Here is a 72,089-nt window from a genome sequence, read left to right on the forward strand (position 1 = left end):
GACATACTGTCACCGACAAACGGTTGAAGAAACAGACCAGGTTCTAATTAGACGAGGTGGGCGTGCCAGCCAGCAGGCAGCTCGAGCGAGGAAGACGACGATCTTCAAGCACCGCGAATGCCCAAGGCTTGGCAAGACCCAGCTTAAACAGTTGTGTCGCGGTATGGCTCCACTGATTGGTTCGGACGGTGGCATTGCTGCCCCCCTCTGAAGGGCACCGACTCGATGCCGCAGCAGTGGGCAGCACGAAGAAAAGGGGCGCTGCATGTGTCCGGCGGCAGGTGTAGGCACGCTTGAAGCGCTAGCGGGCGTGGTACGGCTTCATCCGTGCGACAAGGACGACTTCATTGTGCGACAAGGACGACGCTCCTCCGTCTGGAGGAGCGAACTGTTCCTTTGGGAGGAACTTCACAGCTCACCTCACTGACTTGCCAATGCCACCGTCCAAACCAATCAGTGGCGCCGTACCGCGCCCGAACTGTTTAAGCTGGGACTTGCCAAGCCTTGGGCATCGCCAGGAGCATTGCTTGGAATCACATTAGCCGAGGAGCGACGCAATGAAAAACATTTTGACATTTTCCCCAAACTGCATATTTTTAGATTACAGTAATACAGTAAGACCTGGTAGAATTTCAGTAAAGGTGCTCCAAACATAGCTTCAAAATAGAAATCTTGTCAAAATTTTGTATCACCGTATTCAGCATGTGAATTCAAGCCTCTTAGTAATGTTCGGACATATTACTATGAACAACGTATTAGTTTTTTAACAATCAATGCGATCATAGAGCGCTCTATGCATGCACCTGTAGACCAGGCGCGTATTAAGAGCTCCATCACCAAAGCCACACAAGATACGGCGCAGCTGACGAGGTACACGGTGAAGTACAGGCCAAACTGCTCGATTCCCTCGTTGTGAGCACCGTTCGGCTGGACGACTGCACTGCGGAAGGGAATAGCAAGGCCGTGTTCCGCGATGGCCAGGAGGAGCTGCCGGTGCTGGTACCTATCAGGAGGCGGAGTAGAACATTCACACAATGTAGCCACAACGGCACTTCCAAACTGAAGGCCTAATCTTTTGCTATAAAGCTGCAAAGCACTTAATACATGGCAGTACTAAGGTTCCAGAAACAGCATGCAGGGAGCAAGCACATACCAATAGACGTCGTTCCTGTGAAGGCAACAACACATCCTTTCTTTTCAGCAGCCTTGAGACAGGTCATTAGAAATCCGCTTATACATGGGAAGGGCATTTCGCCTATGAAATATGCACACATATCAATGGTAGTCACAAATATGTTAATTTTGTCTTAACGCTGAGTAATGAAATTCCAGGCTCTCAGTGACTCTGCAAAACTAGTTTGAGAATGTGATTACATGACAAGAGCCCAAAATGATGACGGCGGAGGCACCAGGCCACGTCACCTAATGGCAGCAAAGTGCTTACACGTATGCCGTTCGCGCCTCAATGCTTTGGCGCTGTTTCGTACGGCTTGGTGCACGCTCGTTAGAGAGTGCTTCCATGTGCTTTGATGGAAGATTACGAATACGACAATTTAGATACCACACCCGAGCGGTTAGCAATTTGACACGTGTGAATGCTTGTGGTTGATGAACACAACGAGATCTCTAGGAAGCGAGCTGGACATCTTCAGAAATCCCTACCAAATTCTTTTTGGTGTACAAAAGACAGAATGAGCTTCACACAAATAGCGATATGGCTCCTTGAAAGCCAAGAGACGTTCGTGGTACGTAGTATGACCGAACTAGTTATGACTTTCTGTCCCATTCTCATTGTGCCTAATGCAAACACCTCAAATAAAAATTCAAAAAACTAAATACCATATTTCGCGCCACCTTCACATAGCTGCCCTTGAAGGGTACGAGTCTTCTCAGTCGACTGAAACGCAGGGACTTCGGCTAAGCGGTATGCTGCATTGCAGGGGACGGAGCAGCTGAGCACAGTAAAACCTCTGCTACGACCCACAATGAGGTAGCAACCAAGGAGACCGTCAATTGCTTCCCGAACAGCCTATCTGGTAGGCGATCCTGTGTCTTCTGCAGAAACGCCGCGGATCCAGCGCGTAGAAAAGAATAACTTAGGAGCAGGTACAGTAGAACAAACTAGGCAGTCGGCAGAGCTATATCTCAACGATTGTCAGGACTTCAGTGGACTCAATCCCGAGTATGTGCTGTAGGGAACAAAGCGCCAGGCAAGGAACGACGCTACATAAAACGCTAATGTAATGTGATTATTTTTCTTCCATTCCACACATTCATATCTTCCCCTAAAAGGCTAAAAGTGAAAAGAGCAGTACAAAGTGCAGAATCATCCGTGCGCGACTAAATTGATACAGCAATGTGTTGGCCGGAGTTCATTCGCAAGTTTGCGCTTTATGCATACGGATTAAACATTTCAGGGGTTCATTTAAACATATATGCTTTGTTAACAAAGCCAAAAGACCCCTATATATGACTGGTGGAGTTAAATATTCACGGTAAGATTCAAGTACTCGCTAGTGCGTTATTAGAGCGTGTTGCTTTTTATTATTTCGGATAGTGTTCGAAGAAATGATTTTACTTTTACGTGATTTCATGTTTTTAAGGACGTTTTATTTACCCATGGGCAATATTTTCACGCTCTGCTTTCTACTCAAGATTTCCTTTGAACCTTTGAAGCATTTCTTCAAATTCAGGAAGGTTACTCAGTGTGTCAAAGTCTGCCGTGATGACAATAAAATGATCATTTTGCGAATTATACAATCTTTCAGTTTCATGCCGACCTCCCCATTTTTTCAGCCACATTCGCAATGGCTGGCTTTCGGTGCCATATATTTATGTACGTACACATATGTTGCGAGGGGATGAAATGCTTGACTGCTTAAAACACTATGACGCGAAGTATATCCTTCGTCAAAGGAAACATATCTACTTAAAACGACGCCTCGATCCGAGGCATGGTCTTTTTCAAGACTGGAATTGGCATTGGCAGTTCAGTAGTAAGGTTAATCAGTTTATTTGTCGCGAAACGGCGGCATCAGAATACGCCTTTACTGTTAGTAAAACCATGGCGCTGCATTTGAAGCAGATGTGCATTGGCGTTTTTGGTTGCACGGGAATAAATCCGAAAGAGTAGAAAGAAGTATGCAAATTTAAAACAGATGCACCCGTTAGGCGTTCGCTTTGAGAAACAGATTTTAGTGTTACAATTGCGTATGTAATGTCACCGCTAGTCTCCCTCTTCAAAAGCCTTGCTTCCTCCAGCGCACCTGGAAGACCAGGTACCCTTGGCAACCAAGTGTAAGATACGCAAGCGATTCCTTATCGCATAAGAAAATTGTTCTTTCTCCCATGGAATCATGTCATTCAATGAGAAAATTTTCAGCCGGCCGGTGCACGCTTCCAACGTGCCGGGGTCTGCGTGTTATTTGAATGTTCTCCATTCAGACTGTGACAAGTGCTCAGCATATGAGAGTGGAAAACAGGAACTTACCTCGATGGATGTAGAAGGTGAATGGCAGCCACTTGAGGAATGACACACAGGTTATCGCTCGCAACGAAGTCCATATGCAAGGCGGGGAACACCTCTTCATCGAACTCTGCTTAAAATGCCACGTCAGTACCTCCTTGCGCTTTTCCGTAACAGATTGATGCTTGGCCAGAAACGACGGCCTTACTGCTGCATCTTTCTAAGGCGTCATTGATTTCTTGCGAGTATCTTGAGAGCTCCCCTTCTCCTTGAGCAATAAAAACTTGGAATTGCGGGTTCCTGTGCAAACATGGGACGATGATACACGTTTCGGTATAATCCCTAAGTTCTGCAAAGTTCCTTATGTTGCGCGACATTTTGGGCACGGAGCCGATGGCGGTGATGCTTGTCTGAATGTAATTGCCCAGACACATCATACTTAGGACCCAGAATGCTGTGGCCACGATGCGGTAAGCAGATGCACTTCTCGGCGAGATTGGAGGACTTCTTCCGAGAAACGTTGACACCAGAAAGACGAGCAGCCCAGACTGGAGTTCACGGACACTTCGCCTAAACACTAGGCGACTACGAGAACGAAAAAAATATCTGCCTCTCCCGTAACCGAGAGTGGAGTAAGCATGAAATGTTTACGGGCCTAATGTCATCTCGGTGGACATCCGAACCGCACCGTACAGGAAGGGAGGAACGCCACCACCCGTTCAGCGCGATGCCTTGCCATTTGAACGCAAGGTTTTTTGAGGAAAGGAAATGGCGCAGTAATTCTCTGCCATCTCGGTGGACACCCGAACCGCACCGTAATGGAAGGGAGGAACGCCACCACCCGTTCGGCGCGATGCCTTGCCCTTTGAACGCAGCGCTTCTCCCCCGGGCCCCTGTGCGCCTGCGCGGCTTTGCTTTGATGCACGAAGCCCCAAGCGATCACGTATGACAACGAAGTGTATCGTGGCATTTATGTGCTTTTTGCACGCGTTATTAGAAATCGGAAATTATAATTCCGTGCATTATCAAACGCACAGCGACTGATAGCTTGATAGACATTCAGAAGGCACTGGCAGCAGTTATTTTTTGTGACTCCTTTGGAGACCAACCGGCGCTTGCATGCCGGTGGCGTAGGAGGGCTTAGAGAGTCTCGTTAAATCTCGTTAAGTCTCGTACGGTGCCCGGATGTTCTCGTTTCAGAGCCCGGATGACTGGAATTCAGTGGCCGGATGATGGCTCTCGGTATCGGCGTGACGTCACCACACTGCCGACAACGGGGGCTAAAAGCATTTCATGCTTAAAACAGCACAAACAACGACCCTGAACCCAGCACAGAGAGCGTGAACCACGTCAGTGACTGCCAGGTGTCTATGAAAGTTACTTGAGCGGTGGTTCGGCGGCTTGTCAAAAAACACAAATGCGAGGCCGAATAGTGCGCGTACTGGTCCTCTCGTTTCATTTTTTTTTTTTTTCATCGCGAAGAGCTTTCATGCTACTGCGAATCCCTTTCCGATGCGATTATCAGTCAGCAATGCACGGATGATACAATGAGAATTTAAAGTGGAGGTTTCAGTGTAACACTTTACTTCTTTCCCTTTGATGACCATCTTAAACGTGTCAGTTTACGGAACAAGTACTATCAGATAGTAGCACGACTATGCACCATCAGCGCGGTTCTCGCCTGCTCGTAAAATACCTCGTCACCCACAGAGCGAAAAAAATAGCGTTGACTGCAGCCATTACGTGAAGAAGTAGATCGTAGGATCCAAGCTGATCTCTGCAGTATCCTGTAAAAGAGTAAAAGGAGGCATATGAGCGGACAAGAATTAAATAACCCATTTTATTCCGACACTTTGAGAAACCGTTGGGGGGGATAGCTTCAGGGCTTCCCTGAAGAGAGCAATTCAAAAGTTATTTATAAAAATATTGAGCACATTTAAAAAATGGGAGCATTTTAATGTAGCTAAACCACGCAGCCGTGCGATAACATGTGTTTAGCCATATTGGCTCATGCTTTTGCTTTGATGGGTCATGCGTACGCCTCGTTACATAATTAGACTTAGGATAAGCCCTGTTCGAGGTTAAACTGGTCTGATCTGTTCGCGCCGCACATCTGTTCACGCCACACAGCGATGCGCCGCAAAAAAAAAAAATTCTCAGATAAGGCTTCAATTGCGCCAAAGACGAAAATATAAAGCATTCGTGATCCAGGTGCCAGAAACATGATAACTGAGCGAAGTAAGCATTATCAACGGAAGCTTTAAATGTCCGTGACAAATTCTGGAGCAGAAGCGATGCGCGCTATAGCCCTCGAGCTGGTGAAAGTAGCAATCTTCTTCACACCTTCTTTCTTAATTATTCCTGTCATTGGCTCACTTTTCGTTTGTCGTTTTCTTACAGTAGCTTTTGGAGTTGTCCGGTATGTTTGCTTTTCTTTTTCGAAATTCTCCTCAGGTTAAGCACACATTTTTCGCTCCTTCATTTGCCTTTGGTTCCTAATTTAACCGTTTCGACTCCATTTATCGCGTGCAGTTCTCCTGCCATTTTTTTCCTTCAAATGCAGGAATGCATTATCGGGCTCTCAGTCGACATTCCGCGTCCCCGTGGCTGGATCAGCAATGACACGATGACGCCTAAAATCTCTTCGCCCGGCCTCCGCACTTCCGGTGAACTAAACCAAATAGACCACTAAACTTTTCTGCGCTTCTGCGGGATTCGAACCCACACTTCTCAAAGACACAACTGGCATCTCACTTGCACTCGAAGTTTTCTTTCATTGATGATACCATTCTTTATTTAGGAAATATTTCATTATTTCTTCTTTAAACACATTTACATGAAACAATACACCGGTTCCTTCGGATTATATTATAAAGTTTGAAATCGATGTTACTATTTCATACTCCTCGCAACCTACATAAAATTAAAATGGATGAAAAATCCGCAATTCACTTACCAACCAAAAACGGTCTCGTCGTTATTACAATGCCAACACAAAAGGATGCGCCACCCATAAGCAGAGGCAATGAGTCGATCCCGAAGTCCTTCACCAGAGCGGGGGCTTGCAGAGAGATCCTGGATCCGTTGCTGACACCTACAGCCATCGAACAGGCCAGCATCGCGGGAAAAGTTCTCAACCATGCGAAAAGTTCGTAGGCGATAGCCTGAAGCAAAAAGCCGAGAAGCATGACGGCCTCCAGGCTCAGTATACCAGAGTCGATTACCAAGCCACTAAGGGGTGTCAGCACAAGATCGCCAATTCCAAAAGCGTTTATGAGGAACACAGCACGGGACGGCGGCACGCCCCTATCCGACGCAATGTCCATTAGCAGGAGGAGAAATATCGCCATTCCGAGGAGTACCACAGAAAAACTGAAGCCAATCAAGGCAAACGACAGCGTCCAGAACTGCTTCGGTATTACAGAAAGTCTACGACGGCATACGTCTTTCCAAAGTAGTAGTCTAGAAGACAATGGCGCTACACTTGCAGCTTGAACGTTCTCCGTACTGGTTTCGTAAACTAAGGGCTCGAAGAACCCTGCTGATGTCAGTTGATGAGAAGGGCCTTCGGAATCTTCTTGGGTAGCTATCGCTCCTGACTTGCCTGGAATTTCAAGACCTGCGCTCGTTGGAACTTCGGTGTTGTTGGATATTTGGCCATCTTTGCTGGCGGATGAGTGATTCTTGTCTTTCATCCAGGCTGGGCTGCGAAGTACAATGGCTGCTGGGAAGGCGTTTAACGTGAGGCCGCCAAGGAGCAGGAAGGTACCGCGGATGCCGTAAGTGGAGCGGAACAGTTCAGTCAGGGGCGGTGCGAACAGCATGTCGAGTCCGGCGAAGAAAAAGATGAGGCTGCAGGCTGTCGTGCGTCGCTTCTCGAAGTGCTGCGACACCAAGACGTTGACAGTGACGAAGATGCCCGAGAGCGCCAGGCCTGCAAAGGTAATAAAAAAAAGAAAAACGAATGGATTTGCACAAAATTGCAGTTTACCTAGCACAAATAAGACACCTTACTCGAGCAATTAGTGACTTAGTATTAAGAATTCAGAGTGACAGCTCACTCTTTAGCACTATTTGGTAATAAAGGGAAAAGCACTCTTATTATAAGGGACCATTGCGCTAAGCAAATTTAGGTGCAACTCAACACTTTCATTGCCTTCGTCATTGTCTAGAGTGCTATGAAATTAGTGTATAATTGATTAAAAATTAAAGAACATTAAAGAATAAATGTTTTAAACGCCACTGTAATTTTAATTAGAAGGCGGGTTCATTGCCGCAGTAAAATATTTCTAGAATATTATACTTGCTGTCTGCGGTCGCTAGTGATGCTTAACCTTGGGTGTTTGCAGAGTTCAAACCTTCCCTGCTTTTTGACTAATTTCGCAATTTAAAATGGCTCCGACAAAGCCATAAATGAGTTGTCAATGCGAAATATTGGCAGAGAAAGTCATTAAGCTTTTAGGCAAATTCAAATTTAATTTCTTTCAGACCTTGCGTTGCAGAAATGAGCTACCAAGTATAATATACCGCGCTTCCAGCGTTCGCCATCTTCTGATGGTAGACCCAAGCTTCCGTGAAAAAAAAAAAAAAAAAAAGCTCTCGCTCAGTTCGGCTGATTCGGTTCATACGGAGCGAAAGGCAACCGAACCAGTGGCCGATGTCGACGCGGAGACGTTGGCAGCATCCGCCGCCCTTTTCCGCTGCGGCGCACGCGAGCTCTCCTTTTCAATCCTCCGACATGTTACCAGGCATCCGACACAGCTGGCGAAGCGAGCGGAGGCGAGCGCAACGACGAGGCAAGCGGTGTGACGTCATACCAAACGTTGGCGGCGCCTCCGCGGAGCGGCGCGCGATGTGACGTCATGCCAGATGGCGCGACGAGCACGCGGCGTCCGCCAGCTGCGGCGGTTGCTAGGCAACGGCTCGAGGCCGGTCTCTGTGCCTTCTCGGAGCACCGCCACCGCGAAATCGCAAGTTCGTGGCCAATGTAGCTTGCGCTACAAAATGATACAGACTTCATGGTAACTTCGCCCCCGCTTTCCTCCTGAGCGTACTAAACACACTTAATTCAAAGGCACTGCATTTGTTTGGAATTCATATTCGTTTTTGCGTCTGAAAATACGCATTGTTACTAAAAAAAATACTGGTAAGAACAAATCAATTTTTAAGTTTTTCTTCAAGATTTGCTGCTATTCTTCACTGCTCGACAAAACATTCTTGCACGGATGTTCTGACCGATAAAAGTTTTTCTCCTTTTGCATTTTTGGAAGACTATGTATGCCAGCAGTGTTTAGCCAGTCGGCTTAAGAAAGAACCTCGGGCATAAGCGTGGCAAGTCTAATAGCAGAAAATTCCTTACCTTTCTTGCAAATCAAAGATTTTAACTAAGCATGAAGTACGCTCAGTGGAAACCCTCCACTCAACAAGGAAATGACATCGACGAAGCCAAATAAAATGTAATACTTGCCATCAAAGCATCCAAACCATCGCATAATTTTAGGGCGTTTTTGGCTACAATATAAAAAGGGTTGGATGATTTCAGTCATACGAAATCAGCTTCGAGTCGGAATTAAGACATCATGCATCTCTGTCGCGACCTCTCTGACCAGTTGTCTACGAGTGGAATATTTCGGCTCGTATTCACTCCGTCTTTGTCCTGACTATTTTGACCTACTCTCCTGAGAAAATCCCTTACGGACGCTCAACACTGCAACCAAAGTCTCCCCTCCATTTTGCGGAAGCCAAACTTTACTAACTACAAACGTGCTCATTCTTACCGTAGACAACTCCGTAAAGCAAAGTGAGCTGCAGAATGCTATCGGTGAAACCGCAGGCGCAGAGCGAGCCACCCGCCGCGAGTGAGCACACAAGCAGCATAGCCTGGCACGAGAAACGGTGGCAAAGGTACCCCATGACTGGGCCTGCGAAGAGAAATGAAAGCACGTACAGGGTCAGTCACATTTAACGTGAACGCGGCTCTGCGTGGCCACGCACGCGAGGAATGCCGCTGCACCTAACGCGGTCATGAATCAATGCAGAGTGGCGCGGAGGAACGGAGACCTTGACGTGGTCATCATCGTCATCAGCCTGACTACTCCCACTACAGGGCCTCTCCCATATCTCTCCAATTAACCCTGTCCTTTGCCAGTTGCGGCCACCGTATACCCGCAAACTTCTTAATCTCATCCGCCCACCTAACTTTCTGCCGCCCTCTTCTACGTTTGCCTTCACTTGGAATCCGCTCCGTTACCCTTAAGGTTGTCTCGCCTTCGCGTTATATGCCCTGCCCAATCCCACTGGTGCTTCGCGTCACCTGGTGCTTGACGTGGTGCTTCGCGTCATCTGCACCTTTTCACGATTTAGATACAGGATTGGTCGTAATGGTGTTCCGCATACGCGCAGCCGCGCGCAACCGTGTTCCCGCTAAGTGTGATGGACCCCGCACATATCATAAACAACTACTTCTGATTTTCATTGGTAATGCAACGCGGTTCTTCTTCCTCCGAGGCGAAAAACAAATCTCTCACTGCTTGTCCCTTGACAGGATGGTGCGCTTCGACGTTATATTTGAAGCTGCTCTGAACGATTCTCTGCCATCAGTGTGTACAAGAGTGCACCAAAAAAGCACAAGAGTGCACCATCAGACACCGAATGCCACATCTTAGCTGCATGGATGCAGTAGTCTACGAGTTCCCGCTTCCATGCGGCAAGGTGTAGGTTGGACAAACCGGACGTTGTCTTAATGAGCGCCTGCTTGAACACAAGAATTCATTAAACAAGAGAGGACATCTTCTGCCAAGCCTGCTCGAAAGAGAAGCGTGTAGCCTGCAAGCCTCGACTATCTGACTGCAAAGTGCTATTCAAAAGCCGAGATAGGACAGAACGTGAGCTTGTGGAAGCCTTCTATATCAAGAATCGAGGTGATAGTTGCATTAGTGACACGTAAGTTGTTCTTCGCCAGAGTGAAATGCTGTTTCTTGATGCGTATCTGTGAGAGGTGATTGTCTGCGATCAAGAGCATGGATAAGGGCAATGGCTATTTAAACGTTCTTCCCTGAATAAATCCTGTTGAAAGTGCAGTTCCCTTCCTCGTCCGTGTCCCCGTTTTGCGCTCTCATGTCTTTCACGGATAAGAGCACCTATGTCCCAAGCCATTCAGAAAACTGCGTCTTGCTGCGAAATGCTAATTTAGCTGCTTTTCATTTTCTCCTGATGCATTTATTACGCTGCCACTGTCCATTCCGTTGCAAGGCTATGGGCCGCATTTAGCCTCACCTCCACGACATGCGGACAACCTTCACCGAGGAACGTGAATGTGAAGCTGAACAGATCACAGACCACACAACAATACTGCTAGCGTCGCTTGCTAGAGGCTTTATTTAGAATAGAAAGCAAAATCGGTGTTGTTAAAAGAGTAGCGGGGAAATTTACGAGCCACTTCAAAGCCACAAAACCAACCACTGCCCAGAAATGAAAAATGTATATAGTAATGATATAGATATAAAATAAATCAACATTAATTCAAACCAAGCAATACACAACGTAATTTTTAATGGACGTCCTAATCAAAGTAGGAAATCAATGATGACGATGAATTTATTCATGCAAGATCAAACTGGCAAAAGACCAAGATCGTTTCTTTTTCCTTGAGCAAAAGTATAACTTCAACATCTGACAAAATGCTCGAGGGGTCGACAGAGATTTATATGGGTAAAGAGATTACGAATTTTAAAGAGTCATGTTGGCTGTGCTTACCGACGCTAGACTTAAACATCAGTAGGAGAGACATCTGTCGCGCAGTGGACATATAGCTAATAAATTTATACCTTGGCCAAGTCCCGACAGCAGATCCGGATCATAGGAGAGAAATAAAAAAAAAGGAATAAGAATTCTTTGGAGTGCGTTTCAATGAGTGTTATTAAAAGCTTTACGACACCCCTGCATATTTCGTAGAGCATTTGCATTCGCCCAGTACTTATCTGTACCTGAGAAACTTGGAGGCGAACGATTGCCTTTAAATTAGATACAGGACAGCGAACTGAGACACGCTATTGATAGTATTAATAGCGCAAAAAGCAAGACGCGTAGTCTGCAGAATTCCGTAGCATAGTGGAAATCTTTGTGGAAACAAAGCGCTAGATATGGGCCCAAAATGAACAGAGGAACACTGAGGAGATGTAACGGATGGCGCCCTAATAAATAAGAATGTTCCAAGAGAAGGAACACGCGGGAGGAGACAGCAGAGTAGATTCCGTTTGATAAATGGAACCAGGGGCCATGTCTGAGACAGCTTGGCCGCAACGCGTGCTGCAGAGGACAATTGTTTATCTATCGGATGTCTCTGTTCTGCAGCGACTTAACCTGATTGCTGGTGCTCTTGACTGGTGCTCTTGACTATATATATATATATATATATATAGCACAATAAGGTAAACGTACTTGGTTGCTAGTTTAAAATAAGATTCGAAATTGAGAAACGCTTCGTTTATTGGGAGTCGACGTTTCGGACAGAGCCTGTCCTTTTTTGAAAAAGGACAGGCTCTGTCCGAAACGTCGGCTCCCAATAAACGAAGCGTTTCTCAATTTCGCATCTTATATATATATATATATATATATATATCAAAAATGATTTCTTGGCAGCTGATTGATCAATATAAGATAATGTCACCAGAAATTGAAAAACATAACAGGATTTAATTCACGACGTTTCGGCTGGAGGACCAGCCTCCTTCCAGGCTGGACTTTTTCCAGGAGGACCAGGCTGGTACTCCAGCCGAAACGTCGGGAATTAAATCCTGTTATGTCTTTCAATTCCTGGTGACTTTCGTATATATATATATGGAGAGAGACGAAGTGGTTGTGTGAGCGCTGGTAGGAGGAATGGTTGAGAAGGAGAAGCTCGGATTTGTCGTCACACAGTGCAAAGTTCTTGGCTTCCCTTTGCATGCGGCTAAGAATGTGCAAGCCCTCCACCGCGCTGTCACCACCTACCACTCTGTAACTCACCTCCTGCGGCGCGTGGTCACTCGACGCTCAGGTCTCCACGAGGCTCACGCGTGCCGAGTTGCCCACGCGCTGGCCCTCAACAAGGTCTTGTACTTTGCACCCTACGCTTCCTTCACTCAGACTCAACTTAACGCTCTCGAGACTGCCCTTGTGGGCCTCTACAAGGCAGCTCTCAACCTCCCTATCACTACCTCTACCACTAAGCTCTTTGCCACAGGCCTCTTCCATCCTCTTCGTTCTCTTCTCAGTCTCCATCGTGACTCGCAGCTTGCCCGGCTTTCCCTTACCCGTCAGGGTCAGTGGTTATTGACTCAAGCGGGTATCTCGCCCATTCCAATCTCCCCGTTTACCTCTCCTATTCCCACCCCCGCTCCCAATCTTCGTATCCTTCCCCTCCCGACCAACATGTCCCCCGTCCTGCACGCCGGCCGTCGTCATGCGGCCGCACAGCACCATTCCCCTCTCTTTGATAACCAGGGTGTAGCTTACACGGATGCCTCCTTCGTGGCTCCTCGAGGTTCCTGCGGCTACGCCCTGTACCATCCACACCTCCCTGCTCCTGAAACCCACACCAGCGGGCCGTATCTACACCCTCCAGACGCACTGTCCCTCGAGGTTCTCGCCATTGCGCATGCCCTCCAGTCATTTGCCCTCCTTCCCTCTCTCCAAGAGTACACAGTCTATTCAGACTCAAGCCGCTATACACCACATACAGAAACGCACCCTTACCACTTCTCTCCAACAGGAGGTCGAACGAGCGGTCTCCGCACTGCAGCCTTCCATCGTTTTCCTCCGCTGGGTCCCTGGGCATTCAGGAATTGACGGCAATGAGCTGGCCCATCAGCTCGCCCGCGACACACTTTTCCGGGCACCGTTGATCCCCTGGCCCAAGTCCTCGGAGGACGGTGGGAGACTCACCCTTCGCCGCACCATCAAAGAGGTCTACCTTGAGCTCCGCCTCGACAAACGCCTTTACCCTCCCCCTCATCCATCACTCACGGTGCCGGAGTCTCGCCTTCTTCGGCACATTCAGATGAATGCAGTTATCACCGCGTCCCGCCTCTTCCTCTATCGCTATCGATCGGACCCTTCCTGTCCCAACTGCCCCTGTATCTATGCGGACCTGGCCCATTGCCTGTTCTATTGCCCGGCTGCTCAGCAGTCGGGTTCCTTCCCCCCACCCTCTCTATCCATCACCACCTGGCTCGACTGGCTTGGCGCTGAAGGGGAAGAAGAACAGCGGCTTCTGGTCGCCCAGGCGGTCGACATGCTCGGCCTATAAATTATGGTCGAATAAAAGTCTTTTACTACTACTACTATATATATATTCTTACGCCCAGTTGTTTATTAAGACCGGGACGGAGGATCGAAAAATAGCTGGGTCCGCTTGCCGAACACGAGACGCCCCCAACTTCGTTCTCCTCATCTTCAGCTTATCAACCACCGCCGACCACGCAGAATAAGTATTGCCTATTCAAGGGCGTCACACTTCCCCCTACGCAGCCGAAGCCCGCTGGGCGAGTCAAAAAGCGCCGCGCGAATGGTAGGGCTTCAGCCTGGCAACGTGAGTGACTTCGGTTCGCGCTCAACGACGGCCGCTTGCCGTGAGACGAGCTTTGCGGTAATTGAGCTCGCTAATTTGGTCAATAATGACGTAGGGTCCATCGTAGTGGCACAGCAGCTTCTGAGACAACCCTCGCTTTCTGATAGGCCGCCACAACAAGACTAAATCACCGGCGCTGTAAGTAACGCGACGGCGGTGGGCATCGTAGCGCGCCTTTGACCGATCTTGGGAGGCGAGAACACGAAGGCGAGCAAGGCGCCGGGCTTCTTCGGCGAGACAGAGTGTCTCAGCGATAGAGGGATCTTCATGAAGCTCGTCAGAAAATGGTAGTATGGTGTCCAGGGTGTAGCGCGGGGGGCGAGCATAGAGTAAAAAGAAGGGGCTGTAGCCAGTAGTCTCATGGCGCGCGGTATTGAACGCATACGTAATGAACGGCAGGACGCTATACCAGTTCTTGTGCCTTGAATCAACATACATTGACAGCATGTTAGTGAGCGTGCGGTTCGTGCGCTCAGTGAGCCCATTCGTCTGGGGGTGGTAAGGCGAGGAATGGCGAAAATGCGATGCGCAGGAACGGAGAAGCTGCTCCACGACGTCAGCGGTGAACTGCCGGCCAAGGTCACTGATGATAACTTTTGGAGGTCCATGGCGGAGAACTATGAATCGGAGCATAAAAAAGGACACATGATACGCTGTAGCCGAGGGTAGAGCTGCTGTTTCACAATACCAGGTAAGGTAATCGACGCAAACCACTATCCAGCGGTTCCCATGATAGGACTTTGGAAACGGGCCCAGCAGATCTATGCCCACTTGCTCAAACGGTGCTGCAGACGGTGTCACAGGGTGAAGCTGACCAGATGCAAGGCTAGTAGGTCGCTTGTATCGTTGACACTGAGTGCAGCTGGCGACGTACCGCTCAGTCGTGGCCCGCATTTTCGGCCAATAGAAGCGTGCCTGCGTACGGTGCAGCGTCCGTGCCGAACCAAGATGTCCAGATGTAGGGTCATCGTGCATGGCCTGCAAGACAGAGGAGTACAGGCTCTTCGGAACTACCAGCAGAAAGCGCTGGCCCGTAGTAGAATAGTTTTTCTTCCACAAAAGACCATCTCGCACACAAAAGCGGCTGACGTTGGAAGGGTCTTCAGTCTCCGTAAGGAGAGACTGTAGGGTTAAGTCTTTCTGCTGTTCCGCTTTGAACGTTGCGACATCAGGCAAAACAGGTGACACTAACGCGACGCAGTGGTCCAAAGTATCGATGTTCGACTCCGACTCAGGAAGGGGCAGCCTCGAAAGACAGTCCGCGTCAGCGTGACGGCGACCACTCTTGTAGACGACTGTATAGTCGAACTCTTGTAGCCGGAGAGCCCACCGTGCAAGGCGTCCGCACGGGTCACGAAGGTTAACGAGCCAGCAGAGGGCATGATGGTCGGTGACGATGGTGAACGGGCGTCCGTACAGATAGGAACGGAAACGCTGCGTGGCGAAGACGACGGCTAAGCATTCTTGCTCGGTGACTGTATAATTGCGCTCCGGCTTGCTGAGCGAGCGACTCGCATACGCAACAACGTGCTCTTTGTTGTCGCATCGCTGGACGAGAACAGCGCCGAGGCCAGCACAGCTGACGTCGGTGTGAATCTCTGTGGGAGCGGAGGGATAGAAGTGGCGAAGTACAGGGTGAGTCGTCAAAAGGAATTTTAGTTGGCGAAAGGCGGAGTCGCACTCAGGTGTCCACTCGTAAGCCACATCTTTCTGAAGTAGACCTGTCAGAGGGTAAGCTACATCCGCAAAGCGATGAATAAAGCGGCGAAAGTAAGAGCATAAGCCCAAGAAACTCCGCAGCTCTTTAACAGACTGTGGTGGCTTGAACGACTCGACAGCTGCAGTCTTGGCTGGATCAGGCCTGACTCCGTCTTTATCAACGAGGTGTCCAAACACTAACGCTTGACGCGTACCAAAGTGGCACTTTTTAGAGTTAAGCACAAGGCCAGCTTCGCGCATACAGTCGAGGACGAGAGCTAAACGGTCGTTGTGCTCACTGAACGTCTTTCCGAAAATGACAACGTCGTCGAGGTAGCACATGCAGATTTCCCATTTCAAACCACGAAGTATAGTGTCCATAAATCTCTCGAAGGTGGCGGGCGCATTGCAAAGGCCAAATGGCATCACATTAAACTCATAAAGGCCATCAGGCGTAATAAAAGCTGTTTTTTCTTTGTCCGCGGGATGCATGGGTATTTGCCAATACCCCGACCGAAGATCAATCGAAGAGAAGTAGGACGCTGAAAAAAGGCAGTCGATGGCATCGTCGATTAGAGGTAGGGGGTATACATCATTTCTCGTGACGGCATCCAGACGACAGTAATCCATGCAAAAACACCATGATCCATCCTTCTTCCGAACAAGAATTACTGGAGCAGCCCAGGGACTTGAGGACTCTTGTATAACGCCTTTGGTTAGCAACTCCTGGACTTCGTCATTGATAACCTTGCGTTCAGACGGTGACACTCGGTAGGGCTTTTGGCGGATCGGATGTGAGGTACCAGTGTCAACCCTGTGCTGGGTTCGAGACGAGGGGATGGAAGATGGGCCGCCGGGCTGCGAAAAGTCAAACACAGTGGAATATCACTGGAGGATGGTCAACAGTGCACGGCGCTCATGCGTGGAAAGCGAGTCGTCGACCATTCGGAGCAACTGCGACTCGTCGTAAAACTCTGGTGCTGCTGCGCCCAAGGCGTCGGTAACCAAGGCAACGGACACCGGCATGTATTGGCTGCATGAAGCAAGCTTCAGGCCTTCAGGCAGAACTACAGATTCCGTCGAACTGTTCACTGTCCACAGTTCAGTTCTTCCGTTGATGACGGAAACCATGGCATGAGGAATCAAGATGTTCTTCTTCATGCAGTTCAAGTGGTTCGGTTCCACAGCCGCATCAAACACGTCGAGAGCGCTATCGGGGCAGGAAACCGGTACGCACACAGCCGAAGAAGGAGGCACGCCAGAATCTCGGGCAACACAAAACACTCTCTCTCCACTGCACGAGCCTTCTAGAAGATCAGTGGTGGAACATTTGCCGACGTTGAGCTCACCTGTGTGACAGTCAACGTTAGCGCCACACATCTGCAAAAAGTCGAGGCCAAGAATAACGTCGTGCGTCGGCCGGGGGAGCACCACCATTTCCGGGCTGAAGACTTCACCACCCAAACAAACCTTAACACTACACACTCCAACTGCTGGCAACGGTTCACCTCTTACGCCACAAAACTGTACATTTTTGTCCCATCGAAACAAAACTTTTCTTCCGAGGAGGCATTTAAACGCAGCACTCATAACCGAAACAGTAGCACCGGTATCCACTAAAGCCATCACAGGTACATCATCCACTAGCACATGTACTTTGTTCTGTAACATAACGATAGGCAGGGGTATCACTTCCGGCGGCAGACTTCCAGCGACCTCACCCCCATCGGTCGCGCCGACTAGTTTTCCGGCGGAGGCGAGGTAGAGCGGCGTCGGGGTGATGGAGATAGACGTGTTCGGAAAGTTAGAGGCGGCGTCACACTTCTATCAGATGCCGGCGAATGATTCCGCATTTGTGCAGGCCATGAATTGCCGGAATCAGGCGGGCAGGACAGGTATCTAGAAGGACCGGGTTGGTAGTCCGGACGCCGAGGATAGGTCTAGGAGCCGTAACGGGACGGTTGTCGGCGGGGACAAAATCGAGAGATGTGTCCGTGTTGACCGCAGCGGTAACACACCAGAGAGGGACCGGGAGCAGGCTGCGCCGGCAAGTAGTCACCATACGAAGGACTGGGCCGAAAGTTCTCGTCGTATGTGGCCGGCACATGCTGGTAAAAGCCGGACCGGTGCTCAGGAGGCAATCGCGGTGTGTTGTTCGGCCGCAGCCCTCGGGGTACCCGGTGATCCTCAAAGTCCGCTGTGTTAACGTCCGTTGGCGGAGTAGGACGCGTGAGATACACAGGAGGGAGCTCTGATGAATTTCGAGTGAGTTCTAGTGACCTGGTTAACTCTTCGCGAGCGATCTGGCGGATTGTTTCAGTTTCAGTTTCAGTTTCAGTTTCAGTTTTATTCCTTAAAGGCCCCCTTTTCAGGCGGTGTTACATAAGGGGTGGGAATACACTTGAAAATGTGAAAAAAAAACAGCAATGATTCCAAGCAATGTGGAAGCCAGATAGCATGACGATGGTGTATCTACAGCTGCCACCGTCGTCACCCCGGCCAAACGTCCAAATTTCGGTGTGATGCGACGCATTTTCAACGTCTCGAACGTCCGGCAGTGCTTGATGACGTCAGACACGGACTCGAGACTTTCTTTTCCGATCAAAAAATTGCAGACGTCTTCGGCGAATCCTTTGAGCAAATGGCAAACTTTGTCTTCCTCTGTCATGGCAGGAGAGACGACCTTGCATAGCTTCACGATTTCCTCAATATACTTTGTGCATGTTTGTTTCACTCGGGAGCTTAGCCCTTTGGGCAAGTGTTTGTTCAGCCCGCTTCTTCTTCGAGCACTTCTTGAGCTCCTCTACAAAGCGGTCCCAAGTCGTGAGGGAATCCTCGTGGTTGTCAAACCACGTTAGGGCCGTGTCGGTTAGTGTAAACACGACGTTCGCAAGCCGGGCGGAGGAGTTCCACTTGTTGTAGCGACTCACCCGTAGGTAGTGGGTGAGCCATTCATCGACGTCGTCGCTAGATGAACCCGCGAACGACCGTGGCTCCCGGTAATGCTGCCACGAACTGCTGGGCACAAACCTCGAAGCGTCGCCGTCCGGGCACACCATTGGCACAGAAGGCGGCAGGCCAACAATGCGACCACTGCGGCGAATGTGAATCTGGGGATCCGTCTTCGGAGGAACCTCAATACCCGGCACCTTCCACGAAGATGTTACGCCCAGTGGTTTATTAAGACCGGGACGGAGGATCGAAAAACAGCTGGGTCCGCTTGCCGAGCACGAGACGCCCCCAACTTCGTTCTCCTCATCTTCGGCTTATCCAGCAACGCCGACCACGCAGAATGGGTATTGCCTTTTCATGGGCGTCACAATATATATATATATATATTATAGTTTCAGGGATTAAATTCCAATACTACGTGACATTTCGTGGTTCGTTCGTTCAACAACGACTAGTATAATTATTTTAAATCCCACCGGTCGAATCGGTCATTATTCGCTTTTACCGAAAGCTGCATCATTAAGAGGACATAAAAAAAGTTCTGCCTGCCAACCACCCGCTTGTTAGGGCTCAAAATTTGCACAAAGGTGGCATTTGGCGGTGAGTTTTGTTTTATATTGCGTTTACGTGGAGTACTACGCCGGATTCGGTCCAAATTAGTCGGAAATCTTCATCGTCCCGCGATGGCGGACCAAAACTGCGAGCTTTCGCAGTAATGATACCGGTAGGGCCATCGTGCGCCCTCCAGACGAACGAGCAGGAAGAGCTGCAGAGAAACTCTTGGGAGAAGAGCAAGGGGCGGGGAGGTGGGCAGTCGCATGCAACAACTGTGTCTGCGCCCAATTTGTCTGCAAATCAGAGTACGAAAAAAATACAAAAAATGGCAACTTGCTATAAGATAGGCAAAGTCAGAAGGCTACAAGCGAAAAGGAAAAAACTGACGCCAACAAATAAAACGGCAAAAGGTTCAAATCGTATAAAAGAGAGAATGAAGAAAAATAACATAAACGAACCACCACCGGCCAAGCAATTAAGGCGTTAAAACCATTAAAAGCATTTAAAAGAAAAACCACTCTGGACCGACATTCCTGATCGACACTCCGCATCGACATTTACCAGATTCCCATCATGTGTGGTGGTTTATACAACAGCCAGATTGGACGATGTTTCAATGAGAGAGCAAGCGAACACTTCCTCAACGTAAAAAAAAAAGTCTGGGAGTGACATCGCAGCTCATTGCGACTAACCACGCCACGAATATCGGCTTATGTTATCGCACACTGAATTTCTGGCAACACCAAGGAGTAAAATAGAAAGGGAAGTTATTGTAAGTTCTTTAGCTGAAACGGCTGGGGACGCGTGCGTCAGCAGCCCTTCCCTCTGTCTACAGATGAAAATAAGATCCCTCCCGCATTCATGTTTTAATGTGTAGTAGATATGCGCTGAGTATCAAAAGAATAAGATGATACAGGACTGAGCGATGCAGGAGCATTTCTACTACAGATATAAAATTGAAACACTAACTAGCCCCACTTGTCGCATTGTTAGCTAGGGGATTTAATTTCCAGTCAATAAGAAGTTATTTTTTCTACTACTATATGTTTTTCGCATTAAATCTAGTTTCATTAATTCTGATGCATTCTCTTTTAACGATTAACGAACATCGAAGTATCCGCGACATCTTAGAGTTCTTCGTGAGCTGTAAATGAAGAACGACGCATTGCAACCATGATTCGGCTCGTCGATGGCATCGAATACAATTCTGGCTACCGTCGCCGCCAAGTTGCGGGAATTATCGAGGGCGCTAGTGAACCCAATAAAGATTTTTTTTCTTTGAAGACTTTCGTCGTCTTCCAGACTCCTGGAACGCCATCACCACTATGTGAAACATTCATCTGAAACAGTACCCGCTTAAGGCTTCTCGATTAAATCAACCGCGTGGAATTACCTTCGCAACATCATACTTCAAACGTGAATATGGTTTTGCACGTAGCGATTTTCATGCTCCACTGTTTCCTGCCCCTGTCGCACTAGATTACAGTGTCTCTGGGCATTGTATTGTTAACCTATCCCAAAGTTGACACTGATACTTTATGGTTCTTTTAGCGTGTGGCTTTTTCCGCTAACTATATAAAAACAAACTATGTCATGTGAATAAAAATCAAAGCGCGCGGTGTTACATGAAACAGTGGTGTTGCAAGAAAATTTCATTTTTGATTTAGAAAGAAAGGCATGTTATACATTACATTGTATGACGTGAAGTCATATAATGACTTCATAATGCAATATGAAGTTTGCCAATATCCCTCACAAGAAAAGTATACAACAGCTGTACCTATGGGGCAGGAGCGTGGAGGCAAACAAAGATGGTTCAGCTTAAGTGAAGGACTACGCAGCGAGCTATGGGAATAAAAATGATAGCTGTAACGTTAAGTGATCGGAAGCGGGCGGAGTGGGTGAGCGAATCAATGCAGGTTAATGACATCTTTGTCAAAATCAAGAGGAAGAAATGGGCCTGGGCAGGGCACGTAATGCAACGGCAAGATAACCGCTGGACCTTAAGGGTAACGGAGCGGATTCCAAGAGAAGGCAAATGTAGCAGGGGGCGGCAGGAAGTTAGGTGGGCGGATGAGATTAAGAAGTTTGCGGGGATACGGTGGCTGCAACTGGCGAAGGACAGTGTTAATTGGAGAGACAAGGGAGAGGCCCCTGCCCTGCAGTGGGCGTAATCAGGCGGATGATGATGATGATGACGTGAAGTAAAGCGAGAAACTATTATTAATCGAGTTAATGCTTGTCACATATTTCGGACCTTTGTAGAATATCTCCACACTACTGCTCTATTCGGCAGCCGCTTTTCTTGGGCAATGAATGGAAAGCTACGTGGGCGGAGGATCTGCATTTGCGTCACTCCGCCACTGAGGCGTCAAGTTCACTTCTGATTTGTTATGGTTCCATTGTCACGTTGATACTTTCCTATCGTCGGGTTTAACTTCCCTGAGCTGATAGTTCACTCTGAGGAATGATGTAGTAGAGGGTCGTGATTAATTTAGACCTCTTGGAGTAGATTAAAATGCATTGAAATCACACAGAATTTCCACTACTTCGGCTGCCGTCGCCCAGATTCGGCCCATAAGAACTTAAGTTCAGCACTCCAACTATCTAGCCACTGAGCCACCGAGGTGCATTAGAGGTTAATATTTTTTTACAGCCAATTTCTGAGAAGAACAGTCATTTCCAATAATGAAAAATTGACAGTGGCTTTGCTCGGCTACGCCAGTATGTACGTATCGAAAGAAGGCATGCGATTCATCTTAAACCAGCGCGATACACAGGACAAGTGAAAGAAACAAGAGACGACACGAGCGCAATCTAACAATCAATCAATCAATCAATCAATCAATCAATCAATTTATTTCTGCCTCAAAAAGTGACCGAGGAGCAGCAGAAAAAGTTGTCATAGACAGCTTGACTGAGCCGCAGCCCCCTTATACCGGACAGCAGTGACAGGCGACGAAAAAAATAACAAAACAAAACAAAACAAAATAATTCAGAGCAAAACACATTATTAACACCAAGAAAAAGATTATCTCTAGTTTGTACGTGTGTGCAATTTACATGGTCCTCCAAACATCAGTGCATAAGTTAAGTTTCTTTTAGCAGTACAACAAAAGCACAATGAATCAAACAATACAAATTAAAGAAAAGAAAAAACACCACTTAGTGCAGTTTAAAGAAAAAAAAATCATTTTGTAACACAGTCTATGTATAAGCAACGCAGCTCACAATGAGTGCAGGTAAACAAGTTGAAATTGCCAGATTTGTATACGTTTAGAAGAGAAGGAAGTCTTTATTGCAGGTGCTATTTACCAGTATTTATGCGTGGTGTAGGCACCAACCAGGTTTCAAGCTCTCTAAAAGGGTAACTCGCTTCTTTTTCTTTCAGATTTGCCAGACGTTGAATATGACTTATGTTATTTTTGGTTTCTAGTTTAAAAAGAACACTCAGTCGATATTGGTATAAATCAAAGATTTTGATTATGCCAGTTTCACGAAAGAACGCTGAACTGAATTATATTCCGAGAAGGGTTAGATATATAAGCACCAAACACAGCGATAAAAAACAGACACATCGTGATAGCCCCCACAAACAAGTACGTGCATGTAGCGCAACGAAAAACGCCTCATCCCAACAAAGCCATTCAGCATCTTAGCACATGACAAGCAGCTGCTATCACCCTCTCGCCGCACATTCCCCCAGAGGGCGAATCTCTTTTTCCACGAGATTAATGGAAGGCGAGGCGACACATGTTTCAGACTCCTGGCTTATTAGAAACGCCTCAACTAACTCCCTGCAGGTTCGATCTGGGAGACTGAACAAGATATTAGTCCTGTCCAAATGGGGGAAACAATCTTTACATTTCCGGCAGTGCAAAGCCAGGTTCGATGACACTGCCCCTTTCACTGACGGTCTAGGGGCGTTAGTCTAGCAAAAGAAAAAGACGGCACGCTTACAAGCACCGTGGCAATTCCGGTTTGATTTGGTTTGGTTTATGGGGTTTAACGTCCCAAAGCGACTAAGGCTATGAGAGACGCCGTAGTGGAGGGCTCCGGAAATTTCGACCACCTGGGGTTCTTGAACGTGCACTGACATCGCACAGTACACGGGCCTCTAGAATTTCTCCTCCAAAGAAATTCTAGCCGCCGCGGCCGGCATCGAACCCGCGTCTTCTGGGTCAGCAGCCGAGCACCATAACCGCTGAGCCACCGTGGCGGGCCTGTGGCGATTCCGTACGTACATGGAATGTCACACCGGTTGAAGAAGGTAGGGTCGAGATTTGGGGTGAAAGTGGTTTTTACAGCGAACAATAAGCTGAGCAGAGTCTGCAGTGCGGTAAGGAGGAAGATAGGGTGCCGGGACGACTAAGCGAGGAATGAATGCACAGTTTCCCGCAAAAAGCCACTGGTAGTTTGTAACACTGGAGTGATTTATTCTGTACCGCTTTCCTGCGGCAAGACGTAACATCGGTCAGACAGGCCGCTGTATTAATGAGCGGCTGTTTGAGCACCGCTGATCAGTGAAAAGGGCAGTGTCATCGAACCTGGCTTTGCACTGCCGGGAATGTAAAGATTGTTTCCCCCATTTGGACAGGACTAATATCTTGATCAGTCTCCCAGATCGAACCTGCAGGGAGTTAGTTGAGGCGTTTCTAATAAGCCAGGAGTCTGAAACATGTGTCGCCTCGCCTTCCATTAATCTCGTGGAAAAAGAGATTCGCCCTCTGGGGGAATGTGCGGCGACAGGGTGATAGCAGGTGCTTGTCATGTGCTAAGATGCTGAATGGCTTTGTTGGGATGAGGCGTTTTTGCCTTCCGCTACATGCGTGTACGGGTTTGTGGGGGCTATCGCGATGTGTCTGTGTTTTATCGTTGTGTTTGGTGCTTATATATCTAACCCTTCTAGGAATAAAATTCAGTTGTTAGAATGCGCTCGTGTCGTCTCTTGTTTCGTTCACTCGTCCTGTGTATAGCGCTGCTTTAAGATGAATCCGTTCCAACTTGCCCAATTTTCTGTTCTCGTTGAGGCATGCGACACAGCTGGCGAAGCGAGCGGAGGCGAACGCAACGACGAGGCAAGCGCTGTGACGTCATACCAGACGGCGGTGGTGGCTCCGCGGCGAGGCGCGGGGTATGACGTCATGCCAGCTGCTGCGGTTGTTAGGCAACGTATCAAGGCCGGTCTCTGAGTCTCCTCGGAGCGCCGCCACAGCGAAATCGCAAGTTCGTGGCCAATGTAGCTTTCGCTACAAAAAATTCAGGGGGGCACTTTGCTGACCTAAAGTGCGGTGAGGCGAAAGCATTTAGCGCTGTGTTGCTGCTTGTGTCAGTGATGTGTGGTTAAGATGTTAATTAAGTACACAACTGTTTGTGAATCTTAAATGCTGGAGACACTGGAGAGCGTTTGGGAGGCATCCGTTTGGTTCGACGCCTTTCTGCAAACACTCTCCAGCGTCTTAGACTAGGAGAACTACATATGCGTAGAGGTGCAGGCAGGAACAAAAACCTTCTTTTCTAAGCTTCACACTGGCACCTTGCCGGTTAAAATATGTTCAAAAGGAAAGGAATTATTTTTACCCTGGGGATCTCACTGTTTAATTTGTAGAAAGCCGGAAACAATAGAATATGTTTGTTTTTACACTGTTGGGAAGGGGTTTATTTTTGGGATGTATTGCAGGGAACTCTAAAGAAAGAATTACCACTAGACCCGTACGGCATCCGGTACTTATCTGTAGAAAATGAGGATGAGGCACCGTTTGACTTAATAATGCTGATATGCCTCCATTGTATATGGCGCTCCAGAATGGCAGGCAACCATTGTGACAAAGACGCAAGACCTGCCCAAACTTACTTCCGGGAAAGCAAGAGCTGGTTTCTGGCCATCCAGAGAGCCGCTGCGGAGCCTCCGGAGTGGCTCTCGAGACAAGAGCCGCTGTGCAATTTGCGTGAGCTTTAATCTTACGAAGCCAGATTAATGCTGGCTGACTACGACAGTGCCGTTGTGTGTGTGCATAGCGTTAATGTGTTTTTTGTTGATTGTTTTCTTCAACGTCATGTGTCAATGCCAGGCAATAAAGAAAAAAAAAGTAGCGTAGCCATTAGCACGTTCGGCTGCGGAACGAATGGATGGTGGTTCGAATCCCATCGTTCAAAGAGATTTTTTTTCTGGTCTGACTAGAAAAAGCGTGACACCTCTGCTGACAACCTTCTGCTGACAACCTTCTCCTGGCAACCTTCAGTCGACAACCTTATGTCGACAATGATGAGGCATTAAAGGCTTTCGCCTCATAAATTCTATCGGAGCAGTATTACAAAAAAAACAAAATGTTTGAACTTACAACTCTATTCCGGCGGCCGAGTGGCGGGATGGAATCGGGCAATGAGATGACCGGAGAGGCAGCGCCACAGTGGAGTATAGATCACAGCTTAAAATATTCCGCCAGTCCGCCGCACAGTAATGTTACTCGCAGGCAGCTCTCTTACATCCGTAAGTATTGCGGTAGAGGTAAAGTTGAGAAAAGAATGATGTTCTTCTTGTTGGAATGTCCTTTGAGACGCAATTATTGAGCACAAGAGCCGTAGTAACCGACAAAAACAATTCACAGTCACCCCAACACTCAGTCGCACGCATTAACGGATTTCTACACCTATTCGTACTCACGGATCACTTAGTGGCGCTCTATAATCCTGTGTGAGTTTCCTTTCAAGCGCATTGTTTTCAGATGGCAAAAACGTGCACAGAACAAAAGCCAGCGCAGAAAAACTCTGTTTGCACAAGCTGGTCTGCTTAATTTACTTCACGAAGGACACCGACTGGCCTGGACTGTTGCGCTCTGATTTTAAACGACGGAGTGTCTAGCGTTCCGTCCAGACGGAACATTTGCTGCTGCTGCAGTTCCGTCCAGACGGAATATTTACTGCAGCTAGAGCTCCGTCCATACAATAGACAGCTTTAGTTTCACGTACACAGAAGCTTCACGTAAGTAGAGCGCTTACGGCTCACCAGTGCGCATGCGCAGAACGGGAAGTATCTGTGTGGGTCGCACTAGAGTGTACTAGAAAGACCTTTCTAGTACACTCTAGTCGCACGGAGGTACGCGAGATTCGGATCTTTGCGTTGCGGTCTTCACGTTGCTTGCGTACGTCGCGTTGGCAAGATGGCGGCGCCCTGCCCGCCCGCTTCACAACGATAACAGCTTCGCCGCTAATCCCTCGGCGTGTTATCGTGCTGTAAACTGCTGTATTTGCCTTCAGTTGGTCCATTCTTGCTCTCGCATGAAGTTTTAGGTGAGAACTAGCTTTTGTTTTCCAGATATAAATCCGTTTCAGCAGCTCCTAAGCCTGACGGAGAAGCGTTTGTGGTCGTCATAGCAACGAGTGTGCCGACGGTCTCGCGAGACCACGCGAAGCTCAAAACCTCGCGGGATATCGCGAGACCCTCGGCATAGTCAGCGGGAAATGCAAAACGGTGTACGTCTTGGCTCCACACGCAGACGTCGTCAACATGAGTGGGACACCAGCGCGCCTTCGCTTCTCGAAAAGCGATGATTTAAATATGATGCGGGACGTGAAGGAATGCAATCCCTTTGAAGATAACATGCAACATACAGTTCGGTAGAATGAAATCGCTCAACGTTTGTCAGAAGAAAGGGGGAAAGTGTTTACCGCCCGCACTGTTGCTTGGCCTGGCTCCGCTCCAAGCAGCTCGACTAAGCAAAGTTAGTTTTGTTTATCTGTACTACATGGCGCGGCGCAACATGCTAGCGCATTTTTTAGGTTTTATGGCAGATCTACATAGTTTGCGTCCCGTACGTGTAGGTAAAACTGTACGAAGTGACACGAGCGTACGCTACGTTGACTGCTCACGTTTACGTGCGTGAAGGTTCTACGCATGGGCGTCCGGAGGGGGGGGCAAGGGGGGGCGGCTGCACCCCCCTGGAAAATCAGTCACTCGAACCGTGAGTGATGGCCGCACGTCAGGGGCGGCGGTGCGCTCAGCCAAAAGAGTAGAAGCGGCCCTGCTTCCACGCTTTGGGTCACATCTGCAAAGTGCCGCGTCCGGGGACGCGTGTTGCAGACATACAGCGGCACCGGCGAGCATGTGTTTCGAGCCGTCTTGAGATGTGTGCCTGTTTCTTTGATCTCTAGAGAGATAGCGACACGGAGGCAGACAGTGCACACCCCGGCCACCGATGAATTCTTCAGGAGGGAGGGACAAATCAGCCGTGTCCATCCCCGCTTTGTCGGACTGCTCAGGGGCAAGCGGGCGATGAGTTGGCGCCGCCGCCGCTCGCTGTCTCCTCCGATCCACGGGAGAGCGCAGTTCGGTACAAGCGCCGCTTTCAGAATTTTCTGCAAAGGGGATTAGCTGCTTTTGTTCACGGCGACGCAGTCTCCAGAGGCGCCCCCACACCAGCGTTCCTTGCGTCTTCTCCGGAAACCAGCGCCTTTGGTCAAGGCAGCCCGATGGCGCCTGCCTGGCTCGCCTGTCACCTCTGGCTGGGCCTCAAATCCCAACAGCGCCCATGTACTATGCGATGTCAGTGCATGGTAAAGAGACCGTCCGTCCCTCATAGCCTGAGTCGTTTTGGGGCTCTGAACCTCATAAAAACACACAAAACAAATTTTCCGACCGGAGTGGCGAGTGTCCCTTCCCCTCGGAAGTCGCGTGGCGTTCCTTGCGTGTGCGCGCCTCTTTGTTTGTGCTTCGGTGTTTTTAGTGGCCGGTTGTCAACGAAGCTGAGAACAACCAAGACAGCGGACGAGAAAACGACGAGCGGCGAGTAGTGTGTGTGCAAATACTCGACTGTGCGGTTGCGCGAGCAAGATGGAGCGAGGTGTATGAAGCTGCGAGCGTGCATTTATCTTGTAAATAAGTTTTCGCTGCATACATAGTCATTTTTTGTTTTCAACGTACGCATTCAACCGTTTTTCCAATCAATGTGTATATATTTTTAACACTACCAACCCCGAGGAACTCCATAGCCAGCTTTGTCTCGCGCGGTCCCGAATGATGGATATTCGACGCTTCTTCAAGCGTCAGCGGTTGTCTGACGAAGCATTATCCAAATGCGCCCCTGCAGATTCTGGTGTGACATGTGACAACGGTGTAGCATTTGAACAGAGTGATGCAAGCTTTTATCACCGGACAGTAGCTGATGTCGTCGACTCCATGGAAGGGACTCTGTCAACAGTGAGTTCAGGTGATGCAGCAGGCCGAGATGATTCCATTTCTCCTTTCTTGGGATTCAAGTCCGGATTTGACCAGAGCGATGCAACCTTTCATCACCGGACAGTAGCCGGCGTCGTCGTCTCCATGGAAGGAACTCCACCAGCGAGCTCCGGTCACGCAGTAAGCCGAAACGATTCCCTTTCTCCTTGCTTGGGATCGAAGTCCGGAGACAACATCAAGAAAACAAATAACTTGCCTCAAGAATATGACTTAGGAGAGTTTCTAGGCAAAGCTAAACTCACTGGCATACCGGACTTTTTGAAGTTACGTCTTCTTACTAAGCCATGGTCGCCAAATGTCACATATGATTTTAAGAAGGATGTAACACCTGGAAAGAGGCCTTTTCGACATCAGTGGCTGGGAGATTACGCCCCCTGGCTTGCGTACTCAGCGACAGCGAAAGGCGCCTTTTGTCGTTTTTGCGTCATTTTTCCTCCGCGTGTTCACCGGGGTACTCAAGGTAGTTTTATCGTGCGCGCTTTCAGTAACTACAGAAAAATGCACGAGGCGTGCAGGGATCACGTAAAATCCCAATGGCACCAGGAGGCAATGACGGCCTCACAGAACTTTATGGATGTGATGAAAGGCAAGCAGCTACCCGTTGTACAGCAGCTGAACAGAGCACTGCACGCGCAAGTTGAAAGGAACCGTGAGAAACTATTTCCAATAGTTTCCACCATTGTCTTTTGCGCGACTCATGACTTGCCGATTCGCGGCAAGCAGTCCGATAGTGGAGTCTTCAATGATCTGCTTGACTTTCGTGTAGAAGCTGGAGATACTCTACTTCAGGAGCACTTCGCTTCTTCTGCTGGCAATGCCAAGTACACTTCTGTCCGCGTCCAGAACGAGATCATCACAATCTGTGGCGACATCCTGAGAGAGCAGATAGTTACCGAAACTAACAAAGCGTTTGCTTTTTCCGTTCTTGCTGACGAAACTGCAGATATTTCAGGAAAAGAGCAGATGTATATAGGCGTTCGCTTTATTGACAAGGCGGAAGTCGAAGTGTGCGTTCGAGAGCAGTTTTTGGGATTTGTAGAGCTGGAGCAATTAAACTCCGCTTGCATCGCCGCGGCAATCTTGAAGCTTTTGACGAATGTCGGACTGATTCTTTCGAACCTCGTTGGACAGGGGTACGATGCATGCTCTACAATGGCTGGAAAAGAAGCTGGAGTGAACAAAATTATACAAAAACAGTTCCCGAAGGCACTATTTTTCCACTGTGCAAGTCACAAACTAAATCTCGTCATCAACGATTTGAACGACGTCTCTGAAATTCGAAACACAATTGGGATAATCAAACAAACCATAAACTTCTTCCGCGAGAGCGTGCTCCGGAGAAAATTGGTGCCCAACATTCCGATGCTGTGTGAGACAAGATGGTCTGCAAAGTACAAGTCTATTAGGATCTTCTCTCAGCATTACGTGGCCATAGTCGAAGCACTCGAGCAGCTCGCGTCCACGGAATCATGCTCGAACGCTGCAACTAGACAACGAGCTCACATCCTCTACTGCGCAACAACAAGCTCATCTTTCGTCGTCTGCTTGCATATTGTAGCGAAGTACAGCGCTCGGCTCGAACCAGCTACGAACATTCTGCAAGGTGTATCCATGGACTTCCATTCTGTGCATGGCCACATCACTGAGCTACAACGTATTTTTCGCGGCCACCGGACAAACGCTGTAGAGGAGTTCTCTAACATCATGAATGCAGCAAGGGAGGCAGCCAATCACTTAAATGTGGTGATATCTGTGCCAAGACAAGTCTCTCGCCAGGCCCACCGAGACAACTACGGGATTCAGTCGCCGGAGGAATACTACCGTGTGGCAATATATGTGCCGTACTTGGACTCCCTCACTGCTTCTTTAGCTCGGCGCTTTTCTGAAAGCAATGAGAGGAGCTTCAAACTTCTCCAGCTGCATCCATCAAAAATGAAGCACTTGAGCCGTGTTGAGTTCGCTGTTCTCGCCGAAGAACTCCAGTGCTTTTACGGCATCGACAACTTCAAGGAAGAGGCCATCTCTTGGTACGAGATGTGGTGCAACAAAACTGGGGACCCATCAGAAATAACTTACTGCGAGCTTCTACATCAGGCCAAGACATTCTTCCCTGGTGTTGCAAAAGCCATTGAGGTGGCTCTGGCTTTGCCAGTTACTACCTGTACGGTCGAACGCTCCTTCAGTACAATGAGGAGAGTGAAAACGTGGCTACGCTCAACGATGACAAACGACAGACTGGACGGCCTTTGTATGATGAGTGTGCACCGAGAGCGTGTAATGAAGCACAGAAATGAATTTATCACCAGTGTCATCACGCAATCCGCCCAGAAAAATCCGAGGCGTCTACAGTTTCTGTTCAAGGAAGACTGACTGAGTGACTGTCGTTGCGTGTTTGTGAACATATTGTGCTGTGTGCTGGTCATCAATCCGGGTGTGTCGAGAACCCGTATGCAGCAAGACTGAGCACTCTTCTCCACGAAGTGATAGTATCTTTTTGCATTTTTATTAATTTTAATTGTTTCTTCGTTGATAAATTCCAATGTATCTCTCCTAGCCTCGCTTTAATTTGCTGTTCGTAATTTTTCTTTCATGTGTGTATTTTACTTATTTATTTTATTTGTATATAAATAAATAAATTTACTCAGCAAATAGTGCCTTTTTGCTACGAACATACCCCCCCCCCTCCGGCGCCAACAACCAATGGGGCCCCCCCCTGCAAAAAATTCTGCGGACGCCCTTGGTTCTACGTACGTAAAACTAAAACTGTCTAGCGTCCGTACGGTCCATACTATACAAAATGGGGGATTTCTACCCACATAAAGCATTTCTTTGCCTCTGGAATAACCAGTTGACAAAGCTGTATGCAGATGTTCTTTCTACGCATGTATACGGCACCAAAATATCTGTCCGCATACAGCGTTTAGTTACATCCTCGAAGGTATAACTTCCGTGCATGCATGCAGGATCGGGAGAATGACACTGTTAGAAGCAGAGTGCAGAAACTCTTCGCGAAGTGATGCGATGCCCTGTCGCTATTTGTGCTGCAAGATGACGTAGCGCGAAAACGACTAAGACGTACACAAACGGTCAACAAGCATTATGAAAACGCACCAACAAACCCAAGCCAAAACTCGATCTATTGCCATTTCTCACTGACTGCTTGAAAAATAAAATGATGCAAAAGGATATCCTGTCACACATTAGGCGGAACAGGATTGCCACTTTTTTAAATGGACATGCAAAAGTCTGCAAGCAAACTGGTTTCCACATCCCTAACGCCAGCTTTAATTCCGTCTTGACATAGCTCTTATGGCAGATAACGCTGGACGGAACTGTATGGTGTCAGATACAGTTCCGTCTGGACGGAACCCCATTGCTACATGCAGTTCCGTCTGGACGGAACTTTAGCGCAAGTTGTAGTTCCGTCTAGACGGAACTCTGACGCAAATAGTAGTTCCGTCTGGACGGAACTCTAGCCACAGCCTTTAAACGAAGCTTCTGCGCAGAGTATACGTACGCTCCAGCGTGAGCTCGCTGTACCAAGCGCGCTTCTCTCGCTACCTACCGAAACGGCCCATACACCCTTAGCTGTGCTAAAGGAGAGACCACACAACTCATAAACACAATAGAAAAATTGCGAGGACACTTTGGCAACTAAAGTGTTGAGAGGCGAAAGCCGACAACTTTATGCCGTGGCGACTTCTGTTGGATGTGACAACCGTTCCCGTGGCTATATCAATATTCAAATTATACATCTTTCGGCAACCTTAAGTGCTAATTACGCTTAATTACACATTTCCCTTCTATTTTGACACGAATCCGACGTTTTTCCGACCATTCTGTGAAAATTTTCACTATGCCGTGACGACTTCCGGAGAATGTGACGTCACATTGTTCCCGTGGCTATATCGGCGTCCGCGCTATTTCGACAAAATTTCGACATTTTTGCCTATAATTAAAAAACTAATTACTCTACAGTAATAAAACTTGGTTTGGTTTGGTTTATGGGGTTTAACGTCCCAAAGCGACTAAGGCTATGAGAGACGCCGTAATGGAGGGCTCCGGAAACTTCGACCACCTGGGGTTCTTTAACGTGCACTGACATCGCACAGTACACGGGCCTCTCGAATTTGGTTTCTAGGTTGATTTTATACTCCTCTATCTGAAGCAACTATTGCTTTTCTTTTATCCTTTTTATTTTCCGAGTTAAACGCGTGTTACACGCTTTGTTAACGGACGGACGACAGCATGAGCCATTAAAGGCGCTCGCCTTAAACAGCGCATGACTCTGCCGACACTGCGGAGCTGGGATGCGTTGCTGGCATCAGTTTTATGCCCTTTTCGTGAAGACATTTTCTTCTTCACGACGGCCGCAGCTGTAGTCCAGACGCCATCTTTCTTTTTGCCGGTGCCTGGTGTGCCGAAAATCCCCGACGGGCGTAAGACTTCAAAAAGTTCTGTGTCCAAAATTCCGAAGTTTTTGGTGACGTTCTAGAGTTTGAAACTCGCAATTAGGTTCAAAATATGCCTATAGCAACGGGCAGTACGATTATAAATTGCTTTAAAAGGAAAGAAGTAACGGCAACGGAGGACTATACTCGTCTGTGTAGGGAAGGATAGCATGTTTAAGCATTTAGCTTTGGTTCCATTGCGAACAAAACTAGTGGCGGAGTAAAGCTAGAGTGAAGTACACATCATCTGATGGAGTGAACGCATTCTTTCTATTACTAAATTAAAAAAAAGAAATCGCAGTCTAGCGGGTAGGCGAATTTATCAACTGCCCACTGGATGGAGTAATTGACAGGGTTTAACGCCCTAAAACTACTTAGACCCTGAGGGACGCCGTTGTAAAGGGCTCCAGATAATTTAGACCACCTGGGGCTCTTCCTGCAATGATATCGTAGATTACACGGGCCTCTCAGCATTCTGGCTTCATCTAAATGCGATCGCCGATGCCGAGATCGAACCAGCGTTTTTCGCGGTCAGCAGCCGAGCGCCGTAGCCACTCAGCCACCGTGGCGGCTTCGTGGATGGAGCGCGCACGCTGTACTATCTTCTGCCCAGAAAAGCACTCCACTCCTTAGTAAATTTAGGCGGCGAGGGATGCTGCTAAAGAAAATTAAATGATCCGGTTTACGCTTTTTTTATTCTATAAATTTTTACAACGGAATGAATGGGAGGTTCAAAATCAGGAGCATGCCCGAGGCTGAGAGCGAACTGTATCATAGTAAGCGCAGTAATCATCATCCTCATCACCAGCCTGACTACGCCCAGTCCAGGGCAAAGGCCTCTCCCATGTATCTTCACTTAACGCTGTCCTTTGCCAGTTGCGGCTACCGTATCCCCACAAACTTCTTAATCTCATCCGCCCACTGCCGCCCCCTGCTACGCTTGCCTTCTCATAGAATCCACTCCGCTACCCTTAAAGACCAGCGGTTATCTTGCCTTCGCACCACAAGCTTTGCCCAAACCCATTTGTTCCTCTTGATTTCGGCTAGAATGTCTATAACCCGCGTTTCTTCCCTCACCCGCTCAGCCCGCTTTTGATCTCTTAACGTTATACCGCTAATTTTTCTTTCCATAGCTCGCTATGTTGTCCTTAACTTAAGCTGAACCTCCTTTGTCAGCCTCCACGTTTCTGCCCCATAGGTGAGTACAGAGTAACTCGAGCAATTTTGTTAACGTCGCAGTACCTATGTGACGCGAAAAAGTGTTATGTTTAGCAGTTGATCCTTACACTTTCTAATACACACCAGACTGTAGATGCGCCAAAATACGTTCTTTTTTACCATAGAAAAACAGAAAACCCGCTGAAAGCGGTAACTAGCAAATAAATCGGGTAATTGTGGGCGTCCGTATACCTGCTAAGTAGCCCAGGCTTCCGCCGAGTACAAGAGGCCACGCCGCCTGTTCCCTGGAGACGCTGAAGCTCTGGAGGATTCCGTAAAAGACGACTCCCAAGGATTGTGGCGTGACCAGGGCCATTGACAAATGCCAGCTCAGGAAGCCCGCCGTCACCCAGCTCCATCGTGAGTCAACACCGAACAGCCGGTCCTCTTTCAGGGCCCTCTGCTGCACGGGGTCGGTCATCTGCTCCAGCACTGGTCCTGCCTAAATTGGATGGAGGCTGCGTGAAAGAATGCAGTAAAACAATAAATAGTGTGATTTACTTCTACCGTAATTTTTTTCAAAAACAGCAATGTCCAGCAGACATGCGAGCGCCTTACTTCCTTTAAAATTAAACTTATTCAGCGTAGGTAATGTGCCCATGTGTCGTCCAAAGCAATTACATTTTCTCTATTTAACTATGTTAACAAAAAATGTATTCCGCATAATCAAAAGCAGCAATACTTTCACAGAATGCGTTCCACATCGTCACGTTCTTTGATAGCTGCACACGCATAGATTCCTGAGCGCACATTCTAACAGCTTGCGGTAAGCGAATTACATAAACATGCTGCTGGTCCCCAGTGTGTGTGTCATCATTATCGCGACAACTTTTACAGCAATGCAGACTAGCTATAGGCCGTGCGAAGTTGTGAGATATCCGATACTAGCTGTGCGTTTGCAATTAATCACCTTCGTATATAAAAAGCTACTTTAATCCAATAACCCAGGACATTTTTCGTGGTGGATACATCTTCCTATTAAGAGAAATAGTTGGTACACACAAGAACTAGCGTTCACTCTTCTACTCTTTCAGGCAAGGATCAGTTGCACTTGAGCGTGGGGCACATGCACGTCGCTGATAGCGAGGGCTGTCATGAAAATTAATATTGATGCTGTCTTATCGCCATAGTGTCAGAAAAATGTCCTTCGTTTGGAAAGCTTTTATTTAAAACACTATTATCTGCCTTTTCCCCTGCATTCGGATCTATTGAGCCATGGCTACCTGTAGTCGCTAAAAGATTCTGGCTGTCACAACACCTCAATAAAATAAGAGAGCCGGGGCGCTAAAGGGCACATCAGTAAATGCTCCGCGCCGCAGACTAAAACATAGCATCATATGAGACATAAAATTCACGGCATCTGGTCAGATGAAGGCTCCTCTACAATATCCTCGGGCACAGAGCGCACACATGGCTGCCTAGAAGGTTCGATCACAGGCGTGCTTAGTCGCAGCACCACGCTCCTGCACCCGAGTCGTAGGACGGAAGCCAGTCGGCAACGCAATGATGCGACATCGAAACTCAAAGCTTCCGTTGGCGCTATTTTGAAGGAGGGAGATTTCAAAGAGGTTGCTGGCCTTGGGTTATCATGTTGCTGGCCTTCGAGGGACGTGTAGCGCACATGCACTACACGTCCGGTCGCTTTCCTCAGCAGAGCAGACCCTTATCGGAAGCCATTAAAAATTCAGAGGAACTGGTTGCGACATTGCGGCCGCATGCGTCCGATGTGGACATATAAAAACAGACACAAAACTAGAGAAATGACCAGAAAGTACCGGTTTGTAAAGGCCGTTGTACGATCGTTTTTGGGCGGATCCGCCAGCGAGCGAACCGCTCGCTTTCGGCCTTCGCTCGGGCGTGGGGCGGAATGGGTGTTGTACGATCATTTTGGAGCTGGCGGACGAGGCGGATGGTTTAAAGCGTTCCGATTGGCGCGCCCGGGATTGCCGTCTGTCCAATAGCATGCTCCTGTTGGCAACCTAGACGGTGCGAAAACGTGGTCTTTTTTTGCTCCTCGGCGACCGGCACCTAGGCTGAACTTCGGCATAGCCATGGCGTGCCGAAGTTCAGCCGGCAACAGGACGAAGAACTTTGCACACGCAAAGGTGACGCCACGCGGCGAACCACGGAGATGCGAACCGGTTTCAAAGTGAATCGTCTCGTGGGTTGATGCCTTGATTCCCCGCTGTGCCCGCGCATTGAGCCGCTGCGAAAGAGCTTCCGTACTGCTGGGGCACGTGATGGAGGGCGAAGAAACGGGCGCATGTACAGTATGGTAGCACTCGAAATTAAGGCAGGCTGTGACCTGTACATTTCCGCGTGAGCGAATTCGGAAGCACATATTTGCGGAATCTGTAACGCGTACCAATCCCACGGATGCCGGGATGGATGCGCGCAATGTCAAGACCGCATACTGGGGGTATTTAAAATGAAGGATGTCAAATTTTCAGAAAGGAATGCTGCGACGGTCATACAATGACAAAGGATAACAAATTAACTGACAAAAGAGATTATGAAGTCTGCATTTATTGGGAGAAGCCCAAAAAAACAACTAAGACAGGTGGAAAATGACATTATGGAGGAACATGTACCAGTGAACAGCCTAAAGAGGGAACAGTTATTGATGGATGAACTGAGGGGGCTAATTAGAAGCACTGTCCCCATAATGGGACAGAGGTGTGAAAAGGCCCAGGGAAAGTACCTGAAGGCATTCCTGAGGTTATAATTGAAAAGCAGGATTAATGATAGTCATCATGGGTGAACTGCTGACACCTACTGGGAATTCTTGTATGCAGTGCTGTACAGTTGGATATTAATTACCGCACATGCATTTGAGCATTGATCTTGCATAGTGATAGAAATGGGGCAATAGCTGCTGGGTGGTAACTGGCAAAGGCCAGCATTCTGAAGTAAGAAACAGTACGTGCAGCATGCACTCCATACATGCGCATACACAGCGGTTCCTGCACTCTGTCGTTTGTTGCCACAAAATTGTTGCATAGGGTTCTCTGTGCTGCTGAATGATAGCAGTGATGTCGGGTGAATATGACTGTTATTATTTTCAACTGGTAACCGTCTGTGCAATCAAACACATGCTTTTAGTGAGTTTCCATTGTTTGCAGAAGCAAACCGACATCCTGAGTGGAGTACTTTAACACAGACGTTGGCTGCCTACCTACAACATAACTGCAAGTAAAAAAATAATGGTGCATTTCATGACAATGGTTTGCTGGATTTGAGGATGATGACCTTGTGGAACACACATCAAACATCTGAGCAAGATGAAATTGCTGTGACTGAAATTTTATGATTCTGGTTCACATACCGCGTACCTCATGTATAGTAGGATAAAACTTCAAAGAAACAGCAGTTGTTAGCACTCGGTCATGGCCCGAGGCATCCTGTATTACTCCACTAACCAATAACAGTAAACAAAATAAGTTGTTCGATGTTTGACTTTATTAATCTATCCAGGTATCAGAATTCTAGAGCTTATCATTTTTTCTTGTAATAAGCTTCTTATGGTAGTATACAATAAAAGTTTTAACAGCGGACTACTTTTTTTGGCGCGGAAGAATTCTGTGCGGCGGTCCAGATGGCAGAGCTTCACTGCAGACTTAAATTGAATCTGACTATAGTGTTCGGTGATAACATGTTCTCACAGCCAAAAACCAAAACTGAACATTGGTTGTTGGCTGAGCTTAGATGCCAATTCAATACAAACAAAAATATTTGTTGTAGGAATAGATATGCATAGTTAACATGAAACAAAAAGAGACAACCCGCAACAAACACCTCACTGATACTGCCAACTGTCCAAAGCGATATCACGAACAGTGTATGCTGGACTGTCCTACACAAGAGGTGATGTAGAGCAGATGCCTCTGTGTGCTCTTAGATAAGAGGGAATAGTACCGAGGCTTAGTCCATGCTACTGCTTCTGACGTCAAGGTGACCTTGACAAGATTGGTTGTTGCATCTGTAGAGAGGGCATCTGCTGCTGCTGATGTGGACTGCTTGTTCACAGCCTTTAACAATGCTCTGTCATAGCACGTTAAAGAACCCCAGGTGGTCGAAATTTCCGGAGCCCTCCACTACGGCGTCTCTCATAGCCTTAGTCGCTTTGGGACGTTAAACCCCATAAACCAAACCAAACCAAACCAGATCATTTTTACCCAGCTTGGTTCTTCAGCTGTGGGAAGTCCAGCATCACCTGTATATCATTCTTCTTGTGTCCCTGTTCACTCCCGACGCACTTCAATTCTATCCACATCATAGTATGTGTGGTCAAATGACATCAAACACGCCACTGTCTCTCATTAAAGAAAAGGTGTATGCGTATGTGTGTATTATGCAGGCATGAAAAAATCAGCATATTTTAGCATGTTACCATCAGATATGAATGCATCTATACATGAGGAAATTACAATGTTCCCAACCTTTACTAACATGGAAGATCAGTGTTAACTGCAGAAAAATGACAACGCAATAATACTGATTTCTTTTCTGATTTTTTTCGTCATGTTTTTCACACCATTACGAAAATCGAAATAGAAATACCACTCAGTGGCTTCAAAGCGGATATGGTGCGCATCACTGTACTAAAGTGCACCCTTTTGTTCTGCAGTGACAGTGGGCAGGCCGCTTCCTTTTACCAGTGCTTCCTGAGGTGACATTGCAGTGAACATTGTGCAAACCAGTATGCAGCATAGTAAACAAGTGTGGAAAGTTCTGTTGAGAGCCAATCAATGTTGACATGCACAGAAACAAGGTGGCGTATTGTGCGTACAACCACAAAGCATTCTTAACTGTCCCATGAATTTAAAACAAAGTGGTTGCTCCGTATTTCAGAAAAGTATACATGTGCCATCCTCATTAATCCATACATAATTAGATAAGGGAGTAAGTACACTGGCCTAGAGGTTAAGGAAATGCAAGAACCGATTTGGAAAGTTTACATAGCAAATATTGGCGGAGACTAGGATAGAATGATTTGTATAGTCAAGGGAACGGGAACTGCTTCATATTTTGCAGTTATCTCAAACAAACACAATCATATCAAGCAGAATGCGAAAAAGTTAATTTTCAGAAATAAGAGCTATGATGTCTCAGGACAGAATGAATTGAAAAATAAGCCATTGAAGTATGTGTGGGCCATAGATGCTTAAGTTCTCCAGTAAAGCTCTACAGCAATCTTGAAGGTACGTCCTTTCTGATCAGTAAAAAATAATATGAGAAATTTTAAGGGCAACTCCGATTCCCAAAGCAGCAAGCAAAAGAGAGAATCTGTATTTGTTAATCGATATCCGCACCACTTGTTATATATAGAATAATGTCGTACTAGTTAGTAATTACCAATTTCTTAGCAAAATATCCTTATTCCACTGCCAGTCTGGGTTGCAAGGAAACGAATTAACTGAGCCATCAGTAGTCATAAGGAAGTTGGAAAAAAACCAAGTTGAAGTCAGGCCGAAGGATGACGAAGAAAAACAGAAAGGCAGTGATGACTTTTGTCTTTTATTGCTATTTCTTTGCTGCAATCTGATGATGAGAGCTTTTAAGCTGAACCAATTGCCCAGTTAATACTATCCTTAGTACATGTGACTATATACAAGTTACATGCATAAGCATACACATGTAGAATTCTCACTGAGCCACATCATGAAGTCAGTGTGTTGCTCAGCTGAGCAGAACAGACAAGCACAAAGAGAAGCCTGGTCAACAACAGGTGGGTGCACTAATGCATGTTTAGCTTTGCAGTCGGCGAATGTAGGTAGCTAGAGCTAGCTTGTGCAAAGTTAGCCCAAATGCTACTATTGTGTAAATCTGCTCCGATATAGTTTGAAACAAATTATGAACAAAGTTCTCAATGAACACGTTATGCATAAGAGAGCATTGTACTGGCTTGCCGAGGTGACCGAGTGACTGAGCACTATATCAGATCTATTTGTTTTGATATTTATCACACCTCAGTGGTCCTAAATGACGTTACTTTAGTAGCGAGCTTTAAAATGGTGTGCCAGGTAGGAGCTCAGTGAGTTCGTAATTTATAGCATGATTTCTGTAGTAACCACCTCGAAGGACAGTAAGATACACAGCCTTGTGGGATGCAAGACCGTTACAGCCTTCTGTGGCACGAACAAAAACGAATCTTGAAATTCAGTGGCATGTGAGCTAAACGAGGCACAAGAGTGTTAGTGCACCTAGTGCAAGAGAGACTACAAGTTGGAACTGATTAGTTGGGTACGTGTTGGTAAGGAGCAAAAAAAAAACCTGCATAAGATGAAGACATTCAAATATGCACTTTTGGTGCTGTCACACTGGACCTTCAAAAATGGCCTGAGAAAATAAAACAAGCGGCTCAGGACTGAACTAATTCAAGGATTCTAGTTAAGTTAGATTTGTGCCATGTGCCATTAGAATACCCAAGTTGATGACACACAGGGGAATTGAATGCAAGTAACTTGGAAGACGGTGATACTAACAACACGTCATGGTGTAAATATCCTAGGTTGTGGGTGGGTGTATGAGGATTATTAGGTATTTGAACCAGTATACAGTGAATATACCTTTATCGAAAGGCCTTATAAGTTGGCAAAATGTAATGCTGACAATAAAAAAACAATATTACTGCATTCTTAGTAACATTAGCAAACAGGACAATCCAGGGCATGCTAATTGTTGTTTTGAACAACTGAAATGCTGGTATTGATTGCAATATGGCACACACCATATGGCTGTCAGTGAAGGCATATGACAAAACACTGAAGGGACGGTAATAATGCAAGTAATGAGAAGCTGAGGCCCAAAGGAGTGCCTTGGCGGACGTCCGAGATTGCAGGAAAAGGCAAGATACATAAGAATTGGCAAGGGAAATCTGCCGAAGGCTGGTTGTTTAAGCTTGGATCCAGTTTAGAGCTATTGGATGCAAGTTAAAGCACGAGAAAACCAGCCTCACATAAATAGGGGAAATGCATGCTTTTTCAAAGCAAAGAACAAAAGCATCATAGGGGGATGTTGCAGTCAAGGCGCATGTCGTGAAGAACAAGAAAAAGTTGGCTATTGCAGAAATGTCTTCTAAAAGCTTGCCGATTTGAATCAAACAACTTAATGGGCCAAAACAATCTAGCAGGGTCAAGAGTATGAAATGTGTTTGGTGATTTGCAGCACATGCCAATAACACAAATAGGGCCATAGGTGCTGGGTGATGAAGGATTAAAAACAGAGGGGCCAGGCTATAATAAGGCAGGAAGCTATCTGTACAGCATGCACTAGATATGCCTATACAACCTACTTCCTCTCCCATTGTTGCTTTCTGTAAATTTCACAGAACTTGATCATAGCGTACTGTGGGGTGCACCGGTGGCAAGTTGGCATGTCGAAACTGTGCTAAGGGACGACAACCGAGCAAGAATTGCTACCCTGTGCAGTGATGTTGCTACCATCGTCTTTGTTCCTAGCGTAGCTTTACCAGCTCCACAGGGCTTATTTTGCAGTCTGCAAGTAGTCATGTCTGTAGCAAGCAGTCACAGGCAAATGAAGGTGGTAGCAGACAGACATATGCAAGTGCATCGACGAGATCTGCTCAAAGCTTCGAGAATGGCTTGTTAAACAAAGTGCTGCGGCTGACCCAGGAAGCACCGCTGAACAACCACTTAACACCAATAAGGCCGATTTCGCAAGCAGCTCTGCAACAATAGCATTGAGAACACATCCAGTTTCGTACCACTGATCCCCGGATCGAAAAGGACCATGAGCAAAATCAACAACAGACACTGTCATTGCCTATGAGGTGCTTCAAGACCACTGTATTTTTCTGATTGCAGTGGAAACCAACATCCCACTTAAACTGAATACTGCCAAGCATTTGTCGATATTGACTTAACACTGCTAAGCAAAAAGAGAAAAAAAGCAATGGCAAAGGTTTCCTCAATATTTTTTCTTCTTTTTCATCAAAACTCGTTATGCTCAACTTGCTCTGTGGTCAGTTTTGATTGCATAAGCTGCTGCCACACTTTTTTTTTTCTGCGCTACATCAATTGAAATGCTCATGAAAAACAGACTTATGAGTTGGCACATATTAGAGATTTGTACACTGTCAATCAGTCGTGATTCAAAAGCGGCAATGATTCTTGTTTCCATGTTGTTACAACCTAAACCGAAATGGCTAGCGGAAGTGTTCAGTCACCCATTCATCACGCCGATATGTTTATTGCAGGCAAATGTGCGCACAGCCGGCAGGATATAAAAAGAAATTACGCTCCCGAAGATACATTTGCACTGCACCGATGTTTTAACACAGGTTACACAGTTTCTCCGGCGAGTCGTAACCCGAGCACCCATCATCACAAAACGTACTGAATGGAGCACCAAAGCGCAGAACGATGGCGACATCGCTGTTGTCGCCGCAAAACAGTCCTACGGCCGTGCAGCCAAGCTCGCGTCGCGTCACGTCGCACACACGGCAATTCTCAAGCACAGTGCCAACACGAATCGTGAACAAAATGGTAACGAATGCGTAGCCAGCAACAACGTCGTGTGCACGCTTCGGTCGCGATCACTGCAACCATCGCAACGAATGCGACTAGCTGCACAACGCCACGTTCATTTCAGCATTCGGAAAGCACGGCGTGCGTAGTGAGCTCTCGAAGGTGCACATTTCACTGCCTTGACGTAAAAGCACTCGCTTCGATCGCAATCACTTTCACTACGCGGACACTAGTCACTGTGCTAGGCAGCTCATGCACGCACAGAAGTTCACCGTGAGCAGCTTTTGCTCGCCGCTGTGCGTGATGATCCTCGCAGGAATTAGGAACGCTTGCAGCAACCACAAACAGCTCCATATAAACACTTCGTGACACCGCCAACGCGTAGGTCTTGCGTCTGTTTGAAGAGGTGCTCTGTCAACTACATCAGCGTCGATTTCAACTCGGGAAACTGTCGCTGCTCGCCGCTGCTGCACGCGGAGAAGTTCGCAGTCGCTCTGAACACTCGTAATATCAACATGTGGTCAATATAGTATGCCTCGCGGCATAGGTGCCATCTCTACAGCCACGACCTATGCCTCGCTCCCCAGTTCAGTCGACGGACGGCCATCTTGCCCCGGCAGGAGCGGATGCCTACGTCACGTAAAAAGCAGCCAATCGCTGCAATTCGGTCGCCGGGCGGTTCGCTCGTCCGCCCCAAAGTTGAAGTTCACCAACTTTCCTTTCGCCTGCCGAACGGGGCGAATGCCTATTGTCTGGTCGTTCGGTCCGCCAGTCCGCCTGCCTGGCGGATCGGCTCAAAAGCGATCGTACAACGGCCTTAACGCGGAAACCCTTCAGCTCCCAACGATCTTCGAGGGGGAACGAAACGTGAGGCGCCTAGAATGTGTGCCGGGGAGCAGGAACTTATGCGATGATTTATTGCGCGCGTCCTAGCAAGATCTTTAACTTCCCTTTTTCTCGAAAACTCCTTCAATTCCGGGCCTCTTTGATGAAGCCTAAACTTTTTCCACAAGGTGCACACCGACTAATAGCGTTGCAGGTGGTTCCAAGACAAGCGCGAGCAGCTGCTGACTGTGCAACGTTTCGATGCTTCTCCAATACGCCGTCCGTAGCAGCAACGCCGAGCTCTGTCGTGGGCGGGGCGAAGGCGCGATGTATGCATCGCATTACCGAGTGGTCAAAGACAGGCCTGTAGTCGGGCCGCACAACGGTGAGTGGAGCACGCTGTCACGTCGTATTTTTAAACTTTCGCGGTCTTTCATTGTAGCCAAATAAAGATAGCTGCGCTAAGGCTAATTGGTTGGAGGCACCTGGTAAGACTATCTATACCTGAGTGTCCAAAAACGATATTTAGAAAGTAAGTTGATAATTAACGTCGGCCACTTATAAAAATATTCAGAACAAAAAAATACTCACGTGTACATTACACGAATACTAGCAATATTCGTGTTATTTCAACTGGAAAGAACGCTTAGGATTTTTTATCTCTTGATATATCCCAGCTGGAACAGTACAAAAGGCGCTTCACGTAACATGAACCAAGGATTTAAACAGTGGCACACAGTAGCAGAGTGAAAGCAACAACATATTGTTTCCTGTTGCGCGGCGCTGCTCAGGGTATTTCTTTTAATTCGGCTTCATTAATTAATTAGGTAACATTATGTATCTAAATTGCCTAATATTTACTTTAAGGTCACGTGCATTTCGTTAACTTGTAGTGGGGCTTTAGAGAGAAGATCCAGTTTTGTTGCGAAAGCTACACTGCGCGAGTCGCCGAGCCATTGCGCGGAGCAGACGAATGGTCATACTGAGCATGTGCGAGGAGCAGTGACGTCACACGGCGCACAGCTGTCGCGCCGACGCGTCACTGCGCGTCACTCAGAGGTGCCGCCACCGCACTCGCCAGTTGCGCATGCGCAGTAGCGGCGCATAACTAGCGTGCCGGGGCTGCCGCCGTTGCCGCGAGCTCTCCATCGCCTCTCTCTCTCCTCGCTGCTTTCGCAATCCTCCAGGTTTAAGCAGAGCTAAACCACTGACAAATTTTTTTGTATCAACGTGTCTCCTATGTGTGTGCGTGTTTTTTTTTTTTTGGCATTTACTGAAAAGCCGCGAAAAAAAGTGACTGCGCTCTTGCCCAATCATATTCCATCGCTCCCAACGGTGTTTTCAGCAAACAAAGCGTGCTCGCTGATGGTGCTCAAGCAAGTGGCCACCGCTCAGATCGGCGGTCTGCAAAATCGTAAAAATAAGAAAAAACGGAGAAAACTTTCACGCGACTCCGCTGCTTTCCCTTCCTGTTTTGATCTGTCCGTGCGATGGCTCAATAGAAGCTCCGTATAAATCGGCGGTCGATCGATGAACAGTCTATAACTCATCGCATATCAAGGCCCGCTGATTCCATGTTCAGGAAGAATGTGCTGACGCACTTACAAGACTCGCTGAGTGCAGTGCCGGCCGATCACATAGGCGGTGAGCGCGCTTGCTTCGTTCACTCTGGACGCCCTTGGCAGCTGTGCAGTACGGTCACGCAAGAGGACGATCGAATTTTTTATATATATATAGTTCGCCCAGTAAGGCATGTTGACGGGCTAGTTGGTTTTTCATCTTGAAACTTGGGAAAAAACCCACCTAGGCGCAAATGATTTCACGACACAAAAGAGACGAGGAGACAACGGACAGGCGCCAACTTCCAACTATTTATTTGAGCAATAAATAGTTGGAAGTTGGCGCCTGTCCGTTGTCTCCTCGTCTCTTTTTGTGTCGTGAAATCATTTGCGCCTAGGTGGGTTTTTTCCCAAGTTTCAAGATATATTTCGCCGCTGTCTTGAAATGAAGGGATAAAGGATCAGGTAAAACATACATTGCTACAAAAAACAACTTAACGGGAAAACTTAACGCAATGCAACTTAACGGAACGCATATGACCCTAATGTGAACGATAACATGTTTGTACAGCTAGTGTATGCTAACCAAGTAATTACGCGCAATTTAAAATATACTCTGAGCAGCACCACACCATGTGAAACAATATGTTCTTGGTTTAATATACCTCCGGTGCGCCACTTTTTTAAATACTTGGTTCAAGTTACGTCAAACACCCTGCATACTACAGGCTGTTCAAGCTGAAACAGATCAAGATTTTAAAAATCCTACGCGTTTTTTTCCCACTTAGCTTAATTTCTATTCTCCAGTCAGCTTCTTGCCATTAGCTTACTAACGCTATGGCTTTTCATTTATATACAGCGTTATTTCTTGTAATATTTATACATATTTATTATAAAGACTGTCAGATGTACGTCTGAACGCTTTTGTATGTAGATTGTGCAGAAAGGTGGATATCACGTGCCTCATATTGATTAATAATTAGATCAAATGTTAACTAAACCTAAGTAATTATCTTTTTATTGCGTTCCTTTTTAACGTATGCCTCGATTTCGACAGAGCCATGCACTCAAGTGCCGACTCGTGAGACAGGTCGGATATGAGGCGAATCTCCGTGTCGAGTTCAAAGACCTGTAAAAAACGTGTATGTAAAAAACGATATCAATTTTTTTCCCATTGACACGCTTTTACTCAATCTGGAAAATTAACCGATGAATATTTCGTAAAGGAACAAACGTAAAGCAGTATTTTCTGCTCATAGCTATCCTTTAATTTATGTGCAGATCCTACTGAGATCGAGAATGTGTAGATGCGGGGAGTAATTCTTTGCCATTCATCACATTTATTTCGCTAGTAATAAAGCAGTCTGCGGTGTTTAACCACTACCTACGGCTCTCTAGCTGCAATTGGGTTGCCATGCTGCCTAGTAAGGTCAATGTTTTGTGCGGCGAAAACCACATCAATACCGAGGACGCATGCGGCACTAGGCGGCGAAAATATCATGATAATCTTTATATTTCTCTTACTACAGGGCTTTGTAGGCGCAATTCGGAATGCGAGATGCGTAAAGCAGTACTATACCAATTCGCGCATCTTTGGTCCAAGTTTTAACACAGGTACAATGTCGATCAAATTTCAACTTCCCATTAAATAGGCGTGCGGTCCAAGAATATGCTTGCAAAGAGATCAACAGCGCTTATGCAGTTACGAAAGGAGATGACGCCGCTGCCTCTACATAACGACCAACTTTATACACCGCATTTCACTAATAGCGGCAATGATGCGTTCAGAAGCGCCGAGAGTGCATTCAGGCGGTTGCTGTAAGGTCTAAAAAGAGCGCTGGTTTTTCGTTCTTTTACGCAGCGTGAAAAAGCATTGAGTCACGGGACATTTTCCGAACTGAAAACAACCGCAGTCGCACAGTCATGAAAAGAAAGCGCACTTGTAATCGCGACTAATTATGTGGAGTGCGATCCAGCGAACTGCTCTTGACATTCAAAGTTGAGACAAAAATAGTAAATTTAAAGCAAAAATCAGTAATAAGCGGAGTAATCCATTAGGTTTGCTTCATACTGACTCGGTTTTTCAGACATAGTCCACGACCTCTGAAGACTGAAGCACCACTTCTTTATTATAACTGTAAAAAAGTTGGGCCCTTTATTTCACCGCGTTGTCAACTTTACACACTCTGCTTTATTCTGTTTTTTCTAGGATGCAGCACTTCCAGTACGTGTCCCGGTAGCAACACCACCCAGAAGTCTCTCAGCGGCTCCGAGAGAGTGGCAGCCAGAGTGGACGCTGTCCTGCTGAGGAACTCGCTCGATCCTGTCAACTCAAGGGTGGCGCCTGTCACTGCGGACGGTGCCACCGTTCCCGCTGACCTCAACGTGACGTCACTTCCGCCCTCCTCGGAGCCTTCCACAAAGAACTCGAGGCTCAGTCTGGCGTAACGCAGCGAGCTGATCAGTGTGCCGTTGCGGCCGCTGCACATGCTCCAGCCGACGGTTGCCGACAGCGACGCGCAGTGCAGCTCCACCTGAAACGAAGAGGACAGCACGATGACCGCCAGTTGACGCAGTGAGAAAGGTGCGCCCGCTGCAGCAAACGTCTGCATGCTTACAAGAAAACTGGGGGCGACAAAAGTGACCGAAGGTGTAGCCTTGCGTTAACGCGAATCTTTACAACAGCCGAGGTGTAACTGCCTCATGCAGGTAGCGTTGTAGTATTCGGACGGAGCAACCACTGACGTCAGGGCTTGCGAATAGTGCTCTTTCGAAAGTGAATCGAATAAGAATATTCTAGCTTCGCTGCCAAGTCGAATGGGAATAGCGAAAGTTCAAACGAGATCGAACACGAATCGCATACAACTGGAATAATTTTGATTTTTCGCTACTTGCGTGAATATAGTTCAGAATGATTATTCGCGCGAAACAGCGAAAAGCTACTGGGAGCGATATATTTCATGGAGTTAAAACTGCAGCTCTCGAAAGAAGCAACAATGTTCTCCACTATGAGACACGAAACACGAAGTCCCTGTATTAACCCTGTAACCGGCATGCGCATCCAAAAATGGTCCTTGCGAGGACGACCCGACATCTCAGGCGATCAGAGGGACGAGAGATATGAGCAATGGCCGTTGATATCACAACAATCAACTCATCTGGACCCCCCACACTCATACCTCCCAGGGGACGAAGTCGTCCGCTCATAAGCCTGAGGCATTACTATTCGGGCGGGGCCCAGCCCCCATCTCCACCGCGAAGCGAGGCCAGTGAGGGTCCGGTTGACCAATTCTTTAGTGTAATAGTGATGCCCGTATGTTCTCTGAATTTCGTGTTAATGTGCTTGGCGTCGCTGACTGATTCTCTTTCAGAAGACGCGAGCTATGCAAGTATTTCCGGATGTGGTGGTGGTCCGTACAGGGGATTCCTGCGGGAAGAGGCAGGAGGCAATCTGGGCTACCACAGCCATGGCAAGTAACACCTGCCCCCTGCCACCCATTTGTACAGAGGTGCTAATATGAGATAGGCTATATACTATCTGGTTGGTTTTCTATAGATTCTGGCAAACAATTAGTACGGATCAAGTTGGTAAGATTAGGCAAAAAATAGCGCAACATAGAGGCGTTCTACATAGTCATATTTCTTCTTCAGTGGGCCCATCTTTATGTGTTCCGTCATCTTCGGTTGTACTATTCAATAGTAAGGCAGCCTTCCTCGATAAGACTATGTAAGTTCTGGCCTTGGCGTGCTACTGATTGTCGCATGCTGTTCAATATCGCTGCGCATGCTGGAAGTACATTATTTTTGCTTCAAATATATGCTTTGTGTTTTGAATAAAATCTGTTATTAGTTTGCGCTCGCCCCGTACCCTGTCTTGTTTGTGTGTGTATTTCACGCAACTACTGCCTGAAATAGAGTCGTTCACAGCGGATGAAGACAGCACAGCACTAAAGACACGTTTCCACTATTTTAGTACGACAGCACTTATAGCAACTGTGTGTATGTTTTTGTGCTTGTTTATCTAAAAGAATGAAGCCCTAACTAGCCCAGCAAAAATTTTTATTTGGTGAGGTTTTTTTACGTCCACAGTGTTACGTGAAATCTCTAATAAGCTCCACGTATAACAGCACTCAGTCTTTCATGCGATATTTGGTGTTTGTTTTCTACAGTATAAGCGCTAAAGAGTAAGGAGACCTTACCTGAGCCATTTGTTCTCTCTCCCTGCAGTAACCCTGGACAGGTCCGAGTATTTCGCACTCGTGAAGTCCAGAAAGCTTCACACTGGTCAAAGTCACACCAGGAAACCAGTCCGACTCTCGATTCAGGTCGCTGTAGTGCTCCGAGGGGAAGCTCTGCACCAACGTCTTCGCAGCGTCGTGAAGCTTCTCTCCACCGGCGTCGCAAGCGGCAGCTTTGTAAAACCGAGAGAACGTTTAGTTCGGGTAAACATGCAACTCTCTTTTCGGCGCTAGCTGTTAGTCTCACTTTTCACGTTATGCATAGTTGTTAGCGTTGTAACACAATAGGCGCTACCGGTCGCGCTGGTGAGTGAGAATGGTGTAACGTCATATATGGAAGTATGACAACGTGCAAGGCACATGGCCAGAAGTCAATCGCTGGTCTCATTAGCCCCTCTCATCGTCTCACCTCCCTGCCTCGCTACGCCCATCATGCCGGATGCCCGCTGAATATGAATGTGGTTTCATCCTTACTTATTCATACTCTTCCACCATACATACCCACTCCCCACTCCCCCCAAAACGCCCCACCTCGTGATAAGCTGCTGTACGCAGCTACGGCAACTCTCTGAGCAAAAGTTGGCCTCAGATGCTCCGAATCGGAATTTTATAATACCACAGATGCCTTTGAATATCACAGTACACCAGTGGTAACCGTCCAGTGAATATTTTCTGTGTCTTGGTTGCCTTCAGAAATAGCCCTCGTAACGACCTGCCTGTGGCCAGACCCACATTTTGGTGTGAGTGCCGCTCAGGAGCTACTCCTAAGAATATTGTATACAATTTAGGTCGGAAAAATCTAAGGTTTATTTATTGCGCGATGCCAAGACATTTCGCATTCTCCAAAAATACAAATTGTTTTTTGTGTCAACAGCATTCTAGTCACGGTAGCAACGCGAAAATCCGCTGGGGTTTACAACATTTTGCACAAGCAGTGTAACCCATCTGGCGAACTAGCCTAAACGAGCGAAGCATGATTATGTGCCGTGCCGCACGGATAAATGACAAATGTATCGCAAAAAATGCCTCGGCAAATACTAAACCTTCCAATCGATGCGTTGGAGCAAGGCAGGTGGAACACCTGCTTTTGCGATTAACTGAAGTGACTCCATCAACAACTGTGCGGAACGAACTCGAACAGCTCCTCGCTGCCAGTGAGATGGCGTCACAAAAGCCATATTGCTGATTTTATGTTTTATGCCAGCACTAGATACCGACTCCGAACCATGACGTTCGCCGTGCAAGCGAGTCACTAATAGATTCATTGTAAAACACACCAACTACCTGATTCCCCGCACACTTTGCTACATACAAACGCTGTCTTTGGAGTGTACAAAGCACTCTCAAGTGCTGCAATAAAAAAAATTAAAACTTAGCGAAAAATCAGTTTCAGTACATTCCATTTGTTTCCGGTCGTATTGACTAAGTTGGGGATGCGTAAGTACTTTTATTTCTAGTGAAGACGTTACTTCGGCTTTGTTGTCATATATTTCACTCTGTATACGAGCAATCGCAAAGGGCTCGGCGCCCCTTGACCTTTCTTTTTCTACAAAAGAACGGTAGTCAGTGCAAGCCATTGTATATGTAGATTTTGTGCATGATAATAGGAGACTCTATCGTACCTGATGGTTTAACTCAGCACATGAAGGACAGCGCGAGGAACAGTATCGCTGGAACTGCGCCCGCCATAATAATTCCTAGAATGATGTTCTTGCAGGGTTTTGCAGGCAAGTGAGTCCAAATCTTTCCTGCATTTTTTGTTCGTGAGCACAGGAGAGGTGGACAAAGAAACACAATATGCTCGAGGTTATGAAGAGGTAAAGTTTGAAAAACTTTGTCTTACAGCATTTCTCTTCTTATTATAAATGCGAGAAGACCAAAACACGACATTTTTGTTGCCCGCGAACTAAGAACTACATTTTTTATGAAGGCCGTTGTTGCAGATATCACAGGAACGTTACAGCCACAAGATGTGTTTTGAATGCATCCTTTGCTACAAACAATAGCTGTGATTTTATACCAAGTGCATGGTAGTAAGCAAGCATGAACGATGCGAGAAGATTTTTCTATAGTTTGCGTGTTGGTGCTGGTGATCTCTTGCAGCTGTTTTCATTGCGTTATGTATACGCTTTGTGGTGTCTGCGAATATCTTGTTAGTCATGTCAGTAGTCCTGCCCTATGGATCGAAAAGCGTCTTTAAAATGAAAATGCTCGCGGGTAAGTGCTCGAATCTCAAGGGTAGAAAGCTTTTTAAACGGAAATCGAAAAGCTACATTACGGTCCTGAAAGAACTGTGCACTGTTCTGTGAGATCTAAGGTGATGGAAATATTCTGAATCAAAGAGGTGTTCCTCAAATGCAAACTACGGCACAGTGTTCGCACCTACTTGAAAACCATTTTCTCCTTTATGGAGCTTCCCTCATCCTCATGTTCCAAAATTTGTAGCCGTCGTCAGGAAGTAAGCTGATGCGTCCTCTTTTATTTATTTATTTATTTACAACACTCCTAAGGGCCCTCATGCGAGGGCATTACATAGGGGGGGGGGGGGGGGGGATACAAGCATAACAATATGACACAGGCACTTGAAACAAAATACACGTAATAGTGAATTAAAGCTAGTAATGTACACAAATAACAGAACAAACAACGCAGAATAAAATGCTCACTAAATGCACATAATACAACAAAAATACCAAATTTGTTAGTCCATGGTTTCCCTTACCAAATGCTGAAACGATTGTAGGTTAACCTCAGTAGCTATGTGTGATGGCATGTTATTCCAATCTATTATAGTGGAGGAATGAATGATTTTGCGGAGAGCGATGAACGGTATGTTATGCGTTTTATTTTGTTATCGTGGTCGCGGCGAGGAAAGACTGCAGGGTGTGGCAAAAAGAAGTCGTTGTGGAGGGTGGGATGGTGATACAGTTTGTGAAGTAAGGTTAGGCAAGCGAAATGGCGTCGACATGATAGCGGTTCCAACTCGGCACGTTGTTTTAATGCTGTGACACTGGTGAAGCGTGAATAATCTGAAAAGATGAAGCGGACAGCGCAGTTTTGCACGGATTCAATGTTGTTTATGATGTGAGCTGGTTGAGGGTCCCAAATAGCAGAAGCATACTCAACTTTCGGGCGGATTAGCGTGATGTAAGCAAGTTTTTTTAAGTGTGAAGGCACGTGTTTGAGAATACGCCTAAGAAGGCCGAGTGCGCGATTGGCTGATGCTAAGATTGTGTTAATATGGTAATGCCAAGTTAGGTCAGGCTGAAAGTGAACTCCTAGGTACTTGTAAGTTGTTGTAAGTTCTACTCTATCGTTATTGTGCAAGTAGGCTGTAGGAATTCGAGTGGAACGGTTACTAAACGACATTAACTTCGTTTTAGATGCATTTAGAGACATTAGCCAGGAGGAACACCAAGCCTTTACAACGTCAAGATCGCTTTGAAGTGAATGGCGGTCGGTTTCATTAGTAATATTACGATATATTACACAATCATCTGCGAATAACCTAATTTGAGACGATACACACTTGGGTAGATCGTTAATAAAAATTAAAAAAAGCAGAGGGCCAAGTACACTTCCCTGGGGGACTCCAGATGTTACGGGGACAGAAGACGTGTTAAAGCCGTTGACAGAGGTGAATTGTTTTCTGTTATAGAGGAATTGTTTTATCCATGAAATAACATTGAATTAAAACAGGGTGGCGTAGAAAATCTGCATGATAACTGCTGAGTGCACGTCTCGTCTACGCGTAAGTGAACTCCACCAGATTTTGGGCTGCGTGCTAAACCCTGCAAGGTCAATCGTAACCAAGCTAAAAACGTGTTAAATGACTTCTTCTATACATACAGTACCGGCTCACTTTCATGCCGCAATGAGCGCATAACCAGGTAAGCCGAAGGCGCTAGTAAATATTCACGTGCCCAAACCGCCTTCCACCGCCAACACACCTGTTGGCCGTAAAGAATATCTACAAACAACTGTTCATGAACGTCAGAGAGCTAATTCATCGAATCATCGTGAACGGACACGGCATGCTCTCGCGGCGCTTGCCAGGACAACTGCGAATTGCATAACCATTTCAGGGTGAAATTATGAGTCTATTTTTTTTTTAGTCGCATGTATACGGCGGTCTTGTGCAGAAAAACATTGTAAGAGTGAGCGCGTATACAAACAGTAATGCTGCACCGATCAGTATGCGTGAAAGAAGAAGCAATAATAATCGACACACAACTGCGCAATCGATTCCCACACTGAGCCTGTGGTAAAAATTCAGGGGGCACTTTGACTGTCTAAAGTGGGTAGAGGCGGAAGCGTTTTCCGCACCACCTTCGCTGTTTCTGTTGCACTGGTGGCATCACATATAATTGAGTACTAATTACTAAGTGATGACAAATCACTAATCAATGGTTAATTACTGATTAATGCCTGAATACTAATTAACTGCTAATTAATGCCGCTTAAGCTTCGCCTTTAGGAGTGGAACGCGACAGCGCGTTGTAGCGCTGCCGCGGAACGCCACCACCTGTTCGGCGCGATGCCTTGCCCTTTGAACGCAACGCTTTTTGAGGAAAGGAAATGGCGCAGTAATTATCCGTCATCTCGGTGGACACGTGAACCGCACCGTAGAGGAAGGGAGGAAGTGGGAGTGAAAGAAGATAGATAAAGAGGAGCCGTAATGAAGAAAATGAAAATTGTATTTGAGGAAAGGAAATTACGCAGTAACTGTCTCACAAAATTCAGGGGGGCACTTTTTTCACCTAAAGTGTGGTCACTGATGTGTGGGTAAGATGTTAAGCTTCGCCTTCCTAAGAGTGGAACGCGACAGCGTCTTGCAACGCTGCCAAGGAGTCCATAGAACGCCATCGCCCATTCGGTTCTACGCCTCGCTCGTCGGTAAATTAGTTTTTGAGGAAAGGAAATGTATCTCTCTCATTTGTCGGTGGACACCTAAACCTCGCCGGAAGGGAATGGAGGAGGATGAGAGTGAGTGAAGACACCGTATCCACTAGACGTGCCTTTGTTCATTCCAAACCATTGAGCTTGCATGGCTGAGTGGATAGCATGCTCGTCTCTCACGCCGAAGACCGGGGTTCGATTCCTGACCTCGACTAATTTCTTAATCGGTTTTATTTATTTATATGGCCTGACTAGTAAAGCTAATTAGGCTAATTGGGTAATTAAGCAATTAACTAAGCTCAGTCCCACTTACTTGGAGCAGCACTATCGTTACTAGCGAAAGTACAATTGGCCCCGTTTGAAATATGCGCACTGTGACGTCACGACCGTTTCCACCAATTGAAAAGCGTGACATTTTCTTTCGACAACTGCTGCTTACAACGATGAGACATTAAAGGCTTCCGCCTTAATAATGCACGAAGTAACCGAACCAGTGTATTCCAATGCGTTTTCTCGTTTCACAGAGAATGACAGGTAATTACCTCCCGTCGCCCTCGTTCCGTTAAATAATGCTCTGAAACTGAGTATGATCTCCAGAAAACATTTCATTCATTCATTCACACATTCATTCATTATTTTTTTCTCACTATACAGTGAAAACAGGAGCTTGAGATGTCATTGCTCCCCCCCCCCCCCCCCCCCCCCCCCCCCTTATCGCGCACTGGCAGCAGCGCGAACAGCCTAAAAGACAATGTTCTAGGACGCAGCTAGCTCAGTCAGTATAAAGCAAAATATACAGCAATAAAAATGGAACCGTAGCAAAAGGTACAAACATTTAACTTATCAAAAGTAAACGACATCACACTGCACCAATTGAGCGCATAACACATGGTACACAATAGAGTAAGATTCAGCGGATGAACATGGCGATGAGATCAGAAATTTGCAGTTCAGAACTTTCGACACGTTGACTTACATAGTCCTTTAACATACGTGGTAAAAGATCATGCAGCATTTGTCGACCGTAATTAGTCCGGCAGGTTGATATATTCAAAAATCGGGCAGGTCTGTTGGTGAATACGGAATCGGCTAAGCATAGTCGGACAATGTCGGTAAGGGTATTGCTTCCGCTCTTTTGTTTAATGTAATATTCTCTTCATAGGCTAAACCTATATAGCTCTCTAACTCTGAGTATCTTGAACTGTTTAAAAAGCTGGGAGGTAGATTGCAGGTATGGTACGTTAGTAATAATGCGTAGAAATTTCTTTTGTCTTATATTAGTAACTTGTTTAGATTACCCTCTTTGGTTGAGTTCCATACTAGAAATGAATACCACGAACATAAAAACAAGTACCGCTGTAAATTTAGAAACGAATGTTTGACAACGCTTGCCCGCATTAAAGCATGCAAAGACTTACCGAGCTCCGCCCACGGCGCTTGATGTGTCGCTTCGCAGTTGAAGATTTCTTCTCAGCTAAGTGTGGAGCGTCCTCTTCGTCCGAAAGGGCGCCGTGTCTTATATCCCGAGAGCGACCGACGCGACAGCGGCCAGCAGGTCGCTTTCGCCACCACTTCCCTCCTTCCAGCCTCGCATTGTCTTTACACGTGCCGTGTCAACGACAGCGCACCACACACGTGCGCGCTTTCTCTTGTAAGGTCGTACGTACACGTTTTAAGGAGGATTTCTTCAATGACAGAACAAAAGACATAAGGCGTATCCCTTGTATTCCGGTGTTTACACAAAGTGAAGCATTTAACTTAACGGAGTTCCTCACAGTAAGAAAAATGGAATCATCGCCACTGCCCAAGGGCGGCTACTTACCATAGAGAAGGACGCAAAGCAGGATTGAAAAAAAAAAGTCTCTGGCAACAGCTGACCGCATAAACACCCATTATTCATTATCAATTCATGACGCACTACAGCCACACATGTTTAAACAAAACAAGTTTTAGTATAATTGACGTTGCGCCATTACAAGCAATCCAAACGCTGAAATCTCTCTACTCGACGCAAAACTTTGTAGAAGCCCGTTCCTGCGGCTCACGATCCATGACTAGCCCGTCACCAGAAAGACCGGTGTCAACGGCAGCGGAGTCCTACCAGCTTTAATTACGCCGTCAAGAATTAAGCAAACTAGAGCCGCAGCGACAACAGCGCCCAACACGCTCGCGGCGTGTGACGGAAACGGAAGTACCGGTGCAACAAAGCTCGCCGCACCCGACCGCTGCCGCACCCGCCGGCGCGAGAGCCACGTTGCTCCTATCACGCAACACACACCAACGCGACGCCTTAGGCTTCCGCGCCGCGCGCCACCGCCCCTGCGTCAAGCCGGATGCGATCTGGTGCGGACGTGATAGGCACTTATTTCTTGATGCTCAAGACCACCAGGTACCTGCTGAATGGCTATATTGTACTACTGCGAATCTGTCTGCATTCGCGAATGAATTATAAAATATCTCCGCACCTCAGGCTCTCGCACTTAGCTCTTTGGCATCGCACAAAGCCGTTATGTTATTACAAGCGAAGTGTAATCGAAGACATGTAATCGAGGGTTGTGAACAGTTGGGATAGAGTAGTACGACGTTAATATGAGTACCACCTCGAATATACTTCACGAATGTTGTCTGCTATAATATGTCCTAGCATCTTCTGTCCAGCATAGCTGTGGGTTAAAGGAAATGTATAATTGGTTAATGAAATGATTACGACTGACTGAAGAACGTGTAATCTGGGGCCGCGTAAGTGCTGTCTGGCAGAGTGTAGAGCCTTCATAATTTTTTCTTTCGGAAAAGCGGAGTTGGGGTAGCTCTCCTTATGAAGCGGAGTCCTAAAATCGCTCACAATATTGCACCGTAAAGTAGTATGCGCTGCCATTCCGCAGAATTTTTTAATATTATGGTTCTTGGGATCTTGCTCCTCGGGTGCCAAGCCCAGGCCGGATGAAAGCGAGGGAATTCGGGAAGGGAGGTGGGGAATGGTGTGGGGACCCATTCAATAGATAGCGTCGTCGTCAATATTTCAGCGAAATATGACACTACGGCACGCCGCAATACAGCGCAGAATTAAGCTCGAAAGCTGGCTCACTTTTCTAGCTTGCCTAGGCACTTTATAATTCGCACAAACTTCGTGTAGCGCGTCTACGGTTGAAGTTTCCAATCGGCTATTCGTCAAATTCTTCTTCTGTCACCCAACACCAGTAAAAACAGTAAGAATAACGAGGAGAAAAAGTTTGGACACGCCGCGTTCGCAGCCAACCAATAACGTACGCAGTGGCTGGAAATTGCTTGTTTAATAAAAAAAAAATGAAATCGTAAGAAAAACAAACAGCGGCCAGAATACATGCCGCTGTTTGCTACATGCATGCTACAGCCTACAATACATGCCACAGCCTGGCGCCATTGAAGAACGCCTGGAATTAATCACCATAGGGCAAAAAAAGATGCGATGTCGGCGTAGGTTACTTTTCATTTCCACCATAGCTCCGCTTCTGCCTAATCTGTTCGACAAATTCCTAGGAGGGGAGATCCACGAAGCAGTGTTATTCAGAACTGGATTTTCACTACACCTTCTGTAGTGTTTCAGGGCGCCTTGAATAACTTGTTTGCTACCTCGCTTAATCCCGCTAAATACTGAATCTACATTACAGCTGGATTATTGCTTTCTTGCGCTAACGAGTTGCAGGTTGCTAGCGCGAACAATGCATTGCATACTTCCACTTTTCCCTGGCGGTTGTCGATCATCGATGTCCTCCCCTTGCATCGGCGAAAGTCGATAAAAAAAATATTCCGGAGGAGGCCGAAGAAGCTGCCATAGCTTTAGCCATTACCTCTACCACTGCCAAATGCATCATCATCAACTTTAGATCCGCAATTCGAAATTGTGCCAAAGAAAGGGCTCAGTCCGCAGCCATCACAATCTTACAAAAAATCTCCAATACCCGGCAGATCACATTTATCTGCGTCCTCGCCCATTCGGAGCATCCTGGAAACGAGCCGGCGCACCAGTTTGATCAAGGATTCGTGGTTAACAGAGCTCAGGTCGGCCAAAGAGCGAGTGTATTAGTTTTTGCTTTATCTTTTGCATTTAGCTAGTATGTCTCCAAGGGAACTGATAAGCTTATACGGCATCCACTCGGTTCTCTACATATTCCAACTTGAGCTCATACCAAGAGTTCAAAGAGAACATGCGTTGTATTGAAGTAGTTGAGACGGAAGTCCAGGAGCGAAGCCTGTCCGCGGAGCCGTACTAAACACACTGCCACCGTGGAAAGAAGGCAATAAGCGCCGAAGCAAAGTTTATCTATATGGCTAGAAATCCACGGGACGTGGCGAAGTCTTTGTTTCGCGTGGTCACCAGCCTTAGCCGTTACCATCTGGTGACCAGAGGCATTCCTAATGTTTAAGTGGCTGGTTATGCAAACTCCAATAACCACATCGTTTCCGGGCATATCATTACGAACGAATGCAACGTTTTGATCGTCACTTACGTAGACCTGGTGAAGGATGTCCGCGGTACGGTACTGAAGCTCGCCCACTTCCCGTGAGAAGTCCAAACCCGTCAGGTTAAACTGGACGAAGGGTTATTCCGAAAGCTACCTCCTCGGTACGTGGCTGATCACATGAGGAAGGCGATAATTGAAGACCTAGAGAGAAGCTCAGGTGCCAAGGCCAACGGCGTGGCGGGAAATATTGCCGTGACTTCCAATGATTGCTATAATCGTGATAGGAATATATGCAGCTTCTTGCGGGAGGCCAAGGTTGCCGGCCTTGAAACATACTTCTCTCCCCAACAGCTGAAGGCCGTGCTGGATTTAATTGAACGGATGCAAGAGTGGTTGCCGGCGATAGACCTCTGACGCAATATACCTCGCCGCGGATTTTCCGGCTTCTGGTATGGCATAATGAAATAAGGAAACGTATGCTCTCTTCCATTTATTTCTTTTATTATGACTGCGCATTTGCGTGAGCCGCTTGTGTCTCACTCTGCCTGATATGATACTAACGGTTATATAAGTACTAAAGTCTAAAGAATGCAGATATAAACTGTTCATGCATATTTCCGAAGGTGGGTGTCCTTTCCCAAGAGACGCACAGTCCACTTCCACCGTAGCTTTCTATAAAGGACAACAGAAGAGGTTTAGAATGTGACGATCTTAAGAATTTTATTGTGTGAAGCTTGCAGGCAAATAATGCGAAGTAATTTTGAGTGAACATTTCAAGTGGTGACGTAATCGCTGATTCAATTGCCCAAGGCTCCGGATAGTGGCTGCAGCGATGACTTGATGTGCGACTAGGCTAATTTTCCAACACAAAGAAAGGTTGCTTTCAAAGAAGAAAGCCAAAGCCACAGTACGAAAAACTCATGAAGAGTTTTTTGGCGGCATCGTACCACGTACGCCGTGATGTCGTGGAATTAACCGGCACTGCGAAATCCCAGCAACAATGATCTTGCAGTGAGCTTCTCCGCACTACAGTGGCGCAATGAAGACGCATAACGTCGTCGTGGCGTTAATCGGCTGAAAGATGACCAGTTTAAATGCTTGTGCAAAAATACTCTGCATGCTTTAGCAAGAAGCATCGTGGAATCTTTCCTTAATTTTCGTCGAATTTCCCACAAGAACATTCCCATTGCATTCCCAAGACGATTCGCCGTGCTCATTTTAATAAATTCGCTTCAAATGCACATCACCAAATTTCGCCACACGCTTGGCTGCTAACCTTTTTACACTAGTTTTCACGCCACATGACAGTCTTTACCCACTCGTCTGGAAATACGTAATGCGAGAAAAAATCTCTTCTTGCCGACTCTTGTGACGACCACGGCATTGGGGGAACAGGGAAGATTGAGGGTCGCAGAAATTCAAACGCTGTTTTTTGGCAGTAAGACGAATGAATTAAGTATGCAAATAGTCTAATCTTCGAGTTCATAGTGAAAGCAGTGAGTGTGACTTGATCCACAGTGTGAGGAACATTACTCGGACCCTGAAACTGGTACTTCAGACGTAGCTTGACCTCCAGCTACGAAATACAAAAGCGCGAAAGGCAGTACTCGCCAATGTGATGTATTTGGGTTTTTGCATCGGCTATCTAAATATTATATCAAAAGAAGCTGTAAAGAATGTGCTGCACCAAAATAAAATTTTCTCTCTTCGAAAGGACTGTTTACATGGCTCTATTGCTCGAATAAAGGCCGCAGGAAACCATCCCAAACCCTTCTAGAGGTTTGTGTTTGCACAATTTTGGTCGTCAAGCACCTGCGAATGAAGGGATTGCAGATGGAATCACGAAAACGCTTAGTGTTTGGACCCCAGGAAAAAAAAATCTGTGGCTTAGCTTTGTTAAGCCCGGTAATTGCGAAAGCAATATCCGTACGTACGCCATGGTACAGCTGGTAGTGTAGCTGGTGGTGGTGCTTGTGGTTACACTTGTGGTGATGCATCGGTTATACAATCCAATCCAATCCAATGCAATCCAATCCAATGCAATCCAAACCAATCCAATGCAACCCAGTCCAATCCAATCCAAACCAATCCAATCTCATCCATTCCAATCCAATCCACTCCTGTGCAATCCAATCCACTCCAATGCAATCCAATCAACTCCTATCCAATCCAATCCAATGTAATCTAAACTCCAATCAAATTCAAGCCACTCCAATCTATTCCAATCCAAACCAATGTAATCTAATCTCCAAGCCAATTCAATCCATTCCAATCTAATCCAATCCACTCCAATGCAATCCACTGAACTCCTATCCAATCCAAACTTTATTTTATTTTACAAATGTGCATACAGTCTTTAGGATGAGCCACAGGCCAAAAGCTAAAGAAAATAGCTTGAAAATGCCTGTGGCTCATCTAAGAGCCATTACAAATTAATAAAATAAACACATGCATACAACGGTGGCAGATCGGAAACGAGCACACTGTAGAAAGAATTTATAATATTTACGATTGAACTGATGGGTACACAGAGATGTAGTTTGAAACTAGAAAAAAACAATTAAAACTGAACAAATGCATTTGAAAGTTATACACTCCAATCCAATTCAATCCACTCCAATCCAATCCAAACCAATCCAATCTAATGCATTCCAATCCAATTCAATCCACTCCAATCTAATCCAATCCACTCCAATGCAATCCAATCCACTCCTATCCAATCCAATCCAGTGTAATCTAATCTCCAATCCAAGTCAATCCACTCCAATCTAATCCAATCCAATCCATAGTAATCTAATCTCCAATCCAATTCAATCCACTCCAATCCAATCCAATTCTATACACTCCAATCTAATCCAATCCACTCCAATGCAATCCAATCCACTCCAATCCAATGTAATCTAATCTCGAATCCAATTCAATCCACTCCAATCTAATCCAATCCACTCCAATGCATTCCAATCCAATCTACTCCTATCCTATCCAATCCAATGTAATGTAATCTAATGTAATGTAATGTAATCTAATCCAATCCAATCCAATCCAGTCCAGTCCAATACAATTCAATGCAATCTAATCTAATCTAATCCAATCTAAGCCAATCTAATCTAATGTAATGCAATCAAGGTCAAATGAAGGTCAATGGTGGCCACCGGCCGCGGTACGATGGTGGTCACCGGCCGCGGCACGCAACGGCGTGAAAGTGCAAGTAGTATTGCTTTCGCAATAAAAACGGCGAAAGAACTATGGAGTGCGACAAATGCGACTTCGCACTTTATACACCTCAGTGCTTCGAGATATTTCACAAATGGGAAAAAAAGTTTTGCTTGCCCTAGATCTGCGATTGCTTGGAGAACCGAATCAAATTAAAATTTCTAATATACGACGCTTTCAACTTGGGTTATTCTTTATAACTTCCAGGAATCCTCGTAGTGATTTGCCGATGATGGGAAAAAAAATTGCGCTGAGACGAGGGACAAAGAAAGAAGAAGACAACAGGACCGGCGCTGCCCGTTTGCTCCTTGAGCTTCCATCATTTAAATGACGTCGCCAACGCGGTATGCAGGCTTTTACATACAAGCCAGGGATTAAGACTGATATTTTTCTTCTTTAATGTGGGCTCGGACTGCTGATCGGCTAATCCGCCCACTAAGACGACGATTTTGTCTCGAGCCTAAATTCTAAATTGAACGCAGCGGGTAGGCTTTGAATACCCGCGCAGGGGGATGCAACCAGTTTTCGAACCCACGTCTACAATCCCTGCACCGTGACCCGAAGCTACGGCTTCCAATCGGCCATTCACGAGGTGAATCAACTATGCTTTGTCGCCTGCGGCTGTCTGTCGCATTCAGCCAGCCGCAAGTCCTTTGTTATCGATACGGCTGATAACCCTGCCTGTGCTACTTCCAGGTGCGAAGAGACCATGGCGCCCATTTTTTGTTGACGCGATGCATACAGTGTCGAAAGGCAGTCTCTATAGCAGGAGACTCAGACACGTGGCTCACGGGCCTCACGAAACAGCCGCGGCCGCTGCTACCCAGATCGAACCCACGAATTTCGAATTTCTCCTACACCGAGATGCTGCAGACTCGAGCACATACTGTGCGATGTCACCGCACGTTAACGAACCGCAGGAGGCCGAACTTATCCACTGCGTCGTCCCTCATTGCGTGAGTTACTTTGGGAGGTTATTCCTATAAAAACAAAGTAAACCAAATATTCCATATGCCTATTTTCTAAATCTTTTAAAACCTGTACACATTTTTCAGTATAGGTTTGAAAGGATTTAGAAAATATTGATATGAAATGCTTAATTTGCTTTGTTTTTGTAGGAATAACCTGTACGCATTTTGCAATAGTTGCCGCGGTGGCTCAGTGGTTATGGCGCTCAGCTCCTGGCCCGAAAGACGTGGGTTCGATCCTGGCTGCAGAGGCCGAATTTCGATAGAGGTGAAATTCTAGAGGCCCGTGTATACGGTGCGATGTCTGTGCACATTGAAGAACCCCAAGAGGTCGAAATTTCCGGAGCCCTTCACTACGACGTCCCTCATAGTCTGCGTCGCTTTGGGACGTTAAACCCCAATACGAACCAACATTTTTCAATGGGAGTGTCTGGTCCCGTGATAACAAAAAGTTCGGTGTGTGTCATGTGTCATGAAGTTCATGAATAAGCATATCATGTTATGTCACGTCACCATGTGATGTCACCAATCCGAAAGCGACGGCCGGAAGTGAAGACAAACGCCTCGGCGGACTCCTTGTGCACTCGAAACCATGGCTGGGCATTGTCCTGGCGCGCGCTAATTTTTGGAAGCTAAAGATGTTGCAATTCCTTTTTCATAAGTTCCCCCATGCCACTATCTTAAAGGGCGTTATAATAATACAATGTTAGCGCGTTCACGGCGCGTGACTTCGTTGCAAAGAATAAAACAAATCAGCGGCGTAATTCGTTCTACATCTAGATAACCCCACTGCAAGAATACATGCGTAGTATCCAAAATTTTGACCTTATGCATGCACTAGCAGCAACGCAAGGAAAGTTTTTGCTCAAGAAATCTTTTTGCCCTCTTTATGTTACGTCATTTATAATCACCCACATGACAGCAGTGATGAGGTAACCTGTATGACATTTCTACTTTGGATATTTGCTTGTTCAGGCGCCGCTGTGGCTCAGTGGTTATTACGCTCGGCTGCTGACCCCGAAAGACGTGAGTTCAATCCAGGCTCCGGAGCTATAATTTCGATGGGGGCGAAATTCTAGAGGCCCGTGTACTGTGCCATGCCATTGCACGTTAAAGAACTCCAGGTGGTCGAAATTGCCGGAGCCCTTCACTACGGTGTACCTCATAGCCTGAATTGCTTTATGACATTTAAACCACCATAAACCATAAAACAAACGATATTTGCGTGTTATTTGCGTGCGTCTAGGGAGAAGCATTTCCTTCAAATTTCATTTATTTTCCAATAGTGGCACGCATATCAGATGGTGTAGGTCTGGCGGATGCAAGGAGCGGAGACTCTAGAGGTTGGTACAAGCATATTGTCACCGACAAACGGGTGAAGAAATAGCCCAGGTTCTAATTAGACGAGGTGGGCGTGCCAGCCAGCAGGCAGCTCGAGCGAGGAAGACGACGATCTTCGATCACCTCGAATGCCCAAGGCTTGGCAAGTCCCTGCTTAAACAGTTCGGCCGCGGTACGGCGCCACTGATTGGTCGGACGGTGGCATTGCTCCCCCCCCTCTGAAGGGCACCGACTCGGTGCCACAGCAATGGGAAGCACGAAGAGAAGGGACGCTGCATGTGTCCGGCGGCAGGTGTAGACATGCCTGTAGCGCTAGCGGGCGTGGTATGGCTTCATCCGTGCGACATGGACAACTTCGGAGGCCGGCCGTCTGGAGGAGCGAACTGTTCCTTGGGGAAGGACCTCATAGTTCACCTCACTTACTTGGCGGAGTACTTCGTAGGGGCCGAAATATCGGCGCAGAAGCTTTTCGGAGCGTCCACGCATGCGGATTGGGCTCCAAACCCAGATTTGTTCGCCGGGCTGGTAACTAACAGCTCTGTGGCGGAGGTTATAGCGGTGAGCGTCGTGGGCTTGCTGGTGCCGGATGCGCTGTCGAGGCAGTTGGCGGGTGGCGTCGGCGTGACGAACGAAGTGGTCAGCACCCACAACAGTTGAGGTAGTACTAGTTGGAAGCAACATTGCATCCAGCATGGTGGTGGCTTCGCGATCATGCACTAAACGAAACGGAGTGAAACGCGTCGTTTCCTGTAGTACAGTGTTATAGGCGAAAGTGACGTAAGGGAGTATGGCATCCCAGTTCCGGTGGTCTGCGTCAACATACATGGAGATCATGTCGGCGATCGTCTTGTTGAGCCGTTCGGTGAGTCCGTTCGTTTGAGGGTGGCAAGCGGTTGTTTTTCGGTGACTCGTGCCGCTAAGGCGCATAACCTCCTGTGTGAGGGCCGAGGTGAACGCCGTTCCCCTGTCAGTTATAACGACGAGAGGGGCACCATGACGAAGCACAATGTTTTGAACGAAAAAGTTCGCAATTTCGTCAGCGGTACCACGGGGAAGAGCTTTAGTTTCACAGTACCGGCTGAGGTAGTCGGTGGCCACCACAATGTAGCGGTTACCCAGCGAGGACTGCGGGAAGGGGCCGAGTAAGTCCATGCCGACTTGGTGGAAGGGGACTTGTGGCGGATCAATGGGCTGTAGTAGTCCGGTAGGCTTAGTCGGTGGCGTCTTGCGACGTTGGCACTCGCGGCAAGTTCGGACGTAACGATGTACAACTGCCGCAACCCTGGGCCAGTAGTACTTTTGGCGTATTCGCGCCAAAGTGCGAGAAAAACCCAGGTGACCAGAAGATGGGTCATCATGGCACGCCTGCAGGACTTCTTCGCGCAAAGCCGCAGGTACGACGAGCAGATAGACAGCTTCGGTCGGGCGGTAGTTTTTCTTATACAGAACGCCATCGCGCAAACAGAATGACGACAGACCACGTGAGAAGAGTCGCGGGGGCGACTCTGCGCTACCTTCAAGATACTCAATGAGAGGCCGGAGTTCACTGTCGTCTCTTTGGTGTTGAGTGAGGACGGACGTGGAGATGGCGCCGAGAAACACAGAATCGTCGTCGGGATCATCTCGGTTGTCCTCGACAGGGGCACGAGACAGACAGTCGGCATCACTGTGCTTCCTACCGGACTTATAAACGATGGTGACATCGAACTCTTGAAGACGAAGGCTCCAGCGTGCAAGCCGCCCCGAGGGATCTTTCAGGTTCGCTAGCCAACACAGCGAATGGTGATCACTGACAACTCGAAACGGGCGGCCGTATAAATATGGACGAAATTTGGTCACTGCCCACACAATTGCCAGGCATTCTTTTTCAGTAGTGGAATAGTTCGCCTCCGAGCGTGACAAGGTGCGGCTTGCGTATGCGATTACGCGTTCGAGACCATCCTGCCACTGCACAAGGACCGCACCGAGGCCGATGTTGCTGGCGTCTGTGTGCAGTTCAGTGTCGGCTGACTCGTCGAAGTGGCCAAGGATGGGCGTACTTTGCAGACGACTGCGGAGGTCTTCGAAGGCCTGTTGTTGCTCCTGGCCCCAGAAGAACGGTTCGGCATCTTTTGTGAGGCGGATGAGGGGCTCAGCAATCTGGGAGAATTTCCGCACAAAACGCCGATAATAGGCGCAGAGGCCCAGAAAGCGGCGCACATTTCGCTTATCGGTTGGCATGAGAAAAGCAGCGACGGCGGTTGTCTTATCGGGATCAGGGCTTACCCCCTTAGCGCTCACGACGTGGCCCAGAAACTTCAACTCCTGGAAAGCGAAGTGGCACTTTTCGGGCTTGAGGGAAAGACCGGCTGAACGAATGGCGGCGAACACGGCGCGCAGGCGCCTCAGGTGCTCTTCGAACGTAGAGGAGAAGATGACAACGTCATCCAGGTAGACGAGGCAGGACTGCCATTTTAGGTCGGCAAGCACGGTGTCCATCATTCTCTGGAAGGTGGCAGGAGCCGAGCACAGTCCGAAAGGGAGCACCCAGAATTCGTACAGACCATCCGGTGTAATAAAGGCGGTCTTTTCCCGGTCGCGCTCGTCCACCTCGATCTGCCAATAGCCACTACGTAAATCTAGTGACGAGAAATACGTGGCGTGGCGTAGCCTGTCCAGGGAGTCATCAATCCGCGGCAGAGGATAAACGTCCTTTTTGGTGACTTTGTTGAGACGCCTGTAATCAACACAGAACCGTAGGGTGCCATCCTTTTTCGCCACAAGAACAACAGGCGATGCCCACGGGCTCGTCGACGGCTGTATCACGTCGTCCTGGAGCATTTCTTGAACTTGTCGGCGAATAGCGTCACGTTCCTTCGAAGAGACCCGATAAGGCGGCTGGTATAACGGTCGCTGGTTTGCGTCAACAATAATGCGATGCTTTGTGAGCGGAGTCTGCCTAACTTTAGAGGTCGAGGCAAAACAGTCGCGGAAAGAGTCGATAATGCTCTCCAGGCAGCGTTTCTGATGAGACGGGAGGTTCGGGTTGACGTCGGTCTTTATGGGAGTGGTCGGTGCCTCCACTGATGCCGGGATTTCGGACAACGCGTGCTGTCCCGCGAATTCACAAAGTTCTTCGAAATACGCAATAGCTGTTTTGCCAGGCAAACACTGAGGTTCAGAACCAAAATTTGTCACCAGAAGTTCGGTTCGCCCACTGTTCAATTCAATAATTCCGCGAGCAACACAGACTTGCCGACCAAGGAGCAGCGAGATGTTGGTTTCAGCGATGCCACGAGTGCTGGGGCTGTTATCGCACTATACGGTAACAAACATGCTGGCTCTTGACGGGATTACTACCTGGTCGGCACAGACGCATAGCTTAGCCCTGCGTGGCTCGGTATCGTCGTCGACAGGGCCTTGGGTGGAAAACGACACGATGAGCTCCTGTAGATTGATAACGGCACCGTACTCTTGAAGAAAATCCAAACCGAGTATGAGGTCCTTGGAGCAATCGGGTAACACAGCAAAGCAACCAGGGAAAGTAACTCCGCGGATCTGGATTCCCGAAGTGCAGACACCGATCGGAGTTACGACGTGGCCACCAGCTGTCCGGATCTGCGGCCCAGACCAAGGGGTCATTACCTTCCTCAGGGCCGTGGCTAACCGACTGCTCATTACAGAAAAATCGGCGCCGGTATCCACCAGTGCAGTAACGTCGTGGTTGTCAGCGGATACCGGAATTTCGGCAGAAACCAGTCAGTCGTAGCGCGTCGTGGAGGTCGTCGGGTCAGGTCGTCGTCCGTAGGAGCGTCGCGGCGAATCTTCGAATGGAGGCTCTTGACACGGTCCAGTAGCAGCGGCCCTACCCCCGGAGGACGCCGTCTTCAGTTTTCCCGACGAGGGGACGCACCTCTGAATTGGCCAGAGGTCGATGGGCGGCCGGGCGAAGAGAACCGCCTTGGGGATGGCGATCTGGACTGGCGCCGCTGCGGGGTCGAGGACTGCACGTTATCAGCCAGGTACAGCTCGATATGCCGTGGCCTTTCACCGTAGCGCGGTCGAGGTGCGTCAGGTGAAAACCCTCTTAAACCCATTCTGCGGTAGGGGCAGTGGCGGAGGATGTGGCCGGGCTCCCCGCAGTGGTAACAGAGCGGCCGATTGTTTGGCGTACGCCACACGTGCGCTTTGCTCATGCGGGGCCTGTACTCCTGCGGCACAGATGGTACTGCTGCGCTCGGGTACTGCAGTGATGGCACTGGCATGGGAACGACGGGAGAAAAGGCTTGCATCGCTGGCCCAGGACTTCGTAGTGCCTCACTGTACGTCATAACAGAGGGCGCCGGGTGTGGAGCTGGGGGCGGCTGCACAGCTCGTCGGATTTCGTCACGGACTACGTCCGTTACGGCAGCGACACTGACCTGTGGAGCTTCCAAGCGAAGTTTCGCCAATTCCTCGCGCACAACGCTTCTTACAAGCTCCCGAAGCTCCTCGGCGGGCAGCGACGTAGGCGTGTACTGGGAAGCGGCTGCTACAGTAGCCTCACGTCCGTAGTGCGCGCCCCGTTCCTGCAGAGAGCGCTCAATACTCGTTGCCTCCCTTGTGAAGTCGGCCACTGTTCTTGGCGGGTCACGGACAAGTCCGGCAAATAGCTGTTCTTTTACGCCGCGCATTAAGTGGCGCACCTTCTTCGCCTCTGGCATAGCAGGGTCGGCCCGATTGAACAGACGCGTCATGTCCTCGACGAACATCGCGACGCTCTCGTTGGACTGCTGGGACCTCGAGTGCAGAGCGCGTTCAGCCTTTTCTTTTCGTTCGCTGGTGGTAAACGTCGCTAGGAGTTCTCGACGAAACACTTCCCAGGTGGTAAAGGAGGCTTCGTGATTTTCAAACCATGTTTTGGCTGAGTCCTGCAGCGCAAAGTAGACATTGCGCAATTTGCGATCGCCGTCCCATTCGTTGAAGCCCGCCACTCGGTCAAAGCTGGCCAACCAGTCCTACGTCCTCGAACCTGTCCCCGTGGAACGGCGGCGGCGTCCGAGGTGCGTGAAGGACGAATGGCGGGGCATTCCCGGAATGCTGAGTCGTCTGGCTAGCCACGGTTGAGGTCATTGCTCTTACCGCCCTTACCGGCGCTGTCAGTTGGCTGAACTCCGGTTGTAGGCCTCGCAGACGGCGGCTCGCTTTGTGGACGGGTGTTGTGTCCACGCGTGGAGAACAGGTGTCGAGAGTGTCCTCGCAATCCGAGTACATGGGACGGGACCCAGCACCTCCTCCAAATATGTCACCGACAAACGGGTGAAGAAATAGCCCAGGTTCTAATTAGAAGAGGTGGGCGTGCCAGCCAGCAGGCAGCTCGAGCGAGGAAGACGACGATCTTCGATCACCTCGAATGCCCAAGGCTTGGCAAGTCCCTGCTTAAACAGTGCGGCCGCGGTACGGCGCCACTGATTGGTCGGACGGTGGCAATATATATAGACATTGTATGGAAGAGGCGAGCCAGCCGTACACACTAAAGCTAGTACATTGAGAGAGAGGAAAAAGGACTCTACAAAAAGTGCCGAGTGCGGTGAAGAGAACGTACGAGGGAGGCTAAGGATGCGTCCTCGATTGTTACAGACAACGCTCCACAAAGAAAGATACTCTGGTCGCTCTAAAAGTGCAAAAAGTTCCAATTAATTCAAGAATACTCCCTTTGGTCATTTTGCAAGAATGCTGCGTATTCATTAGTTTTTAAATTTTTTCACTCGCACACTATCTTTTGCACAAATCTTTGCACTCTGCGTTGCGATTCGTGCTTGTGAAATTAGACCCATTTTTTAGCATCGCTGGTATTTTCGTTGTCATACTGATTGCAAGGGAATTCATAAGCCAGAACCCGTTCAATAAGCTTCCATTACCTGCGTGAAAGATGAAAGGAGGGCATATCCTGAAGTAGTCGGCGTTGTCGCTACGGTGGGCGTGGCTCCTGCGGCGCGCGCCTATTATTAAGGCAAAAGCCTTATAAGTTCGATTAGCCAAAAAGCCGGCGTACGTCGGCGTTGATGGTACGGAAGTCCTCAGTGACGCCACCATGATCTCTCAAAACGTCAGCAGTTGACCAAAAAATGGCTGAGGCTTAACTTGGTTAAGCCTGGAGAATGCGAAGCATCATTAGCGTGGCTGCTGAAATAAAAACATAACTGGGCCCGACTGCGGCTGCGTCATTTGCTCTAACACATAGCGGTTCTATATCCCATATCGAAATCCGCTCTTATATACAGCCAGTTTCGATATGCAAACAAATCTGCTGCCGGTACTCAAAATGGCTACTTTTAAGTGCCTGTATTTGTGAGCACATGCGATAAACTATGATGAATAATACCAGAGGCATCGTAGTCGTTTTTGACGAAAGGTTGCGATGGCTACGGAACAAGGAAGAGCCTTCCCGACAACATTCGAGCTCAGGGCAACATGCCGAAGTAGTAAAATCCAACAAAGCAGGGAAGGAAGCATTTGAAGGCTATAAAAAAAGTGCATGGAAATGGGCTGCTTCCCTGGAACACCTAAAGAAAATCTGGGCTGATTCCCTCAAGCATGAGAGGATAGTAAAGAAATTTATTTTGAGCCGAAATTCGTGCCTGTAGTCTATAGACCAGATTATTTTACCCTCACACGCAGGCTGCTGGCGCGCCCCTACTCTCGACACCAGTCGCCATCTATCGGCGCGCGCGGCCCGATGGACTGCGGGTCGCGCCGGCGCCGCGCGTAGAATGCATGTTTACGTGTTCGTTTCTGTCGTTGTAGTGCTTCACCATAACGTATGACGGTGTGGGCTGTGCGTCACTCGTCACATTTTCCCTCCACCAGGCAGTACTGCGGCTATCTTGCGCGCAGTTACTCGTTAACGTGACATCTCCGAGTTTTTTTTTCGTTCATTTGGATGTGAGCAAGTGCGGCGAGGCAGTGCGCGTCTGTCTCGTTATTTGTGCCCACCATGATGATACTGATGATTAGCGCTCGTGTCCTGTCTTCACCTTTTCTGTGTCTCGTTTTTCGCGCTACGTTTTTAAATGATGATATTCTGCTGGCTCAGGATTCTAAACGCTGGCACCGCAGCGGCGACGCTGCTCCACCGAGCCGCTGGTGCGGCGGCGCTGCTCAGGGAAATTCTGGAATAGTATTGCAAACAGCAAGGATTTTTCCCGCGGAGTAGTCGGCCAGGTAGCGTACGGACTGGAAACCGGCACTTCTAAGCAGATTTCTGCGCTGGCGTGTCGTTTGTTGCCGTATTTTTTCGTGCGCTATCATCTATAATAATTTTAGGCACAGGAATGTGGATTTATTGATTTGACTCAGTGGAGTAGTAACTGGATAGGCGAGCTGCAGACTGAAGGTCGTCCCGACGAAGCGCGTAGTTTCGATCACCTCCTTGCGCTGAGCTTGCTCTAGTTCCCACTAAACACACTTCATGCACAGGATTGTAAGCACGACCGCTACCGATTTCAGTTCCTCTTTCCGCACGCATGTCATAGGGATAAAGGGGGGGGGGGGGGGGGGTAAAGGGTTTACCGTAGTGTCTTTCTGCTTTTGCTATCTACCTTAACCATAGGAAAATATGCGCAATTTTAATAGATTCATTAAGACTTAGCAAAACGCCTACGCAACGCTGTCACACGCGGCGAGAGCTACCGAATAAAATGAACGCGACTTCGGACCTCAGAATTCTTGAAAGCTGGATTCGCTGCTAATATCTATTCAAGCTTTGATAATTTGAGCAAAAGTACGTTTTTATGCACCAGGTTGCACAAACCATGACAAATTTTGTTTTTTGTTGGCGCTGCAACTCATGAAGTTAAGCTCACAGCGGTAATTTGTTGATAAACTGGCGCACCACGCATGCGACAAGAAAGCCCTGTTTGTGGGTGCTACTTTCTGGCCGAAGGATTAAGAGTGCATGGGAATTGCAACTG

The 72,089-nt window shown here is 47.6% G+C and overlaps 2 protein-coding genes across 2 annotated transcripts; both read right to left on the reverse strand.

Annotated features, from left to right (window-relative positions):
* Nucleotides 1–5,052: 5,052 nt before the first annotated feature.
* LOC149331198 (monocarboxylate transporter 3-like) lies at nt 5,053–34,728 on the reverse strand. The gene is made up of 4 exons (XM_089555418.1): nt 34,377–34,728; nt 9,244–9,387; nt 6,423–7,400; nt 5,053–5,253 (listed from the first exon to the last, which is right to left on the reverse strand). Exons 1-4 carry the CDS (start codon nt 34,603–34,605, stop codon nt 5,132–5,134), a joined length of 1,473 nt encoding a protein of 490 aa, XP_089411544.1. The 5' UTR covers nt 34,606–34,728; the 3' UTR covers nt 5,053–5,131.
* A 12,439-nt stretch (nt 34,729–47,167) lies between these two features.
* Nucleotides 47,168–55,753, reverse strand: LOC149331199 (uncharacterized). Its single transcript, XM_089555419.1, has 4 exons — nt 55,613–55,753; nt 50,918–51,043; nt 49,257–49,468; nt 47,168–47,591 (listed from the first exon to the last, which is right to left on the reverse strand). Exons 3-4 carry the CDS (start codon nt 49,263–49,265, stop codon nt 47,235–47,237), a joined length of 366 nt encoding a protein of 121 aa, XP_089411545.1. The 5' UTR covers nt 49,266–49,468; nt 50,918–51,043; nt 55,613–55,753; the 3' UTR covers nt 47,168–47,234.
* Between the last annotated feature and the right edge of the window lie 16,336 nt (nt 55,754–72,089).

Source organism: Amblyomma mixtum, chromosome 8, assembly GCF_055824585.1.
Source record: "Amblyomma mixtum isolate Tamu chromosome 8, ASM5582458v1, whole genome shotgun sequence".
NCBI lineage: Eukaryota > Metazoa > Arthropoda > Arachnida > Ixodida > Ixodidae > Amblyomma > Amblyomma mixtum.

Excerpts from the sequence above, each read along its gene's own strand:
- LOC149331198 (XM_089555418.1), bottom strand. The coding sequence starts at position 34,605 with ATGACCGACCCCGTGCAGCAGAGGGCCCTGAAAGAGGACCGGCTGTTC. Across the intron at positions 9,388-34,376 it reads AAGCCTGGGCTACTTAGCAG|GCCCAGTCATGGGGTACCTT; the intron begins GTATACGGACGC and ends TTCTCTTCGCAG. Across the intron at positions 7,401-9,243 it reads GCTTTACGGAGTTGTCTACG|GCCTGGCGCTCTCGGGCATC; the intron begins GTAAGAATGAGC and ends TTACCTTTGCAG.